Source organism: Ixodes scapularis, unplaced genomic scaffold (genome assembly GCF_016920785.2).
Source record: "Ixodes scapularis isolate PalLabHiFi unplaced genomic scaffold, ASM1692078v2 PGA_scaffold1__304_contigs__length_218370807, whole genome shotgun sequence".
Classification (NCBI taxonomy): Eukaryota; Metazoa; Arthropoda; class Arachnida; order Ixodida; family Ixodidae; genus Ixodes; species Ixodes scapularis.
In genome coordinates, this window is record NW_024609846.1 from 72,062,341 (window position 1) to 72,134,429 (window position 72,089).

General features: G+C 45.2%; 1 pseudogene; it reads right to left on the reverse strand.

The window, feature by feature from the left end:
- Positions 1–11,904: 11,904 nt before the first annotated feature.
- Positions 11,905–29,109, reverse strand: LOC121835753 (annotated as a pseudogene).
- Positions 29,110–72,089: the final 42,980 nt, after the last annotated feature.

The window sequence follows — 72,089 nt, forward strand, 5'->3', positions numbered from 1 at the left end:
GAAATGCCGCCAGAGCAAAGAGATCTCGCCTCGACGGCGTTTTGCTGCGCGCCGCTTCAACGCCTTCTTCTCTCTTTTTTTTTTTTTTACAGCGTGTGTGTCTTGCGGGTTGGGCTCCGTCACTCCTAAGCTGAAAGTGTAGAGGAAGCTGAGGGGTGCCCGGTGAACTAATCGCACGTCTGTCCATAATCACGTGATCACGCTCCCTCCTGTAACCACGCGCAGAGAGCGGGGCAGGTGGTAACTGGTCCTGTTGGCGCTTAGCTCGCCCGGCACTATCAGCTTAGGAATGAAGGGAGTTCCGCCTCAAGGACGCCGAGTCCGCTTACAAAGAGATTTGGAGATATTGGTGATGGTGTAGGGCAGTGCGGGGAAAACGGGTGGGGAACTGTCCTCTCATCACCCTCTCTCGCCCTTTCCCAGGGAAAGATAGAGGTCTTGCACCAGGCCGAGCGACCTTGTAAGCATTCCGGTTTCGAGGCCGTCGGTGCGTGCGCCTTCCTTCACCCCCCCCCCCCCCCCCCCCCCCCCCCCCTCCCGCCGTGCGGGGGAAGGGCGCTCGAATTCTTTCGTTTGTCTCTGCTGGTATCTGCTTGCCGGATATCCAAAAAACCAATGTGGTAGAGATTGCTTAGACATGACAGCTCTAGCAAGAAGACAAAAGGAGTCTGGCAGACACGACGCTCCGAACTCAGCCTGAAGCCTAATGTCAACATTAAAAAGAGAATGATAAATCAAATGTCTCCCAACGAATAAAAAGAGGCAATATGATTTTCAAGAAAATCGTCAGCCACTTTCGCGTTGCCTTGGAGCACCAGCGAAGCTCAAAAATAAACAAAACAGCAAAACATGCGCACACAAAAAAAAAGAAACATGCACGCAAACATGAGGATTGCGCCAGATTGGTAGTGTAAAATACCAACCACATGTGGGCGATCGTACGGGTGTAGCATTATAGCCTCACGTGCAGAATCCCTGTGCGAGCTTCAACCAGCATTGTTCCATGTCTTAAGCTAATACGTTGAGGGTCTACAAATGACGGCATGATTACGTTACACACGCTCGCGTGCACACTTGCTGTCTCTTAATTAAAAGCAGAATGCTCCGCCGTCACGGTGAGGACCCGGCCATGTGATCTCGGGATTCGCGTCATGGGCTTCTGATCAAGCTAGCCTTTTAAAGGCGGGGCTAAAGGGTGAGGTGTCAGTCGTGGGGCATTTGGCACGGGCTTTTGACATTGGGTGCTTTCGTGCACCACCAGATCGTACACAGGGCATGAACTTTCTGTAAAGCGGTCTCCCTTGTGGAACTTGGCAGTCCACTGTGATAAGCGTTCGTATGATTTTTTGCTGGATAAAATACCTATTCCGGGCAAGTAGGTACCGAAAACAGAGGGTAAAATTTTCGAGGCATTCAAAATCAGTGTAAAGAAGGATGACGGTTGCATCAGTGCGTCGTCACTCATTTCATCAAACAAGAAAATCAGGTTCATTTGGGGTGAGGTATAATAATGTGTGTATATATGTTCGTGTTTTCCAAATAAAATTGAGTAGCCAGTAGCGCTCCGAGTGTGCACTCATACTTCTTTGTGCTCGTTTTTTTTTTTTTTTTGCGTTTTGCGTTTTGCGTTTTGCGTTTTGCAGTTGTCGTTATTTCCGGCTAAACTCTGAATCAAAAACAACGTTATCGTCTGCTATCAGTGCCTTGGTGCCACGTTGGAGGCATTCGGCGTGTTATTGTGGCAGCAGTAGTGTCGTAAAGTCATAGAGCTGTCCTTGTATAACCACGTTTCAGAATATGTTCTTGTCCTGTCAATCGCACCGGGGTTCTTCACTGGACACGAAATGGAGTCCATAAACCCGTAGTTAGAGTACGAAGCTTTTCTCTCGAGGTCATAGAGTCAACATAATAATCTGGAGCGAAAGGTCCCATGCATTTGGCCGCGACAGAACTGCGAGGCATTGACGCGGACATCGGCAGCCCCATTAGGCGGCCCCGATGAGCCCATATCGAGACATTTCTGATCGCAGTTTTCGGCCCCCAGAAACAAACATACGGTCCTCATATCAAGATCGGCAATGAAATAAAAAAAAATTCTTCATGCACCCTTTGCTCATGTGTAGTCGTGAAATGTACTTTTATCCGGGTCTCTGGAAAAAATGTGCTGAGGTTTAGTGCGGGTCATAAAAGCTTTTGTCCGGCAGAGCTCTTGTTCGGGATTCATGGATTCATCAGTGAGGATGTTTACATCGCCCGCATGGATTATAGTCACGTGACCTTGTGACTATTATATGGAGCGCTATTTCCACTGTGGTTACGTGGTGGCTCCAATCTGTTGTATGGTTACAAACTACCGACCGGCGGACCGTTACGGACGCGTAAAGTGCGCAGGGCTTGCCCATAAATGCTACCACAAAGCAAGCTATGTTATGAAACGATACAACGCTCGTTTTGATGAAACCGTCGATGGGACAGCACAGGGTGCCGACGAGACGATTTTGTCGATGAAGCATCCTCCAACAAACTGATACAAACTGATTGCCATAGCGGATCAAACACGTCGATAAAACCCATTTTCCGGATTGCTAGTTGGAGGGGTTATTAATCATATGATTTGCGTAATACCGAGGCAAGAGAGAGCGGGTGCACTACTGAAGGAATGCCCCCACTAAACAAGAGCTCACGCGTTGAAAGCATCCGCCACAGTAAATATATTCAAACCAACATGTCCGAAAAAAAAAAAAAAGTACATTGGATAGTGTTTGGCGTTTTACAGCGATAGCTCTTCGAATCTCTAAAACTCGCGAACGGTTTCCACGTTGCCTTCACTACAAAAACAGATCTCAGCTTAATATTTGAATGATTAACTGTCGTAAAGTGCCAACCTATGAAAGACTATATAATCGAAAATTATTCAATCAGTTATTAGCGCACCCTTCCCGCGGATATTTATTTGTTCTATTTATTTATAAAATACCTACGGTGTGCAGAGGGCATTATTTTAGGAACTAATTTCGTACATAAACCATCAAATTGTCACAGGTAGAGAAACACAGCGTCCAACTAAATAAAAGTCTAGTTCTCAAATTGCAAAAAGAAAAAAAGAAAAAAAAAACAGGAATAATAAGAAGGAACACGATCCATCAAGAGCACAGCACTCAAATATCACGCCAATATGGCACTATACAGGTATCACTGGTGACCCGTATTCTCGGAGATCACTCCTATCACAAATCACTTTTTTGGGAAAAAAAGAATCAAGAGTATTCACACAATTACAATCTGTTTCTAAAAGTGGTAGCTTACGTTAAAAGCACTTACGCTACTTTCGCGAGCACTCTGCTTGTGAAATAGATGCGGGTGGCTTCCAGCTTTTCTCCTGCACTTCAAAATACTACAACACCACCAACATATATTTCCGCGCGAATGCTGCACGTGCCCGAGGCTTGTCCTTAAACAGCGAAGGCTACCGGCACGAAAGTGCAGCCTTCAGAGGTGTTTTCGCGGAATGACCGCTTGCGCTAGAAATTTTTGTTTCAAAGGGAGGTTTACGCGCTAGCCCGCGCGTGTCGCCGACTGGTTGGAGCTAGGAGCACGAGGAGCGCAAGCTCATTCTGTAGAACGTGCTATGAACACCAGGAATACTTCGTCTCAACTCAGCATGGACCATTGTTGGTCACACGTACTAAAAGCGCGAGCTAATTGTTTTGGATGACGCCTCGGCGGGCACACGAGCGCTCGCGGGTGCACAAGCACTGAAACAGCATCTGCTGTTCATTCGGAGGTGAAACTAAGTATAGCGCGTGATGCACGTTAACGACCTCAGGTTAGCGGTCGTGCTGCACTATACTCTGTTTCATACTTAGCGTGCAACGCTGTCAGAGCTACTGGCGCGAGCGTGGGGCTTGATCTCGTTGATCATTTGCACGCGTTCTCGCTCAAACAAAACCATAGACGAAGCCACGCGCTCGCGCCAGTAGCTTTCACAGCGTTGCACGCTAAGTATGAAACAGAGTATAGCTACGCGTGTCTCATGTACAGCGTGAACCAGTGTCGCAAATCTTGAAAGGCAGACCGACCCCACGCCGAATAATCTCTCACGAACAGTTTGACCTTTGAATCGAGTGTACACCAACTCATTGCGTGTAAACAAGCACGCGTTTCCACACAAGAGCTCCGCGCACGACGCGCTGCATGCACCCATTTTCCGAAGTGTGAAGCGTTCGGCCATGCTCCGTTCAACAGGCTGCTCCACCGCCTATGCGCGACGTCATAGATTTGATGTAGGTGGGACTCTTGTTTAATTAACGATTCACTATGGCGCATCGACTGTAATTTCGCCCTCATTTGCTTTGAAATAATGTTTTCATCCGAAATACTATCTATAGATTACGAATGACGAGTCACTGATCATTTATACGCCAGGCGAGCACGGGATGGCGGCCCCTCTCATTGGAAATGCACCGGTGATTTTGGCACGGGTGTTTATTTCAAATTTATAATATAAGCACTCCTGACCTGTCCTATCAAAAAGATGTTTGCTTTTTTTGGCAGCAATGACAGCAGGGTTGCACAGAAGCATATATGCATTTAAGCACGTCCCTTATTATAGGGAAAATTTAATCGAGAAAAGTAATTAAGGTAAATTAACGTAAAGTTCTTTTGTATAAAAAAAATTCTGCCATATAAGTGCACACGTCGGTACTTAAATGATTGTGTTGTTACCCATGAAGCGCGCGAGAAAGACCTTCTTGAGAAAAAATGTGAAACAGATACTTTTATAAATATATTAATTAATTCATTTATGTATTTTCCGAGTTCACAAACATAACAAATAAATTATCGTTGTCCTATATATTTATGCATAATTGCGCATGGAATACCTACTATCAATGACACATTCATAGTGTCACTAAATCTTAGTTCTGTGGAGATGCCAAAACGGTATTCGGTCATATATTCCGAAACCGTTCGTAAAATCAAAAACAGAATTAAAAAAAAAAAATATGGCAGCACTACTCTTCATTAGGCCCCATCGTTCGCAAGGCATCCGTTCTAAAGTTCCGGGAAGCTTGCTCGTGGGCAAAACGATCTTGTTGCTTTCAAGGTTGGAGGTTTCGCGCGCAGAAAGTGATGTCAGGCGATAACAGGCCGGAAATTGATTGTAGAGGTGAGCTCTTATTTCGTTCATCTCTAAGTTGACAATGCGGTGAAGCTAAGCGTTAGCCAACCATTCAGTGGCCTGACTCCTATCGCTTGATTTCGCTCGCCACGCGTGTGTATGCGGAGAAGGGGTGATCACGTGGTGCGAGACTGACAGTCAAACGGTCTAACGAGCACGCAGTTTCCACCGCGCTGTCAGCTTACGGGGGATAAAGTCCCCGATCCATGACCAAAGGCTTTGTGTGGCAACTGAGGACAGCGTGTGCTTCCGAAGGCGGTAATCCAGGGAATCCGGACTCAACGGGCGGCTCGCTCGTTCCTTACGCACCTTGCACCCAGCTTGCACTAATGCTCCATACAAACAAAAAAAAACAAAAAAAATAAGAGAAAAATATTAACGAACTTTAGTGACCGCAGCATGCCCATTCCACACTATCTTTTTTGTGTTTATTTATTTGTTTTTTTTAAGTCTTTTTTAAAAGTTTTTTCGTGAAAATATTTGCGTTGTAAAAGAGCTGGTTGGTCGGTGCTGGTTTGTTGTCGATTCGGTAACTAACAAACACAGGAGACCAAATTAAAGTTCACAATCTTTCCACATCATAACTTTCAGCTGGCTGGATTGGTACCAAGACCAAGCTTATAAGTAAATTTGGCTGTCTCTAAAAGACAGATTTATTTATCTTCTAAATTCCTCTAAATTTATTTACTCTCTAATTTCCTCTGGGTCCTCTAAATTTCCGCTTGCGACACTTCCCTCACTTCCGAAGCACTTCGATGGTGAAAAATTTTTTGTGAATCGGATTTCTTTAGCTCACGGATGCGGCAGGCTATGCTTCTCGGGACGCGCTGACCCACGTCTTCTGTACAGCCCATTTAGGGCATTCGGCACTCCAATGCGTGCTTAGAGTGCCATCGGACGTGGGCACTTGAACGCTTGGCAAGAGTACCACGGCACTCTAGACACAGGCTTTTTCAAAGGCCATGCTAGATGGAGGAAGCTACCGCTAGTTACAGAACATATAGACATTTTCGCTCATTCATTTTAACTGAGCTTCTGTCGTCCGTGTTTCGTACCTCGGGGACATTGAACATAAGAAGCTTAGCATACTTTTTAACATATCGTAGGGCGACATAGAGCAGTCTACGTTCTCCCCCAAATAATTGAGCTATCGCTTGCTGTGTAGAATCAACTGAACGTAAGGTGAACCCGTCAATGGCAGTTTAAATGTGGCTCTGTTGGACAGCGAAATAAGACTTCTGTAATACACACTAATGTATCTATATTTAAAGCCAGTGAGATCCGTACCAGAAATATCGATATCCGGAATGCTACACGGTGCTTCCGCTGTACATTAGGAACTGTTTGATGAACAGCGGAAAAGAGCAGCGATCTTGAATGTTCGCTTATATCGAAAACCTTCCTGTCAAGGGAGCTTCGGAGAGTGAGGTTAAAACAGTTAAAGGATGTAGCAAACTGTGCAGAGTTAAAGGTTTAACCCCCCAGAGCTTTTCTTGAACAGAGCAGAAGACTAATCGACTCCCTCGCTTCGGAAAGTAAAATGTAAATATTCAGTGAAAAAAAAAGGTAGTAGTCAAGCCAAGTTTATTTAATGACTCAAAACAAAGACCGCATAACAAGTTTGGAAATCATCGCTAACAACTTTTCCAAACGCTCTGGCTCCGTCGTTTATTTTCTCCACGGTGAAAATAAGGGAGCCCCTAGTGTCACGTACCATAAACCTGGCTTGCCGCCATGTATAGGTTTTTTGAACCTACACATGGCTTCGAAACGAACGCCGTGTTTAGGGTGACGCTTTATGAAATGGTCGTCACGTGGCGTATGCAATAGACCGCGCGAAGCCGACCTCTTCTGTCAAGGAGGGAGGTTTTCCTCTTTGTTTGCTTTTAATGCGAATGTGGAAAAAATACCTTTTTTTATACATATACCTGTTCCTACGATCAGTGAGGTCGGGCTCAGCAGTAACTTGAAACGACCCCCCAAAAATATAACAATGCCCCAAAAACATCCCTGGGCTACATAACAACCCTAGGCACTTATGTAACGAAACATAATCGCACAAGCGCGTCAGCATTTGCTCATACACCCGTTTACACACTGATCTATATGTTTATTGTTTAACATATCTGTGTAGCAAAAACATTAATTGCCTATTGCTTGGATAAAGGAGTGTCCCCCGCTCAAATGATCTTCCTGCCGCAGGTAATAATTAAGTTAATAAATACTGAAATATAAACCCGTCAAGGCAGGCTGTACCAACTCATTTATTAAAACATCCTTGCCCATCTCCCCCCCCCCCCCCCCCCCAAAAAAAAAAAAGAAAAGAAGAAGAAAAAAAAAAGAAAAAAGAAAAGCGGATAGGAAAAAAAGGTTTCCCCGAGAAAACGAAAAAAAATACCTGCGCCGAACAGCGTCGAACTTGCGCCGAACCCATAGCGGCGCCATCTATCGACAGCCCGTGATATCGCGAGGAGAAACTAACTCTCGTTACAGTTACTCTCGAGGTCGAGGGAGGGTTAAGGGAGAGTATCATCGAAAGAAGCGGTCGGGAAAGAGTAACTTCCATGCAGATAGAGTTAAAGGAGAGTAAGTTATGGCACTTACTCTCCCTTGACACCTTTTTTTTTTAGAGTGTTGCAACGTGATCGTCATACCTCTGACAACGCTTCAGCGTATCGTGCACGTCGAGCGCGCACACGCAACCAAAGTACAGCGGAAGGCATGGGCGCATGCTGGAGTTCGAGAGTGGGAAAGATACGCACTGTCGTTCTCACTCAATCAGTGACTATAAAGGAGGAGGTGAAACGACCGCAAAAGTTAGAACAGTTTACCAAATTTATGTTAGTTGTAGTCGTTTTATATCGGATAAACGGAATGTTGTTTTAATGATAGGGCGAGTGAACACAAACTAGCCGTGTGTAACAATTTGGTGACGCATCTCACGAAGCATTGTAAGCGTTGCGGTTGCAAACCGATTTTAGGTTGGGCGAAGTTTGTTAAAAGAGCTAATGAAATGAGGGAGGAAGAAATCGTTGAAGCCTTCTTAACCAAAAATGTGGGCGAAAACGTCTTAGCATGCCGTCTGTTTTATTGCTGGAAAAGAAATTGATTCATTTATATGGCTTCATAAAAGACTACCGTGATGTTATTGGTGCATAGTCTGTTATCGGCACGGTAAACGACACTATGGCTAAGTGAATGTTCTTTAAGTGGATTCAGTTGCCAGTGGCGCCTGTCCTTATTGTACGTGGTTCTTGTTTCGTCCGCGTTTCGATTGACGCTTTTAACCTTTTAAAAAATAGAGCGCTTCCTCCATTCTGCCAAGTGACCAAATTATTCTTTGTAAGTCAAAACAACCTTGCAACCTTACAGAGCGGGAGAGAGTGCGCAGTCGAGCAGGCCTCGAGAATAAGGGTGACTATAATGTCCTGTTGTTGGATGTTTCAGCTAAACTTGAAATATACCTGTTTCGTTAAGAAATTGGCTGGATATGATCCACAATATTCGTAAGTGGCAATCGCACGTTTGTATATTAAGCCTGATGGCTATATTTTTCGGTAATAACATGCCCACTCTGGCAAGCGCTCGCAGAGCAACCAGCGGAGAGCACGTGACATCCGGCGCAGTGGTGACGTAGATTGCTTCGGGACGAGCAAAGTTGCGGCGACGCTCACGTCGACGGGATGTCCTATCCATCCCAGCCACCGAAGCGGCCGAAGCACGTCAGCGATCGGGCCACCGTAACTGACCCTAAAACTACTTTTGTACGAATTTCGAGTGATGGATCAATCTTCTAAAATCTTGTGGAGGGACAATAGAGACGTCTGGGATACACAAAATAGAGTCCCGTTGATTTCTCTCGTGGTGGCCGGAGAGCTGGCGGGATGGCGAGACAGGCATCGTCACTACATCTCAAGATTCCTAGACTGCCATTACAAACAGGGATTTAGCAACAACCACCATGGTGCTCCCTTGCTAATCATTTTATTCGTTTTAAAATTAATTTTTTTGCCTTGCTCAAAGAGGGATTTTTTATATCTGATTTGACACTCCTCCCTTGAACACGAATAGAAAAAGAAATAAGCGCGGAAAAGTTTGTTGCAGTATCCCTTTAAAGGGCTACTTTAATGAAATTTGAAATATACCCGCCGTGTTCAGATATATGCTGAATATGATCCACAATATTCGTAACTGACAATCGCACGTTTGTATTTTGAGCCTGATGGCTGTATTTTTTGTTACATACGGCCCACTCTGTCAAGCGCTTGGAGAGCAGCCTGCAAAGAGCACGTGACCTCCGCCCAAGTTGTGACGTAGATTGTCTCGAGACGAGCAAAGCTGCGGGGAGGTTGACGTCGATATGATGTCCTAGCTGTTCCAGCTTCTGAAGCGGACGAAGCACGCCAGCGATCTGGCCACCGCAGCTAACCCCAAAGCTGCTTTTGTACGAATTTTGAGTAAATGGTTAGTCTTCTATAACCTTGTAGAGGGACGATAGCGAAGTCTGGGACACACATAAAGAGAGTCTCAGGGAGAGGGCAGTTATCCTTCCCCTCTTCTCTCGTGGTGACCGGAGGCAAGACTGTATCGTCACTACCTGTCAGGGTTCCTAGACGGGCATTATAAACGAGGCGCTAGCGACATCCGCCTGGTGCTCTTTGCTAATCATTTAATTCTTTTTAAAATTCCTTTTCGTGTTTTTTCAACAAGAGATTGCTGTGTTTGTGTGTATGTGTGTGCGTGTGTGTAATGTGATGCCACTCACATAAACACGAATAGACCAAGAATTAAAAGCCTAAAATTGATTGTGGTGTCCTTTAACTCATTGCGATTTACGGATGATATACTCAGCACTGCAGACTAATACCCCTGTCAGACGAGCACCTAAAATGACCTTTACGCCAAAGGACCTTTAGTGTAAACGTCATTTAGGCATACCACACGGAAACTCAAATGGCATTTAGCGTGAAGGTCCTTTTCGTGAACCTGAGTTCCCGCAACTCCTTTACGGCTGCTAAAGGCCTACTCTCGTTAGCAGTGGTCTACATTAGAGAAGCGAATTAAAATAAAAGATCGTACCGATATCTAAAATGAATGCGTTTACATTTTTATTTGTAAAAAAAAAAAAAAAAAAAAAAACGTGTATTACGTACATTATGTTCAAACCTCGCTCTACTAATAGTTTTCTGTACTCACGGCCCCAGCTATCTCATAGGCCTCGTCGTCGCCTGCTCGCGTCGTCCCCATCGGTACTTCGGTTTTCCTCCTCTCGATTTTCCTTACAACCATAGTTATCTAGATTTTATTTCTCTGTGTATATTACTATCCGTACTGTATATATTTAATGTTTTTTTTAACATATATATTTCTGTATCTCACTCTCGCGCCGTGGGATACGTCGAAAGACAGAGGAGCATCCACGAGTATAGAGAGGGGTCGCCGTGCTTCCTTCGGAGCGTTGAGGCGACCTGGGCACTGATACGTCTTTCAGAGGATCGTCTGGAGGACCTCCGACGCGTGCGGTGAACCTCAAGCGCGAGCACGACACCGAATCAAACGAGGCAAAAGCGTAGCAGAAGCACGGAAAGGACCGGGAGCACGGTGCAACGTTAGGACTGAAGCGGGCTGCCGGAGACGCCCAGGGTTGCCGCTAATCGCCAAAAAAAAAAATACTTTGTTTGGGTTCGAAGTGGACTTCGTTGTAATCACTCGACTAAACTTGTAATTTTGTCTTTTTTAGTACTTTGTTTCCTTCAGAAAAACATTAAAAAATTCTTTATATCGCAAGAATGTTACTTTTCTGGTGTGAACATGACTTATGCGTTTAAACCGAGATACGAGACTTCAATCGCTGTAAGAATCGTCTAAATGACAATTAGTTGCGCTGTCTGGTACAGCAGAACGTAAAGGTCATTTAAAAATCCTAAAGGCCTTTGGCGTGAGGGTCCCTTAAAGGTGCCCGTCTGACAGAGGTATTATTTACATAATTATTCTTGCCTGCTGCGCAACCCCAGCGACCATTTTAGCCCTCCATAAACAAGTAAACCAATAAAGATGTCACCAATCATGCACATGAAATCGCCATGCTTCCTTTTAACCTCACTCTTATTAAATATTTGCTTTGCCCTCCGCTTCCCCCCCCCCCAAAAAAAAAAAAAAAAGAAAAAAAGAAGGAAAAATTGTCACATCCTAAAATTGTGCTTCTCTTGCCCGCACTCCTCAGTGCATACAGCCATCTCAGGTATGTTATGAGAAATTGTCGGGTAAATAACTACAGCCCGAAAGTAATATTTTTCAGAGCATAAAAGAAATACAATTCACTAAGAATTGGTCATAGATTGGACGTCAACAAATATTTAAAAAAATTGGTATGTCGCAGTGAAAATAATTTATTCGAAGCTCACACTACATCAAACAAACAGCATAGGAAACAAAATCTGGAGGGTGATGCCTTGTTCCTCGTTGCCCATTATGGATCCTTGTCTTTATCTCAGAATTTCTGAAAATGAAGAGTGATATACGTTAATTAAAACATCTGCTCCATCGCCCCGTATCACATTACACCCACATCAAGCTGAGAATACCAGAGGAGACTCTCTTACAAGAATTCGAAGGTCGCGATTGATAGCTGAAGTATAGCTCACTCCGTCATTCGTTCAGAATATAGAAGCCCCGCTGGCCTCTCAAATAAGAACCTTCTAAAGAAAAATTTCTCACTTCTCCTAGCCAGGAGGATCAGTGAGCCAGGAAATCCAACCCTGAGCAAGAACAAAGCAATAAAATAGCTTACACTTCTTCTTGCGGAGGAGGGTAGTGTAGTCTCCGTATGAACCAAGACCATAGCCGTAGTTCAGGCCGTAGCTGCCGAGGCCGTGTCCGTAGCCAAAGTGTCCAAGGCAGTATCCGAGGTGTCCAATACCGTAGCTGTATCCGAAGGCTGGGTGGGGCATGAGCAACGGTGGTTACCGCTGGAACAGCGTGGTAGGTCTGGTAGGTGGCGACGGCGGGAGCAGCGTGGTAGGTAGTGGCAACCTTGGCGACAGCTGGGGCAGCAGCGTAGGTGGTGACTGGGGCGACGGCGTAGGAGGCCACAGCTGGGGCATGGTGGACAGTAGAGACCCTGGTCACAGCTGGGGCAGCAGCGTAGGTGGCGACTGGGGCGACGGCGTAGGAGACAACGGCTGGGGCATGGTGGACAGTAGGGACCCTGGTCACAGCTGGGGCAGCAGCGTAGGTGGCAACTGGGGCGACGGCGTAGGAGGAGACAGCTGGGGCGTGGTGGACAGTAGAGATCTTGGTGACAGCTGGGGCAGCAACAGCGTAGCCAGTCAGGCCAGCGTGTCCATAGCCGAGACCATGGCCGTAGCCGAGGCCATAGCCATAGCCGAGACCATAACCAGAGCCAAGGCCGTAGCCGAAGCCGAGCCCGGAGTAGCCGAGGCTGCCGTAGCTGAAGCCGCCGTAGCCGAAGCCGGTGTAGCCAGCGAAGGCACTGGTGGCCAGAGCCAAAAGGAGGCAGGCAAGGAACTGCAAATAAAAGGCATACAGTGCGCCCGGTACTTGAAAATTGTTATTGGTTACAATTACAAATTACCGAGCCTGAAATGTGACAGAATACCGGTACAAACCACTTCCTCTGAAACGTAACGATTTACTTTACTCTTTACGTTACAAATTGCATTCACTTAACTTTCGCGTACACTTACCAAAAAAAAAATATATATATATATATATATATAAAAGAGCGCAAAAAGACAGGAAAACACGACAAGTGCTATTAATGTTTACTTGGTGTCTGAGTCTTCTTGGCGCAATTTTGTTTAACTAAGATGAGCCAACTAGCCCAGCAAAGTACTTTGAGCCACCAGAAAAAAAAATGGACGTCTTGGAAAACACCTGGATTATGGTAGCCCTGATTGCAGCGAAAGCTACAACCACACCAAACCTCTCGCTAGATAACGGCGACGAGAAATGATCCTACGTATTCTGCAAACAAAGCTAGTAGTGATCATGCTCAGTAGCAGCGTCGTCCTTCACTAGGAGATTCGGAGGTAAGGAACTGATCTACGAAAGCTCCCTTTTGAAACGGGCTTTTCAAGCGTGAGCTCAACACTTCGAAGCTTCAGTCTCGTGCGTGTATTTTGAACAACTAAAAACAACGCCACCATTACGAAGGAAAAGCAGAGAGGTAGAAAAAGAGATCTTTCTACATCTCATCTTGTCCCCTGGATCGTGTCCGGTACCAAACAAATATCGACACCCGTGGTCGACAGAACACTCCGGTTGCCGCCGTCGCTCATAGATGGCGGTAGCTGTCCACCAGAGTGTTGTTCTTGGTGGTTGTCAGCTTGCCACCGTCGCTCATAGATCGAGGCAACCTTTCCGACCTCGGCCACCAGTCAACTGGTTGCTGCTGTCGCTCATTGATGGCGGCAATATTTTTTTGGAGGAAGGAGAGCGGGAACGGAACGAACCGGCGATGTGCGGAGCAGCGCGAATAATTCCGCAACCGCCTCGAGGCCGCTATCGCCTAAAGTTCTACTGCGTCGAGCGCTTCAGATTCCCTTGTGGAAGAAGAGCTGGGTGGCGATGTCCGACAAACGTTTTGTTTTTCCTAACAATAAACGAAAGTGACAGAAGTGACAATATTTTTTTTTATTGGTGTAGAGAATGTGAATTTGTATGAGTTTGTGTACATACGTGCATATATTTTTTCTCTGCTGCGGAAGGGAGGGGATTTAGCTCACTTGTTTTCTTTTTACTGGTGTAGAGATTGTGAATTTGAATGAGTTTGTGTGCGTGTATATATTTTTTTCTCTGCTGCTGTAGGGAGGGGGGCAGAGGCTCGTCAAGCAACACTGAGTTGCTTTTTCCTCTGCCTGCCCTCTCCAAACGGAGAGAAAATAAAGACTTTTGACTTTTTGACTTTTTTGAATATCGCGTCTGTTTGGTTACAGGCTCAAATGACGAAAGGGGGAACTTTCGTTATTAAAGCATCTAACCAATGAGGCGCGATATCGCCACTTCCGTCACTTACGTTTCTTTTAGGAGAAACGAAGCGTTTGTCGAACATAGACTCCAGATCGCTCGCCTGGAAAGCCGCCACCGAGAACAGAAGCTACAGCTCCGCTGCTCTTCCTCTTCACCAGAGTTAAAAGGCTGAACATTTTTTTTTCTAATACTTCAATGTGCAAATACAACTCCCCCAGGTATTTACCCTCGTGACTGCAGCTTTGACGCACCGTCAGTTTATGCATGAACGATGTATAGTGGAATGCAGTATTAAAAAATGCACGGGCGCGACGGCTCATTTTTGAGCTTTGGTCGAACGGATGGTCGCACACTCATATTGTTCGACTTCCTGTATTATGTTGATATATTTAATATCAAATAAAGTCCTCCGTTACCTATATTTTTTAGTGAATTTACATTAAATTAATGGTGGAAAAAAGTAACTTGGTAATTTTGAAATTACTTAAAGACGTAACGGGTAACAAGTGATCCGTTACTTGCAACGGATTACTTCCCAAGTTTGTTCCTACACTCTCAGAAAAAAAGGTGTGTAATTACACCCCTTGTCGCACATAATACACCCCAAAACTTCAATTCGACGTACAGAGCCCTATAGTCGAACAGACGGCCCCAAATTTTACGAGGGGCTTGATAGCCTTGTGGTACAACTTATTAAAATAGCTAATGTACGGTTTACTGACTACAAAAACATTATTGGATTACTCTTGGCCCTACTGCAAAAACTCAGTGTTTTCTTTATGTGGTCTGTGATACGTATTTTAGCTATTTAAAACGTTACATCGCACCGTTATCAAGCCCCTTGTAAAATTCGGGGGCATCTGTTCAAATATAGGACTCTGTACGTCGAAATGAAGTTTTGGGGTGTATTACATGGGACAAAGGGTGTAACGATACACCTTTTTACACCCTTTTTTCTTGAGAGCGTAGGTTTCTTTAAAAATAAATAGACAGAAATTAAATATTTAAAGAGCCGGGAGTAGATGTTCATGAGGGTTCATATTTCTAAAGAATAGTATGGTTGTTTACTTTTAGAGCATCACTGTGGGTCGGATGAAAATGATCACTCTTAATTTCAGAAAAAAAAAGAAGAAAAAACTAAAAAGTATATCCTGTGCAAAAAACAAAAAAGAACTCACCCCAGTCTTGGTGCTTATGATAAGCTGAACTCTATCCAACTGACTTAAGTTCACTTCTATCACGTTTTATAGGAAAGCTTCTGATTGAAACCACATCGCCCTAAGTGAGAAAGCTTCAGATGACATCAATCGTTTAAGTAAAGAAAAAAAAAAACTGAGTGGCATGATCTGAGGTTGAATATGGACCCCGCCCTAACCTTGAGTATAAATATGGTACATTCTCGGTTCTGTCTGGCTGAGATGCTCTTGGTGGACACAGCCAGAGCGATGTAATGGTACATGGGTTCTCTTCATCTGAGTTCATGGCGCTCCGATTAGGCACTGTTTGTTGTCCAGGTCGCCATTGTAGAATACCTGATTGTATTCTAAGCAATTAACTTTTATTTTACGAATAGTTACATAGAATGGAAGTTCACACTGTCCGATTGATATGCGTCTGTGTTGTCCTCTCGTCTGCTCGTCATCTTCTGGCATCCTCCTCCTTCCTGTGATTCTTCAAAGGGGCCCCCGGAGTGGGGCCGGGAGTCATTAAGTCCGGCGCCCGTCTGGGACCCTTGCCTCTGGCCGGACGTCGAGTATCCCCCGCGGAGCGCGCCCGCGTTGCCCGCGTTTTCCCCACAGTAATCCTCCTTATTCGCCCACGTTTTCCCCACAGTAATCCTCCTGATCGTCGCGCCCATCGCATTGATGTCAGATCCCCTCACTTTGAAACATGACGCCTAACGGCATCGTCATCCCCTGACGGGGAATTCTCCTATTTTTGAAACGCGATAAAGATAGCGCGAGATAAACTGTAACTAGATGTTGAACTGGGCGAGTTGGTAAAAGTTTGACATGGGTGGGTGTGACAGCTTAAAAAAAACTAGGACGATAAAAGGAATAGACATGACAGGACAACAGCTGTTTTTGACGAGGGACATGATGGCAAAACTGCCGACGTGTCACTCGACGACATGTTGCGTCGAGTGACACGTCGGCAGTTTTGCCAACGTGTCACTCGCCAAAAAAGAAAATATACGATCGTCGATATTTTTTTTAAGCGTTAAAGCGATATTACTCTATTGTTAACTCGTTTCCTGTACAGGATAAGTCCCCGTCAGGTGATGCCGATGCTGTTAGCCAACGAGTTTCGGATCGACGAAAGCTGACATTGGTACAGTGGACGCAACAATACCGGCACGCAGTGGCGGCACGTACGTTCAAGGAGTTTTCGTAAGCCTTCTTCTCCACAACGAAGATGCCGCTACTGCACCTGCGCTCGGTTTCCCGTGACTGAAGAAACCAGGATCTAGTAGTCGGTTTCGGAGAGCGTTGCGGGACGGCATAAAGGATCTTCGAAAACTCCCTCTTATCACACCATATCCGCTATTGTTTGCGTTACAGTCGAAAGAAGTGACGAGTGAAAGCAGCCGCGGAAAACCGCTGCGCGTCTTTAGTTGTAAACAGTGAGTGCATACGTAAGTCAATTGCAAGTAAACAATGGGCATGCGTAGAACCGCCGGCGAAAACTCCACTCCCTACCAGCATTCGCTTTGCGTGCGCGTAGAGCCACTCAGCTCTCTTGTCATCTCTAGTATCAGGTGGCATGTTGGGCCGTGAAGAAACAGAGGCAGCATGCAAAGTGGAAGCTCAACTTGAAGATTGTTTTCTGGCGTTAGAGAAAAATCATCTTGATTACACTTTCAGAAATAAAAGCGAACACACTATTCTTCACAATTAGTTATTTTGTGCTTTTTTTAAACACCTCATGGTAGACTAAACGGTTCTTTAACAGCAAAACAATCTTTTTTCAGAACTTTAAAAATTTTATTTTCGCAAAAGTATTTTGTTTTATGGCTTAAAACATTTCTCATAGTAATACATTTACAGGTTTGGAAGTAGAAAATGAATAATTGTCAGGCGCGAAACAATGATAAAATGAAAAATTATAGAAGTGTTAGTTTACTGCATTTGTTTATTTTTTTTCAAAATATACTTAACAATAAAATTGCATCGTCATCAAAACATACCAAGCTCAATCCCCTTTGAAGTTACAATGAAAAACATTGCGAAGCGTCTTAATGAAATTTTGTTTTTTTTTCTAAATTATTGAATGATGCTTAATTTTATGCCAATTTTAAAAGTTCACACCATGCTCACGCCATAAAACAATCGAAACTTTTCCGGTGAAAATATTTTAGGAAAGGGCTAAAGTCCTTAAAAGGAAACTACCACGAAACTTCGGCGCTTATTTTTGGTCTATATGTGTTCAAAGGAGCAGTATATCACATCACACACGCCAATATCCTGTTAACAAAGCTACGAAAAGGAATTTTAAAACGAATTATGCGATTATCAAAGAGCACCTGGTGGATGTCGCTAACGTCTCGTTTGTAATGACTGTCTAGGAACCTTCGCAGATAGTGACGACGTTTGTCTTGCCTCCGGCCACCACGAGAGAAGAGGTGGAAGGAGGAACTCCCCTCTCCCCGAGGATCCCTTTTGTGCGTCACATAAGTCGCTATTGTGCCCCTACAAGATTATAGATTAACCCGTCACTCAAAATTCGTACAAAAGCAGCCGCTTCGGTGGCTGGAATGACTGGGCTATTCTCTCGACGTCAGCCTCGCCCGTCGCCTCGCCGCAGCTTTGCTCGTCCTGAGGACTACGTCACGATTGCGTTGTATGTCATTTGCTTTCCACTGGCTGCTCTCCGAGCGCTTTCCAGAGTGGGCCGTTTAAACGAAAAATACAGCCACCAGTCTCAAAAAAACGAATGTGCAATTGTCATTTACGAATATTGTGGATCACTTTCAACCAATTTTTGAGCAGGAAAGGATATATTTCAAATTTCGTTGAAGTATCCCTTTAAGGTAAATATCCACGAATTTTATTTTTAACATCGGAAATGATCGAGCGTAACGCCTGGGACGTTTGACATAGAGTGACCCATGTATCTTTATTTAGTCATGTCTCATTTACACGCTATTATTATTTTGGCCACCAAACTCGGCTTCACTCTACGACCGACTTCAGCCAACACTACGATCCGATAGTGTCAATCGTGCAGCACCAAAACTGCATTGTCACGACGCTCCTAGTCTCTGTGCGTTTAATACCTGCGGCTAGACCAATCATGCACAGTCCCCATATCATTCTGCGCTTTTTTCTGCACTTGCTTGGTTAAGCCACTGATCACAAACACGCAGATACGGCTAGTGCCATGACGATCACTTTTGCCACTTTTCGATTGACTCCATTGAATCGGAGCTTCTGCACGGCAGTGCTTAAAGGGAAGATGGGGCACTTCTGCATTTGAGAAAAAAAAACACTTGAATTATGTTCACTTGGCCTTTAAAATAACAGATTTCACAATTATGTTTTAATGCGACGCGCCAGAGATCCATAAGAGCAATTTCAAAATAGGGCGGAAGCCCCGCCTCCCTAGCCTTGGGCAGCCAAAAGATCCGTCGATGACGTCACGTACAGCAACTCTCTTTCGCGTTTTCTAGCGTTTAACAACACTTGCGCAGCAAATAGCTTGGGTATTCGGGTTCAGGGGTCAAAATGCACTAGAATTCACTTCTAACTCATTTTTTTCAAGAACCTCCGTAACTCCCCTTAAAAGGGAAATGGATATAAAGAAGAACAAAAGTGCTTAAAGGAAGCGGAGTAGAGCTGACGCCTCGTGTTTTCGCTATATCAAGGTGGCGGGCTCTAATCTCGACCGAGGTGCCCGGAAACTGACGGAGGCCTATTGCGAAGAAGGCTGCGCGTAACCGAGCTTTCGGTTGAATGCTGAAATACCACCGCGTGATTCCGATTAATCTACAGACCTCCATCGGGGCGTGCCAGATGTCCATCGTTAGTTGACTTCCCCACGGAAAGGAACGTCTTAAGGCCGACTTGGAGCAGAGGGAACACCTCTACTTTGGTTGAGTGAACGTTATTCCTCTCTTACAAAAAATTTATATCTGGCCAGATCTGAAGATTTCAGATATGGCCATATCAAATATTGGCACATATAACCTGATTTCTGCCTGATATCCTGATATCTGCCAGATATAGCCTCATAATGCCAGATATAGCCTGATACCCCTGGCCAGGTATGAAAATCCCAGATCTGGCCAGGCATATGAAAAGGACACAAGCCTGAAATCAGCACTTTATATCTTTTTATTGTCTACGATTCTCCAAAGTGCCCTGGCCCACACTCGAGGAATTATGGAAACGATGATCCTTCAGTGCCCTAGTAATCGGTAGTTTTGACCAATTCCATGATTACAAAGTTTCGAGTGTAATTCGTTAGTCACCTGAACAAGCGTCCCATAGGGCTCAAAGACCTGTCACATCCCTTTTAAAATTTCTCTTCAATGGCAGCGTTTATGGTACTGTGCATTATGTCCAACTTTCAACCAGACTGAGCCGCCGAAATCTCTTACAATATTATCATTCTCGTGATTGTTGTTTTAGCACGAATTACTTAAAAGCCGAGAAATCACAACCAAAACCGTGATTTAGCTCGGATTCAGCGGAGCTGTTTATAGCATTTTTAGCGTTTCTAACTGAATATCAGCGTCTTTGAAGCTGTACGAGAATTATAATAATGTAAGGAATATGTCCGCAGCTCATCCAGGTTGAAAGTTGGACAGAGTGCACAGTGCTGACATTGGCGGGACATTTTAAAAGTGGTATGACAGGTACTTGGGTTCTATACGACACTTGTTCAAGGTGACTCCGAATTACACTCAAAACTGTGTAACCATTGAATTGGTCAAAATTTTCGATCACTAGGCAGTTGAAGAAACACCTTCCCCATGATTACTCGAATACAGGCCGAGGCGCTTGGGGTATTTAGCAAATCGTCTATTCGGGCGTAATATTTACACTTTGAAAGAACTAAGCTACATTGAAAGCCTTGTGAAAATTAGCGTAAATAATCTCAAACTTAAGCGTGTGAAATCTGAAGTTTGGGATTATTTGTGCTAACATTTAGCTCGCGAACATTGAGTCATTCACAGTGTGCTAAAAAAATTAACTTTTTAGCTTTTTAACATATTGAAGAGCGGCCTCCAGATAAAGCTGTATATACGCCAGATAAAGCTGTATATACGCCAGATAAGGCTGTATGTATGCCAGATAAGTCTGTATATACGCCAAATAAGTCTGTATATACGCTATATCGGGCTGTATATATGCCAGAGAAGTCTGTATATACGCCAGATAACGCTGTATATAGGCCGTATATAATCATATAATGTTTGATATGGCGAGATATGGCCCAGATATAAGATTTTCATACGGGCTAGCAGAAGTCGTGTCCTTCGAGGTACAGCTTTTAAGCCGTTGGAAGCGAAGTTCGACCGTACTAAGTAGGGCAACTTGCAAAAAAAAAAAAATCGAAAAAAAACAGCAATAAATGGCGCTAACATTTAAAGGATGGCGGTTAGGCTCAAATGCGGGATATGACAGCTATATTCACTCACACGATGACAATTGCACAGAAAAGTTCATTTGTTTTCGCTTACAACGTGATCTTCACACCTCTGACAACGCTTCAGTGTATCGTGCACCTCGAGTGTCCGTACGCAACCAAAGAGCAGCGGAAGCCATGGGTGCATGCTGGAGTTCGGGCGTGTGAAACATGTGCCCTGTCGTTTTCACTCAGTCAGTGAGTATAGACCTTTATTTCCAAGAGAGCGTGTGTGGCCGGTCCCATTTTGAGTGTTGGTGCGTATGGCGCGTGATTTGCTCGCTTTCCAAAGCGATGAAGACGCACGTGCTGGGCTCTTCAGGTCGCACTCTGAGCTGTGATTTTGCAAACAATGAAAATGTCTTTAGAGGAGGAGGTGAAATAAGTGCAAAAATTAGAGCTTGCCACGAAATTCCTATAAGTTGTGGACGTGTTCATATCCGAAAGACAGAGCGTTGTCTTAAAAGGAGAGGGAGCACAAGCTCTCTGTGCGTAACAATTTAGGGGTCATCATTCTTGTGTACTGCGCAATGCGAATTTGTGCCATCATTCTTGCGTACTGGGCAATGCGAGCGACCCTTCTAGCCCTTCATGAACAGGCAGAGCAATAAAGGAGTTGATGTCACCAATCATGCACATGAAATCGCCATGCTTTTATTGAATCTCACTCTTACAAAAAATGGGCTTTTCCCTGCCCCTCCCTCCTACCTACCCCTCCAAAAAAAAAAAGAGCTTTCACATTTCAAATTTATTTTCCCCTTGCCCGGATTCCACACTGCATGCAACCGTTTCAGGTATGTCATATAAATGTTTTGGGTAAATAACTAGCATCCTGGAGCAATATATTTCATAACCAGAAGTAATTGGAAATACTATTGTCTAAGAATTGGCCATATTGGACGTCACCGAATAGTAAGAAAATTGGTACGTGACAGTGAATATAATTTATTCGAAACTCACACTCCATCAAACAAACAGCACAGGAAAAGAAACCTGGAGGATGAAGCGTTGTTCCTCGTTGCCCATTATGGATCCTTGTCTTCATCCTACAATTTCTGAAAATAAAATGTAATATACCTCAATTGCAACATTTCCTCCCTCACCCCGTATCGCATTAACACCCACATCAAGATGAGAATACCAGGGTTGACTCCCTCAGGAATTCATAAGTCGCGATTGATAGCTCAAGTAAAGCTCCCTCAGTCATTCGTGTAGGATATAAAAGCCCCGTTGGCCTCTCAAATAAGAACTTTCTAAAGAAAGGTTTCTCACTTCTAGCCAGGACAATTATTCAGCCAGTAACTCCAACCCTGAGCAAGAACGAAGCAACAAAATAGCTTACACTTCTTCTTGCGGAGGAGGGTAGCGTAGTCTCCGTAGGTGCCAAGACCATAACCGTAGTTCAGGCCGTAGCTGGATAGACCATGTCCGTAGCCGAAGTGTCCGAGACCGTATCCGAGGTGGCCAACGCCGTAGCCGTAGCCGAAGGATGGAGCGTGAGCAACGGTGGTGATGGCTGGAGCAGCGTGGTAGGCGGTGGCAACCTTGGTGACAGCTGGGGCTACAGCGTAGGAGGCGACTGGAGCGACGGCGTAGGAGGCAACAGCTGGGGCATGGTGGACAGTAGAGACCCTGGTTACAGCTGGAGCAGCAGCGTAGGTGGCGACCGGAGCAGCAGCGTAGGTGGCGACCGGAGCGACGGCGTAGGAGGCAACGGCTGGGGCATGGTGGACGGTAGACACCTTGGCAACAGCTGGGGCAGCAGCGTAGGTGGCTACTGGGGCGACGGCGTAGGAGGCAACGGCTGGGGCGTGGTGGACAGTAGAGACCTTGGTGACAGCTGGAGCAGCGACAGCGTAGCCAGTTAGGGCAGAGTGTCCATAGCCCAGACCATGGCCGTAGCCGAGGCCATAGCCATAGCCGAGACCGTAGCCAGAGCCAAGGCCGTAGCCGAAGCCGAGGCCAGAGTAGCCGAAGCCGAGGCCGGAGTAGCCGAGGCCGCCGTAGCCGAGACCGCCGTAGCCAAGACCACCGTAGCCGAAGCCGCCGTAACCGAGGCCGGTGTAGCCAGCGAGGGCACTGGTGGCCAGAGCCAAAAGAAGGCAGGCACGGAACTGCAGATGAGGGGCATACAGAAAATAGTCAAGGTCCCAGGCAGACTTGTGCCCGCTACTTGAAAAATAGCAGTGTATTGCAATTACAAATTACCGACCCTGAAATGTAAGTGGTTACAATAACACAATACCGAGTCTCAAATGTAATGGATTATGGTTACAAATGAAGACCTGAAAAGTAACGAATTAATTTACTCGTTAGGTTACACATTTCTGTCACGCTAGTTTTCACGCACACTTACCAAATAATAAACCATATAAAATAGCGCAAAAAAGACAGGGGAGCAGGATAAGTGCTATCCTTGTTCATGTCCCTCTCTTTATTGCGCAATTTTGCTTAACAAAGATAACCAGCTAGCCCAGCAACTTACTTTTAGACTGAAAAAAAGAACAACACTTACAATTCGCTGTAATGCCGAATCAGAGCGCAGCTTTTGAGGAGGAAGAGGGGAGGGTACGGAAAGGAGGATATGCCCGTTCTCCACCTCCGTACTTTCTTCTCTTCTCCTCTCCTCCTCCTCCATTCTCCTTCCTCCTCCTCTCCTTCTCCTCCCTCTTCCTTCCTTCCTCCTCCCTCTCCTCCTCTTCCCGCTTCCTCCCTTCCCCACGCTCCCTCCTCCCTCGTGACGTCACCTTTGACTCTAGTGACCCTCGTGGCGTGATTTCGTGACCTTCATCAAGGCCTTCACGAGTGACCTTCGCGATGTCGCTCGTGACGTCAGGAAGGTCACTTGTGAAGGCCTCGTGAAGGTTACTGTGAAGGTCGTGACAAGGGCTGGGCAGAGATACTCCAAACGTATTCGGGAATACAAATACTGAGATACACGTGTTTTAAGGGCAGAAATAAAGATACTGAGATACAGTTGCCTTTTATGCAACAGGATATCCCTAAGATACTTCTGCGAAAATGGCGAAAAAATATTCCGGAATGCAGATACAGATGCTTATAGAAATAGATTTGTTACCAAACGGTGCTAGGTGGGGACGTTGTAGATCGTGGAGAATGCAATGGTAATTTATGTTTGAGTTCCTTTTTTGTGTCATATTTTATGATTTCCCTTTACCTCGAACTCTCTATTTATTATTAATGCCGTTAAAAAAAACGTGTCACGCAGTTAACCCAGAGAGTTGCAGAACGGTAAAGACTCCATGCCATGCTTGACCAAAGACGTCCGCCCGAAATGAATCCTGTTTTGCCGTGAGGGCGCATCTCAAACTTTTGTAGTATAAGCTTCTAAGTCGCCCATAGTGTGGGGAGATTAAACAACAGGTCACTACTTTTTCTTCACTCAACTCCTTTACAGCGTTCTCTCTGCTAGATCGGAAATAGTGCACGATTTCCGATTAAGGGCTAGTACTATAGGGCTTAGAACGTCGAAATGAAGTTTTGGGGTGTATTATAGGGACAACGAATGTAACGATACACCCTGTTACACCCTTTCTTCTTGAGAGTGTGGAGGGCGTTGTAAGGAGAGTTGATTTTGCTATTCTTGCCCGAAACCTTTTTTAAACCACTTTTTTTTATATGTCGATGACTGAGATGATTCATGTTATAGGGTGTGTTCATACTAAAAATTACGAAGTAACTTGCACCAAAGATTTTTTTTTCCTTTTAAAGTTAGCTTAAAAAATACAACAAATGTAACGAAACCCCCACATCTCGCAAAGTATTGCGATACAAGCGATACATCTGCAATGTATTTCGCTTGTGAAATACAAATACATTTTTGAAATGTATCTCGATGCAGAAATACAGATACTCCAACTATCTTAAGATACAATCGCGATACATTGTATCGCGATACCGCCCAGCCCTGGTTATGATTTTCGTCGTGACCTTCACGAGTGACCTTCGTTACGTCACTCGTGGCCCTAGCGACCCTTGTGACGTCACTGTGACCCTCGTGACGCTTCACATGTCGTCATATGTGACGTCATTATGGGAAACGTTCCATAACACAAGCACGGTTACGCCGACGGCGACGCCGCTCATGCGGGAAACGGGCGCCGATGAGCAGCGCTCTAAAATTCTGATTTAAAAAAAAATGATAGCATTATTTCTAGTCATGCGCCCGCATTATGGTAGCCCTGGTAAATATTAAAATATTGTATTTATGAGTAAGGATGTAGGCAACTCTGTTCACATGTAGGTTGACAAGACAGCGACAGCAGCAACCTCACCATCCCTCCCGCTAGCTTGCGGCAACCAGAAATGATCCCTGGTATTTTGCTGGCAAAGCTAGTAGTGATCATGCTCAGTAGCTGCGTGTACATTCGCTAGGGGATTCGGAGGTAAGGAACCGATCTACGAGAGCTCCCTTTTGAAACCGGACTTTGAACCGTGAGCGCAACGCCTCAAAGCTTCTGTATCGTGCCTGTAGCTTTGACGTACTGTCAGCTTATGCATGAACGCGGTATACTGTCGTACATTATTGAAAAATGCATGGACGCGAGCGCTCGTTTTGGAGCTTTGGTTGAGGGGATGGTCACATGCTCATATAGTTCCACTGTTTTATTATGTATATATTTCTGAAAAATAACGTATAATTAATATATTCCGTACCAATGTTTTGTAATCAAATTACATTAAAATTACTGCCACAAAAAATAACGTTGCATGGTCAAAAATTACTTAAAAGAGTAATTTTCGACAAGCAACGCATTACAAAAGATCCGTTACTTGTAAAGGGTTTCTTCCCAAGTCTGGTCCCAGGTTTCTTCAAAAGTAAACAGAGGTTAAATGTTTTAAGAGGCAGGAGTAGATGCTCATGAGGGTACATATTTCTAAAGAGTTGTAAGGTTATATAAATACTTTCCAGAGCACCACTGTGTTGGAATGGATATGACCACTCTTAATTTCCTAAAAAAAGATACTGAAAAGTATATCCTGTGCAACAAACAACAAAAAAAGAGACTCACCCCAGTCATGGTGCTTATGGTAAGCTGAAGTGTATCTAACTGCTGACTTAGGTTCACTTCTGTCCCTTTTTATAGGAAAGCTTCTGAGAGAAACTGCATCGCACAGAATGAGAAAGATTCAAATGACGTCAATCGTTTAAATAAAAAAAGAAATTTAGTGGCATGATCTGTGGTTGAATAAGGACCCCGCCCTAACCTTGAGTGTAAATGTTGTATATTCTCGGTTCAGTCTTGCACCAAATGAATTGAACCTTGCTTTAAAAAGACGTGACACGCACTAAAATAAAGTATCTGTGCAAGTGACGTCTAGAGGCGAGTGCCATTTTTATTGTGCGGAGCACGGGATACGAGTGGCAGTACAATCTTGACTTTCCATCGCCACACTTCAGGAATCTAATCAAGTTGTTCTGAAGTATTTCTAATTTCCTTTGCATTGTTTTTATTTTTTTATTTTGGAGAAATCTTTTAAGCTAGGAAGCACCTAATTTTTCTACCCCTTTATTTAGCCATTGTTTAAATCACTTTTTAAAACTTGGCATAGAGTTTTATGCAGATGTAGAAGGCAATCTTTTGTTCCCAATTTATGCTTCCGAAGTAGCATATATTCCAAAAGTTGGTGAGCTAATTGGGTCGCTTCAATGCGGTTTCTTCATCAAGCTTTTCAAAATGTTCTACATAAATAACAAGTATGGTGAATACAACTTTTATTACAGAACGTTGTGTGCTAGCTATTTTTATTTAATCATGTCTCATTTACACGATGCAGCCAACACTACGATTCGATGGAGTCTATTATTAAGCACCAAAAGTGCATCGTCTCGGCGCTCCTGGTTTTTGTGTGTTTGATATCTCAAGCTAAACCAATTACGCGTAGTTAATGCACCATGATTTTGCGCTATTTACAGCTGCAGCTATTACGGGCCCGTCCATCCGGTTTTCGCGACGGCGTGAGCGCCAACGACTTCAGTTTCCCCGCTAAATTTAAGAGGAAAGTTTGACGTCACGTGACTTATGCATTGATTCAGTTTCCCCGCTAAAGTTGGCGTTGGCGGGAAAATTGATTTTACGCTACCTGACGTCACGGGCACTATACAGACAAATACGGGTTCCCCGCTAAATCGAGAGGAAAAAAATACGCCACGTATCCTATGCAGCAATTCAGATTCCCCGCTAAGTTTGGAGGGAAAAATGACGGCAAGTGACCTGACGTCGCGGGGCCTACAGACAAATTGAAGATCCCCGCTAAATTTAGCGCAAGTATTTACGTCACTTGACCTATGCAATAATTAGGTTTCCCCCTAAATTTAGCGAAAAACTTGACGTCACGTGACCTATGCACCAATTTTATTTCCCGCTAAAATTGGCTGGAAAATCATGGGCACGTGACCTGACGTCGTGGGGCCTACAGACAAATTCAGGATACCCGCTAAGTTTAGCGGAAATATTTGCGTCACTTGACCTAGGCGCCAATTCAGTTCTCCTGCTAAATTTAACGAAAAGAACGTCACGTGACCTACGCACCAATATAGTTTTCCCACTAAATTCGGCTGGAAAATCGATGTCACGTGACCTAACATCACGGGACCTAGAGACAAAAACAGCCTCTCCACATCGGAGATCTTTACCGGGTGTCCACCTCAGAGGCGGTAGCCGCGGGTGGAATTCAAAACACCGAAAATCAAAATGCCGAATTATCGAAATGCCGAAATTTAAAACACCGAAAATACAAAAACCCGAAATACAAAAAGCCGAAAATTAAAAAAAAGTCAAAGCATCTAAACGTCAAAATGCTGGCCTCAGCATTTGGAAGGGGGAGACAATGTTTCTTGGCAAGATATATTTTCTTGGCAATGTGATCAAAGTTAGACGAGAAGTTCCGCTAACATGAAAGGTTAGCCGCGAGTATAGCTTCCCTTCGCACGGTGCAAGCCTTCAAAAAAGGAAAAATATATTTCCGCATCTCGTCCCATGGCAGGGCGATTCCCTGTTTATTGTAGTTCAGAGACATAAGTTGTGCGCAATTTCTCGAATAAAGCTTAGAACGTCCTCATTGTTCGGTTGCCCATAGCAGCTGCCAAACGATTTTCGCGCAACTTTTGCTTCTTGCTTTGTGAGAGGCGGGATTTGCCTCTCATCGCTCCCTCGATGTCGCATTCGACTCTAGCTTGCTCCCTTTTCATGATGGTGATGAGCCGGAAGAAGCTTTACGTGGTGTCCGCCAACCAATATCTCCGATTCTCGGTGCCATGCCCCAACGGCGTTGTTGACCCTTGGAAACCCGTTCTGAGTAAGAGCAAGCACATTCCAGGTGGATGGCGGGAATACCGGTGGACTTCGTATGACCACGGCAGTGTTACCTCCGGCAACACGGCGGCTTGATTTCCCAAAGGTGGTTGTCCTCCTACCATCGCAGCAGTTCAAAGGCCTCTAGCGGGAAGAGTGGTTTCAAGGGCGCTTAGGCATGTCGGACTTGTTCGGCGGGCAGGAACGAAAGGGCTGCAAGCTGCCTCACCTTGATGGCGAAGCCACTTACATCAATTTTATAGAGCACTGCCAGTCTTAGGGGCTGCACTCTCCTTCATACTGATTGACACAAGTAGAACAGACAACCATGCACAACCGACGACGGGAGCAACGACCGAATGGCGTTGGTTGCTGCCAGTTTGGAGCCTATACTCACATTTTTGGGATTTAGTTCATGAGCCACATTGGAGCGTGGTTCAGTTCCCTCAAGTTTTCGTTCGTGAAGAAAATTAGGAGTCAAGCCTCATCTGAGCTTGTGCAGTCGCACCGCAGAAACTCCCGGCCGTCTAAAGTTGTTCTGAACTCGCCCTGGATGATGAGCTCCTGCAAGGCAGATGGCTCGTGCGGGCAGTCCGCTTTTCTCTCCCTTATCACAATCTGGCGCAAGGCTTCATTGCTTGGAAGGTGCTGCCTTGAAGACGCTCCTACATCTGCCGTGACCTGCTGCACAATCTTCACGGGTGCCTTGCCCTAGGCCTCCGCCAGAGCTTTGATCCGTTCTTGAGTACGGAGAACTGTAACTCTGCAGATATCCGGAGCATGGCTTGCGTGAGTCACTGTCATCGAGATCTCTTGAGTACCTTCTACAGAAAGGTCGGTAGTCACTCTAGCGTGGCATCCGCCTCGCTTCTCGCACCTCCAATAGTGTCTAGAACCTACTTTCTTGTCAAGCACGTAAAAATAACCGTCTTTGCAGCTACGTTTTCCTTTTCCCTTCTGAGAGCACTGCACAACCACGTCTTCGTCCATTTCCCTCTGAATCAATGAAATTATTACTGCCGCACATTGCTGCTGCTTTTGTACTCTGAACACTGGGCAGCGCTGTCTCTTTCTGCTGACCAATAAGAGCTCTTCTGCCCGTCTGATATGCCTAGCTTAACGACAGATAGAAAAATACGAAAAACCGATACTGGTGCTTTTGCAGAACGAGTTAAACAGGCTCGTGTCAGTGGAAAGTGATCTAACGGAAAACAAACAAGTGGTAGTCACAAAGCGCGTCATTTCTTTTTTACGTAGTTTTCGGCGTTATGTCTTTTCGGCCTTTTGATTATTCGGCATCTTGATTTTTGGGCATTTCAATTTTTCAGCATTTCAATTTTTCAGCATTTCAATTTCTGGGTGTGATAATAGGGAGTTACGAAACTGACGTTCGGGTGTGATAATAGGGAGTTACGAAACTGACGTTCGGGTGTGATAATAGGGAGTTACGAAACCTCCCTATTATCACACCACATCAGCTATAGTTTGAGTTATAGTCGAAAAGAGGGATGAGGTGAAAGTGGCCGCGGCAAACCGCGACGCGTCTTAAGTTGTAAACAATCACTGTTTACAACTTCTACCTCTACGTCCGACTGCATACGTAAGTCAATTGCAAGTAAAAAATGGGCATGCGTAGATCCGCGGTGACAGTCCCACTCCCGACCAGCATTGGCCTTGCGTGCACGTAAAGCCACTCAGCTTTCTTGTCATCTGTAGTATGAGGTGGCGTGTTCGGCGGTGAAGAGGAGGTAAGAAACAATTGCAGCTTGCGACGCGGACCCTAAACTTCAGTATTTGTTTTCTCGCGATAGAAACAAATTATCTTGATTAAACTTACAGAAATAAAAGGCAATACACTATTTTTCTCAACTCATTTTTATGTGGTTTTGATTTGAATACCTCATGGTAGAATAAACGGCTCGTTAAGCAGCCAAGCAGGCTTTTTTAAGAACTTTAGAAATTTTATTTTAACTAAAGGATTTTGTTATACGACTTTTCAAGTAGAAAAATTGTATAATTCTCAGCCGCGAAGAAATAATAAAATGACAAATTCAGGGAAATGTGAATATTAATGCCTTTGATATTTTTTCAAAATTATTTTAACAATAAATTTTGTATCGTCATCACAACATAGCAAGCTTAATGTCGCTCAAATTACATTAAAAACACTATGAAGTGTTTGGAGCAAATCTTGTTTTTTACTAAATTATTGAATGATGCCTAATCTTTTTGCCCATTTTAACAATTCGAACCACGTTCATGCCATGAAACAAGAACAAGTTTTTGGTTAAAATATTTTAGGAAAAGGCTAAAGACCTTGGGGTCCTAAAATTTCAAATTTGGAGATTTTTAAGTGCCAAACCAACGACGGGCATCTGCCACGCCCCAGAGGAGGACTGAGGATTAATTTCGACGGCCTGGGGATCTTTTGACGTGCGACCGAAAGCTTGGTTACACGGTGTCTTCTCCGCAATAAGCCTCCGTCAGATTGCGGTCACCTCGGCCGGGATTCGAACCCGCCACATGGGGATAAAGACCTTGGGGTAAAAAGCCACTATTTTTGTTTTCAGCATCGGAAATGATCGAGCTTAACGTATGGGACGTTTGACATGGAATAACCAACATATATTTATTTATTCATGTCTCATTTATATGCCATTATATTGGCCACCAAACTCCGTTTCCCTCTACGTCCGACTGCAGCTAAGGCTACGATCCGATGGTGTCAATCATGCAGCACCATATGTGCATCGTTACGACGCTCGTCGTCTTTGTACATTTGATACTTGCGGCTAGACCACAGTGGGCTAGACCAATCATGCACGGTCCCCATATGATTCTGCGCTTTTTTATACACTTGCTTGCTGAAGTCGCTGATTGCAAACACACAGATATGGCCAGCGACGTGACGATCACCTTTGGCACTTTCCGATTTATTCCAACGAATCGGAGCGTCTGCTGCGGTAGCGCTTAAAGGGAAAAGGAGAACAGTTACATCGTGTTCTCGCTATCTCAAGGAGGCGTGTTTGAATCCCGACCGAGGTGCCCGCAATCTGACGGAGGCCTATTGTAGTGAAGGCTTCGCGTAACCGAGCTTTGCCTGCACGTTACAATATCCCCGCGGGATTCAAAGTAATCTACAGTCTTTCGCCGGGGCGTGCCAGATGTCCCTCGGTAGTCGACTTTCCCCACGGCAAGAGACGTTCCAAAGCGGACCGAAAGCAGAGGGAACATTTCTACTTCGGTAGGGTGAACGCCGCTCCTAGCAGAACCGTGTCCTAAGGCAGGCACGTAGCCAGGGGGCGGGCGGGGGGGGGGGGGGGGGGGGGGGCATGGGCCTGGCCTTTCCCCCGAAATCTTCCATTTTGCTGGGACCTCCTCTCCCCCTCCCCCTCACGCAGCATTTTGTCATGGGTTCATTTCTAGAGTTCATTTCGGTTCGGATTTGTTGACGGCGTGCGATGTCGGTACTCAGAGGTGATGAACAGATTCTTTCGCTTGTGAGTTTGGGTAGGGTTTTCAGTTTTCGGGGTTTACTGTTTATTATATTTCATCAGAGTTCCTCTCTTTTTTTTTTTTTCGCGTACTTTGAATTTTTTTTGTGTGTGTCCATTATATGATTCTGGTAACACATTTGTGTTAATCGGGGATTACGCTGAAGAATGGAGGACACGGGGATAGAATTTACGAGCCTCATGGGAATGTGCGCGTCACGAATACTTCGAAAATGTCCCGGTACCAATAAGAATAGGAAGGAAACCAGATAAGGCTTCTGATTCCTTAGGAAAAAATCAGCCTCGTGAATATTACAGTGTGGTTGCTCCCGGTACAGATAAAATATTGCTGTATGTAAATATAATTTACGGTAAAGCTCGATATTTCTTTATTCAAGGACGGCTGCGATTCGGGGTTTTGGTTTTAACAGATTTTGTTGAAACCGGCTGGGGGGTTATTTTTAGGTGTTGATTGGCATATTTTCGACTCTAGCAAAACTAACGGCACCTAGCGGGAAAATCCTGAAGTTGCCGGAACAGGTCCTTTAGGTATTTCTGCTCGCCAATTTTACTTTACGTGATTGGATGTTGTCTGGGGTTGGCGCGATGACCACCGAACGAGGGAGCTTGCATTGATTGCACCCACAGAAATGAAAACAGCAGCAACAACAACGGTGACTCAAAATGAACTAACTAATTAGCTGCTTTGAATTGTTTCTTATGTTGTGTAGGACGAACAGTTCTCTTGAAGGCTTTGTGGTTACTGCCGTATCAGTATGTTGGCTAGGTCGCCCTGAATGCAGCCCACGCAACCACGTGAACCAGGCATTCTGCATTTATCAACCATCTATAGCGAGATGCAAGGACAGTAGATAATCCTTCCGTCGCGTTAGGCCTAACGTTAGGCCTAACGTCAGGCCAGCGCGTACCCGCGTCCCCCCCTCCCCCCCCCCCCACTCCTCCGCTTCCCGTCAAACAGCTGCGCGTACCCGCTGACGACGTTAGAACTCAAAGCGTAAAGATAAGCCTAACGTCAGGCCTAACGTCAGGCCGGCGCAGACCCGCGTCTCCTTTCGCTGCGCCGCCAGCAGTTCGGCTGGTTCCTCCGCAACGATGACGCCGTTGCTATGGGCCACATGACGCGTCGCAGCCCATGGGTATTTAGGTGCCGTTTTTCTGCTACAGGGGACTACAGACAACCTCGGCTTTGCCCCACCCTTATAAAAATAATTTTTGTCTTTTTATTGAAAACGTGTTGTCTTCTGTTGAATTTGATTACTTTCTTTTGAGTTTGACTTTCTGTTGACATGGTCAACAGAAGGTTTCTTGAGTTTGTGTTGAAACTTTTCGGATGATTTTCTTCAGCCCGAGTCAAAAGAAAAACTGTTGACTTTCTATTTACTTTATGTTGACTTTTTTCTGCTGACTTTCTGTTGACCGTGTCATCAGAATGACTGCAAACGTTCTGTTTACTTCGTGTTGAAAATTTTCAGTTTACTCTCTACAGCCAGTGTCAATAGAAAAGCAACAGACTTTCTGTTGATTTTTTATTGAACATTGTACACCACGACCAGATGTCAAAAGTGGCTAAGTTTTTCAAGTCTCTGACAAGGTGAGAACGGCTAGCAGCTTCAGTTGTCCCGCCACCAGCAGAGCCGCCTACTACCCTCAACAACGCTTCGGCGTTGGTGCACGTCGAGCGCGCGCGTGCAGTCAATGCACGACGGAAGGCATGGGACGTGTGCAGGCAGCACCCGCCCCATGCCTTCCGAAAGGCGTTCGAAAGACATGCCCTGCCGTTCTGACTTTGTAAGTGACTATAGTGACTTGAATGACCATATTAAATAGTCAACTACTAAAAAAAAAACAGCTATTTGAAAGTGGAGAAACTGCCTTGACTCGCTTCGTCCTGATTAGTGCTATGCAGAGAAGCGATAATATTTCTTCAAGGAGCCGTATTTGGGGTTGTTGTTTTAGCGACTGTCCCGAATTATTATTAGATATACCAAGGCTTTCTAGTAAGAGATATCGTCCACGACCTTCAAAACACTGTTCTCCCTTTGATGGACTCCGGAGGAGAAGATCACATGCTTAGAACCTTAATAACTGTTGAGGTGGTCACCCGCCAAAGGAATTCCTTCAATATGTAGGCTATATAAGGCTCTAGAGCATCAACGGGAGTGAGAGGAAGTGGCGGAGTGGCCCCTACCTCCGCGTTTTTTTTTCTTTTTACGGAATTTCGTTGCAGCCAATAGGGAGGAGAGTGGAAAGCCATAGTAAGCTTCCAACACTTTTGTTGAGCTGTAGGCTCTGGCAACACAGAGACTACAAATGGTCTGGTGAAAATGAATCGCCTGAGAGTCACGAGGTTGTCGTATGCTAAAGGTATAGCTTTTCAGTGGAGTGTCAACAAAAAGTTGACACCTAGGCGCCAAGAAGTCTACTGCCTTTCTAATGAACTTTGAGCCAAACGGCTCCTGGAAGTCAAGTCAAAAGCCAAATACAATCTGCAGAAAGTATGATGGAAAGCTGTTGACATTTAATACCTGTGTTGACTTTTTTCAGAAGACTTTCCACAAGGAAGAATTACACTTTTTTGTAAGGGATGGGACAGTTATTTCTTTCACATTGAAAATAACACAACACATGCGAATTCAGAAACACCAGTGGCAGCTGCTGGGCGTTTTAGTAAATGCACTGCATTTGGAAAGGGTATCTCTGGACAGCATTTGAAAGGTGCTTTTAAAAGACAAGCAATTTGCAGCTCTTTGTATTTTTTTTTTGTGCGCTCGTGAAGCTGTTCGACTGTCATGTGTGATTTTGGCGCAACAGTAGCGAAGAGGTTTTGTGACAACCCCTTTAAACAGGTATCAGATACGATCTCCCCCCACTATGTCAGCATCCACCCTACCGTATCGACAATGACCGTTTTCAATTTAGCAGGTGAAGACTCGGTGGTGACATAAAATCAGCGAACCAGTTTGTCTTTCACCTGGTGCTTGCGTCGTTCAGGTTTTCCGAGGACCTCTGAAATTGCAGCTGTAAAGACGTGTCAGGAAGTGATTTCGTTTTCACAGATGTTGAACAATTGCAATACAGTGTCCTTCAAAAAGAACATCAAATGGGCGAGTTTGAAGCCAATTCCCTGACCGGTTGTTGGGATTTGGGCGTTCGTAACATTTTTCTCAATTCTGAACGTCGGTATCACAAGAGCCTTTGAAAATGGGTGGGTTCCGTTGCCGCTTATTGACTACCGGGGGGAAGGGGGGGGGGGTGAATGGGACAAGGAGTAGTAGCTCGTCGAACGTACTTGCTCCTTGGATTTCCGGAGAGAGGTTAGATCACTCATCCCTACAGCATGCGAGGGTGTTAAGATAGTGATTTCATCAGGACCTCTGAAATTAGTTCGATCGACTTTGCCGTCTTCGACTTAAATTATGCAGGTTTTCTGAATTACTTCAAACATACCGTATGCTGGGTGACTAAAATCAGGTTTTATTTTGAAAAATGAAATGGGTGGAACCGTTTGATTTTACTTCTCAAAATCACAACATATTAAATTCCCATCTAAGTGTGTTTAGGCTGGCACTTGTCTAGAATTGTTGCAGTCGCGTCTTGATCGGTGATGCACTGTACAAGAGCTGGTATGAGAATAAGTTCAAACAGTCATCAAAATTAAGAAGACAACAAAGACAACAACAACAACAACAAAGACAACAGACTTTTGATTTACATATAGTGATTGACCGAATAATTCGAGTTGATGCTCGCATTCCTGGAATTCCGGTTTTCGAATAGTTCAACGCTTGGAATATCAGTACTGCTGGACCAAGTATGAGTTGATTCAAAAACGCTCTTTATATCGTAACAAAGTCCTAGCAGACCTCGGCTTGGTTGAAATTTTTTGTGTTTTTGTTGAACCTGACATTTTGGCTGGAGCTCCGTCGATTCGCCCTACAGAAATCCGCAAACGAAGCACACTGCCAATGTGAATTCAAGTCTCTTGCGTGCGCACTGCAAAGCGGAAATTGGAAAAACAGTAAGGTATAGGGAGTTTTCGCTTTTACGTCCAAAACATGTCAATTAGTTGCAAGAACACTGACAACGATAATTCTACCCGTATCGTCCACTATCTCTTCACGTCTCGTGAGTCCAAGAGAGATACGGCAGCTAGGGTGCGTGAAATGTCTTTTTATTTAAAGGGTTAAGCCGTGTTCGTCCCATTCGTGGAGATGGTAACATCGGAACGGGAGGGGTAAGAGAGAGAAGCAATCACTTTCAATACGCAATGCGGCTATCTCAAATCATATCCGTGTAAATGCCTATTAATGTCTCATTATGTCGTGTTTTTAAAGTATCTAACATGTTATTACCCCGTTATTGTTTGTTTGAAGACGGAAAAATTAATGCTTATCTTATTTTAAGGAGATGATACATTTTGCATTTCCGCTTTATTATTTTGGGTGTCAAGGAAATGACCAGGAAGACTGAAATTTAATCCAATATGGGACTTATTTGGTGCCTTTAGTTTACAGCCTATTCGTAACGTTAATGGGACGCATGGGCCGTTCACAGAGTATTCGTCACATAAATGTAATTAAATATTTCTTTCGCTAGAACCTTGAATACAAAATCTCCCATCCGCCCTAAACGTGAAAAGAAAACATAAATTTGTTCTGGTTACTGGTAGGGCGACAAGCATCTGTATCGCCGACAGCGTTACTCATAAGACTCTATGGACGAGCACCGAGTTCTCACTATGCTGTGGCCGTCTATGTTACTTAATGATATTAAAGGGGTGCATCAATACTTTAAAACTCACTCGGGTCACGAACAGCTTTGTGGCCTCAGAACAGTGACCTACTTCACTGTCGGACCTTGGAACGCGGAAGCCCATTGACGTGTGTTTGTAACGCTCTGGACAAATTAAGAATTTCCCGTCACGTACCTTGGCTGGCGATGCCGCAAGAAGGAATAACGCAGTGTCGCAAGAAGTAATGTGTGCGTATTGTGAGGAAGCCGAAGGCGACGACGGGACGATGTCGCGCAACAATCTTGCGCCAGGCCCCATGTGTTGGACCGGCGTCTGTAGCCTACCATTTTTTTTAATCCACCTCAGGCTGGGTAGAAAACGAAAAGAATTTAAAGTGGAAGAGAGAGGAACAGAATGACATTGACAGAAGAAAACGTTTTAAACTCAAACTCGGCTGACTTGTTTATTCATTGGCATTTGCATATATACAATATTCTTAACGTCGCAAACTATACCACCACAAGCATGTAAGAACACCCAGAATTTCAGAACTAAAACCCACAAGAAATGGCTGGCATAGCTCCTAAAAATAGCCGTAAAAAAAAAAAGGAATATTTTTTTTTTAATTTTATCTACTCCTAAAAAGCAAGTAAAAGCTTTTAAGTGCACAAAAGAAACCGGCCTATTTCGAACCGTACGTGCAAGTACCGTCCCTGTACATATATTCCTTGCTAGTCAGGACACCAAAAGACCAAATCGGTTTCAATATAACAAAAGGAAAATATTCGCCTTCTGTTTAACATCTGTACTAATCTCCAATAAAAGTATATAAAAAATTTTCTTCGTTTGTTTTTATGCAAAAATATGATTTCTAAAAGCTGACGGTGACCACAGTAAAAAAAAAAACAAATTAGCCCCTAATTTTTGCACTTTGAGTCTGAGAGTTTCGGTATTCTGAGAACGTTCAGTGACTCGCTAATGTGTGGCGCTGTTATGGTATTTAGCTCGGTATCGGTGGACGCCGGCGACCCAGGTCTCAAGGGTGAGATTCCAACTGAGTGTTTTAGTGACGTTGTATCCAGAGAAAGCGCTGGTTACCAGGGACAGAAGTATGCAGGCACGGAACTGGGCAAAGGTCAGGCCTCTATATTAGGTGAAGATCTTAGCCAAGTATGTTTATTGGTCAATATACAGGGCGTTTTTTTACCGAATACAGATTTTTCTAAAAAGCCGTGAAACTACGCAATTTCAGTCTGTGAAAGTGAGTTGTACACATAATGTCCGCCTGGCGGTATTTTCCAGGCGGGCAATACCTTCAATACAGAATGCAACTAATGGATGTCCAATTAATAGAAATCCACAAATTAAATTTTAACTAGACGTTTTGGGTATGTGTTTAACTTTATACATTTATACATGAGAAATGTAGGCACTCAGTATTGAAAGCCAGCCCCTTCTTTTATATGCTGCTTCGAGCACACAGTTTGAGTTATTCATTGCCAAATCATGTTCTAAAAATCTGTTGCTACCAAAACTAGACCCGCGGTGACTGGCGGAAGAACAATCCTTGTTTTGCCCTAGAGGGTCACGTGTTAATTATAAAATTACCGTCACTTTTGCCTCTCAGCGAGTCGAAGCATTAGCTTTCGTTATTTAGTTATATTGAGATATTTTTTTTCCTGACTCGCACCTGTGATTAAAACGTTTTTCAGTGATATCACGCAGCAAAGCAAACCAAATTGTCGCAAAAGATAAGGCGACTTCTCACTTTAGTGTAACCGCAACGGAACACCGTCCGCATTAACAATGACGCGCTGTCACACAAAAACGTTACGTAAATTTCGTCAGTAATACCTGAACCTCCGGCGTTAAACGAGGGCTGCCCTTCCGGTGCAGGCATCACGCGTTAGGTTTCAGTGTCAACATATTTTGAGGACAAAATTGGACAATAAAACACTATAACTGTGCGCCACATCCTGGATTTCTTGAAAAATGGGCTGGAATTCAACAGTGATTTCCTCCACTTCTTAAATATAAACATGGGCCCTAAAACGTCTAGTAGTTAAAACGATTTTAGGATAAAACCGCGTGCTTTGTGTCTTTTGTAAATTCACAGTCTTGCAAGCCACGTCTTGAAGTACGAATTCTCTATGTGAATATTTGGGCACTGACGTGATATGATAAGAAGAATTGAAATAACATCGCCCCGCCAAAGGGCTGGCATTTTTAATAAAACAAGAAAAGCAAGTGCATGGTCGTTCCCGCAGCTTAATTGACTCGCAAATTAACCAAGCTCATGTCTTTAAAAAAAAAGTATGTTAATTTGACATTTTGGTTTACTGACGAATTTTATTTTAACAATCTGAATAAATACTGGTCTTCGAATGTTGATGCAATATTTTAATAGCGAGAATCCCGAGCTCCTTGCCTTAGCTTTGGCAGTTGCTCCTCCTAATCGAGAGTTCCCGAAGCCGAGTTGCGTCCTTCAACAGAGAGCTCGTGCTTGCAGCATAGTTGCGGATTGTTGTACATTGCAAAGAGGTGAGAATCAAAAGCGAAAGAAAGAGAAAATTAACACCGATAATCACAAGCTATGGGAATACGTTAAAAGGGTAGACTAGCTTTTCGTGTGAAAATTAATCTGCGAGAGGAGGTCATCATCGCATGCCATTTCTAGCGCATGGAAACCGGGACTCGTAGCCGGTTGCCTACGGGCTGGATCTCAGCGAGTCACGGGCCGCGTGTGGCCCGCGTGTCGCGTGTTTGAGAGCCCTGCTCTTCCGAGTATAATCACATTGCTCTGCCATTTAGTTAGTCCAGGAATAGTTTATATAAATGTATATTTGCGAAACCCCACGTTCCGCTGATCCATTTCGTTTCATTGCGAACTTCTGTTTTTCAAGGTGGACTCCCCGGGAATGTTAATTCCACCCCTGCCTAATATACAGTCTGGCCACCAATCTGTGTACAGGGTGTCACAAAAGAAAATTTACACGGTCTTTTTTACCGCAAAAATAAACAAGGCATCGCCGAACGCTCATTCTCTGCCTAAAGGTAGACCTAGAGGTCCCAACCAGCTAGATGACAAAGTTTCAGCCCGATCCGATAACTTTATCAAAAGTTATAAGTGATTTTCTGAAAATTTCAATGGGAAAATGGAGCCCATTTTTGCCCGTTTTCGGTTTCTGGTGCCATAGAGCCCCATGTGTTCGAAAACTCCGTCGGCCGCCATTTTCCCATTGAAATTTCCGGAAAATCAGTTATAACTTTTGATTAAGTTAACGGATCGGGCTGAAACGTTGGCATCTGGTTGTGACCTTGAGCGCTACCTTTGGGCGGAGAATGAGCGTTCGGTGATGCCTAGTTTATTTTTGCGGTAAAAAAGACCGTGTAAATTTTCTTTTGTCACACCCTATACATTCCATAGCTCTTTCAGATACCTTTTTCTGGTCTTGAAATATGTTGTATGTATTCATTCCAAAGTGTGTTTCGTTTTTTATACGGTTTTTAAACGAAAAACATATTTGTACTACGTCCTGAATGGGAAAGAAATCTTAGTTTCCATAATATTCTCGGGAAGAAAAGGTAAAAAGTGGGGTTACAATATTTCACAACCGTAGTACAAATCTAAGTTCAGGGTCGTCACCTGTATGGAGTAGCCAGTGTCCCTGTAATGCACTCAACATATCCATATTGTGGACATAAATTCGACTAGTTCATTACTACTCTTGATACAAAATACCAGCCTTTTCAGGTGAGTGGAACTGAACTAAAGAATAATGACATCATGACTACAAACATTTCTGAAAGCAAAACAAATATTTGCATGACCCGTATCTAGCTTCGATCGCTGCAGGAAGAGAAATATTTATTTTTGGCTTTAATCTGACGTCAAAGTTTGGCGGCTGTTTGTATTTATGAGGGGGGCTGTTCAGTATTCACTTATCGTTACGATCCGTCATTTTGTGTGAATTAATTTCATTCAAATGAAAGTCGTGCTTATTTGCATCCTTGATATTATCATCTCACAAAGGAATGGACACAGATACTTGAAAAATATGTGAAAATACAAAATACAAAAAATCCCAAAATTTTGAAAGTTTCCGAATAAAAACAAAATACAAGCCTCACGAAGAAAAAAAAAAATCTGTATTTAGACCTTTGTTTTGAGTTGACCGAGAATGAAGCCCGCACTGCTGGAAAATCCTCCAGACTGTTAAAGCACAGCCTCCGGGCTCTTTTTTTTTTTTTTTTAATTGCTATTGTTTTTATTGTTTACCTTCGTCATCTCGTCCGGGACGTTTCCTAAGTGTACGGGTGACCCCGTATTTCTTAGGGGTTGGTCAGGCGGCACCCTTGATATGACACGGCGGCCTTGTCCTCTACGATTCTTGGACCCGGAACTTGAAATTGTACATATCGAAGGACCCGACTGAACTGGGGACCCTAGTCTCCGCGAAACTTGTAGGATACGATGAAAGGTAGTGCCCGATATTAAAATGGGCCAGCCTTTTTACCTATTTGATTTTGCCTTGTTTTCCCTCAACGTTGGCGACTTGCGATCTACCAGGCCACCAGGCGTCAACCTGTAGAGCAGGTTATGCAGCTGGTTGATATTACAAATTCTGGAACCTCTCGTACTAAAATGATCGTTTTCATTGTATAGTAAAAACGTGGCAATTAGACTTTCACGGCAAATGTAAAGAGATGCGTAGTCCTGGAAGAGTATTCTCATACGATAGACACGTCGTAGATGTATTTTGCTGCTGTGGTACAACTTCATTTTATAAATGTATATATACGCCGAGATAGACATGTATCTCGATCGCATTTCGAAGATACCATTAAGGTACATTTTGATCGGTATAATTCAGAGGCCTTATTATTTATAAAATACACTTTCGTCTTTTTGTCTTTTCGTGAACTACACTTTTCGTCAAAAGTGTAATTCACAGGTCGGTTTTTCTTGTTTTTTTTTCTTGTAAAATTACAAATCGTAGCTCTCTTTGTGTAAAACCCCGCAGGGGGCACCTGTGAAAGCAGGTGTTTGGAGAGTTGCGTCTCTACGGACCCCGAGCCCCGCAGGGGGCGCCTGCACCTTAGGTGCTAGGTGCTTCGTGAGTAGCGTCACCACGGACCCCAATCACGTGGGCCACCATACAAGCACGCAGGGGGCACCTACTTTAGTAGGTGCTTGGTGAGTGGCGTCACTACGAACCCCCGAGCCATGTGGGTTCGCCCACTCACGTCTGGCTGTGCGTGGCGTACCCGTGTCCGGGGAAAAGGGGACCCTGGTGGTTGAGCTGAGCCCGGGGTATGTTTGGACCCTTCGGGGCCCCCCGGGCGAGGCAATACACCGCTTCGACCCCTGCTTCTCGTAGACGGGTGTCCTGGCTTGGCCCGACCAGGATGATTCAGTCAGTCGCCTCTTCTACCCTCTTCTTCCTTCTTTCACTTTTCCTTCCACCTCTCTCTCTTTTCTTCTGCACTCTCTTCCTTCCTTTTTCACCTTCTTAGGCGGCAAGGGCTAACCTTGAGTGGAAACAGGTCCTGTCCCTGCATCCACACTCGGTTATAGTGCCCGGGCAGCGCTGGTAGAGTAATTGTGTCAGCCAAGCCTTTCTTGTTATGGCACATTACCTACCCCCTCGTTGGGCTCCGTGGTGGGTGGTGCACCCAGGCACTGAAATTCCTTCCCATCTTTATGGGTTCTCGTACTAGACCAACTGATCGGGCCCTGAAAAGGACCCGCACCGAAGTCCTTGACGTTCCGACTAAGACTCCTGATCTTTTTAAATTCTCAAAGTTTCTTGTTTTGCACGCTGAGGGTGAAAAGCCACTGGCTAAACTTTCTCCATTTTTAGTATCTAAAGTGCTTGAAAGTATTATTGGTGCGAACTTTAGCGCCAAAAAGATGGCATCAGGCGACCTCCTTGTTGATGTGAATACAAAGAAACAAAGTGAATCACTCCTAGCCCTGAACTCTGTCTCAGACTATAAGGTCAGTGTGACCCCTCACCGAAAGTTGAACACCGTCCAAGGGGTCATCTCTGACGATGACTTGCTCGACTTGACAGGTAAAGAACTAGTTGAAGGTCTCTCCGGACAGGGAGTGGTTGCAGCACGACGCATCACCATCCGTCGCGACGGCATAGAACGTAAAACCAGGCATGTCATTCTGACCTTCGACTCCACGACTCTACCCACTAATGTTAAGGCAGGCTACCTTCAGTGCCGTGTCCGGCCTTATGTGCCGAACCCTTAGCGCTGCTTTAAGTGCCAAAGGTACGGCCATGGGTCGCGCAACTGTCGGGGCAGCCAGACCTGTGCCAAATGCTCTAGTGAGGAGCACGTCGCTGATGTGTGTGAGAACGAAGCTCAGTGCACGAACTGTAAAGGAAAACACCCAGCATACTCCCGATCTTGCCCGTTATGGAAGCAAGAAAAAGAAATTCTCACCTTGAAGGTTAATGAAAACATTTCCTACATTGATGCCAAAAAGCGTTTTGCCTTTGTTTCCAAAGGCACGTATGCCCAGGTCGTACATAGGGGACCGGTACGGCCAATGGTTTCGACTGGAACACAGACGTCTACGGACGATCTGCGCCTCCCGTCGAGGTCTCCTGCGCCCTCGGGAGCGGTGCCAGTGACACCGCTTTCGAACCGTAAGGTGGATGCTGCCTCCTCAGCATCCACCTCTGGGCAGGGGCTGACCCCCCCTGCTCCACCTGGCCCTTCGGCCCCTAAGGGCCGAGGCCTACGCCCTCGCACCTCTGCTCCCCAGAGGAAGCCCGGGGAGTCGCCGAAGCAGACGACCTCCAAGGGTCAGCTGCCGGCGGCAACAGACGAGCCCATGGACGTAAGTGGGCCCAGGGCCGAGGAGGACGCTCCCCTTTCAGGATCGGAGTCGTCTCTTTCTGTTGCCAGTGACCCCACTTGGAAACAGAAAGATCCTCCTAAAAAGCAGAGTAGCCCACGTGTAAAAATAGATTTTAAACCTTAACGGATCTCCCTTTTAGGTCACTTATATATATATATATATTTATTTTTGTCGTTTAAATGGCAAAAAACTATAGTATTATGCAGTGGAATTGCCGTGGTCTTTTCCCTAATATTGATGACATAAATTTTTTTCTTGATGAGCTTCGACCTGTCGCTATATGCCTACAGGAGACTCATCTCAAGGACACACAAACAAATGTTCTACGTCGTCATCAGGTTTTTAGAAAGGACCGTGCATCCCATAGCAACTCCTCTGGTGGAGTAGCTGTGGTTGTGCAGAGTGGTGTTGCCTGTACTCCTGTTCCTCTCACAACCTCTCTAGAAGCAGTGGCAGTTCGTATTCTTCTTGACCGTCTTATTACGCTTGTTTCACTTTACTTGCCACCAAATATTCCACTGCATTTACATGACCTGCATGGACTTGTAGCGCAACTTCCGCAACCTTTTTTAATCTTGGGGGATTTTAACGCCCACCACCCCATGTGGGGTAGTGCTCGCCAAGACTCCCGTGGTAGTGTCATTGAAAGATTTTTATAGTCATCCGGCCTTTGCCTTTTAAATGGACATGATCCTACATTTTTTAGTGCAGCTCATGATACTTTCACTTCCATCGATTTGTCTCTTTCATCCCCAACTTTACTTCCCTGTTTTTCTTGGAAGGTTTTAGATAACCCTTTTGGGAGTGACCATTTTCCCGTCTTTTTAGAAAGTACTGTAGCACCTCCATCACTTTCAACACGTATCCCCAGGTGGAAATTAGACAAAGCTGACTTGGCTCTTTTTGCATTGGAAGCAGTGCTTGACCCAGCCGAACTTTTAGCTATGACTCCGGAAAATGCCACCTTGTACGTTACTGACCGTATCATAAATGCTGCTTCTGCCTCTATTCCACAAACATCTGAAAATCTTCCTAAGCGCTGCAAGCCTTGATGAACCAAAGACTGTTCTGTTACGCTTAAACGCCAGAACAAGGCCTGGGGCACTTTCTGCCGCTACCCTACGGTCTGGAACAAGATAGAGTTTAAAAAATGTAAAGCAAAGGCTCGTTGGACAAGGAAACGAGCTAAGAAAAGCTCATGGATGAAATATGTTTCCAAGGTGAACAGTTTTGTCACTACTAAAGAGGTGTGGGACCGAATGAGGAAAATTCGGGGTAACTACCTCTCTTTTAGAACGCCTCGTTTTCCCTCGGCTTCGCCAACCTTGAAAGGCCAGGCAAATGTTCTTGCGGAACATTTTTGTGAAGTGTCTAGCTCATCTAATTATTCGGCAAAATTTAAGAAGTTCAAAGCTGTAGCAGAAAAGCACCCAATTCCTATGTCAGGATCAGACACTCTTGTATACAACCAGCCTTTCACAATGTGCGAACTCGAGGTGGCCCTTGGGTCAAAAAAGCAGTCGGCACCTGGTCCTGACAAAATCCACTATGAAATGTTGCGGCACTTGTCTCCTGAATCTCTAGGCCATTTGTTAACCTTTTTTAATCATTTGTGGATGGCTTCTGCCTTTCCTCAGTGCTGAAAGCGGGCACATATAATTGCTCTCCTAAAACCCGGTAAAGACTTTACTCTACCAGCAAGTTATCGTCCCATTGCAATGACTAGTTGCCTTGGGAAAACTTATGAAAAACTAATAAGTAGACGATTAGTACACTTTTTAGAAACTGAGGGAATTTTAGATCCCAATCAGTGTGGGTTTAGAATGGGGCTATCAACATTGGATCATCTTGTTCCCCTGGAAACTTTCATACGTGAAGCTTTTGTTCATCGACAGCACTGCGTTTCGGTATTTTTTGACCTAGAGAAAGCTTATGATACTACCTGGCGTTACGGGATTCTAAAGGACTTATACACACATGGTGTCCGTGGCCGCATGTTGCGCTGCATAAGGGAGTTTTAGACTAACAGAACTTTTCAGGTTAGGTTTGGTTCCACACCTTCGGATGTTTTTCCTCAGGAAAATGGCGTCCCTCAAGGGGCTGTATTGAGCGTCACTCTGTTTGTGGTGAAGATAAACAGCCTTGCTGCAGTGATACCTCCATCAGTTTCATATTCATTATATGTATATGATGTGCAGATTTCCTTTTCGTCCTGCAATCTCTCAAGTTGCGAGCGCCAGCTTCAGCTCTCAATAAACAAAATGAGCAATTGGGCCGATGAAAATGGTTTTAAGTTTTCATCTGAAAAAACTGTGTGTGTGCCCTTTTCACTACGTCGTGGTGTGGTGCTTGATCCTTGTTTGCAGCTCTATAGCGCTGCAATACCTGTAAAATACGAGCACAAATTTTTAGGGGTTATCTTCGACAAGAAACTTACCTTTCTGGCTCACGTCAAGGAGCTGAAGCAGAAATGCTTGCGGTCGTCTAAGATTCTCAAAGTACTTTCACACACATCATGGGGGTCTGACAGGCGATGTCTCATCCGATTGTACAACTCACTGATCCGTTCCCGTCTGGACTATGGTGCAATTGTGTGCGGATCAGCACGGCAATCTGTCTTGAAAATGCTGGATCCGGTCCATCACCCTGGCCTTCGACTTGCCACAGGAGCATTTCGGACATCCCCTGCTTCGAGCCTGTATGTAGATACACATCAAATGTCACTAGAGATGCGCAGACAATATCTTAGCTTGTGTTATGGGTACAAAGTGAAATCTGATCCTATGCATCCATCGAACAATTCGGTTCACACCTCCATTTTTTTGCGGCTTTTTGAAAACAAACCTAGCATAATACGCCCATTAAGCTTCCGGCTTCAGAGCATTTCTTCCTCCCTGCAGCTGGCTCTTCCTGAAAGTAACTTGATTAAGGAAACACAAACTGTTGCCCCTTGGAAGGCAGTAAGATTATCATGTGACTGGTCGCTTACAAAATATAACAAAAGGTCAGTTAACCATCAGGTTCCCCTCAAAAAATTTCTTGCATTACAAGAGAAAAATCATGACTATGTGCAATTTTTTACTGACAGGGCCAAAAGCTCGTCTTTCGTAGGTTCCGCAGTATATTCGGAACACTTTAGTAGAGCGAGACGTATTGACTGTGTTGCAAGTATTTTCACTGCTGAGCTTTATGCTGTGCTCATGGTGCTTGAACACATCTTAGAAGACCTTGTGAGGAAGGCTATTTTGCTCGTAGATTCCCAGAGTGCTCTACTGGCTTTATGTTCTCTTACCGTTACGAAGAATCGCCTCGTTCAACAAGCGCGTGTTCAAATGAATCGCGCTCTCCTACTTGGCCTTGATATAAAACTATGCTGGGTGCCAAGCCATGTAGGTATTCCAGGTAATGAGGCAGCAGATAGTTTGGCTGCCTCTGTTAATGGTGGCCTAAAAGCATCGGTCGGCCTACCTTATGAGGATTTTAAACCAGTTATTAAAAAATCAATTTATGAACTTTGGGAGTTGGAATGGAATCAAGAAACAGACAATAAACTACACAATATCAAACCTTGTTTAGGATTATGGGAGAGTTCCCACCAGAGGAACCGGTTCCACGAGGTCTTGATGTGCCGCTTGCGTATTGGTCACACTCGTTTACCGCATCTATATTTACTTTGTAATGATGATACCCCGCGCTGTGAGCATTGTGGCAAAACGTTGACTGTCCTACATATTCTGTGGCACTGTAGGTACTTGGATCAAAAACGACAAGTATGTTTTTCCACTATTTTTAAATCCCATCTTCCATTTCACCCCAAATTTTTGCTAGGAAATGAACCTCTTGTACCTTTCAGTAAAGATTTGGAATTTCTTAAAATAACAGGCTATCTACACCTGTTATAACCCCTCAGTTAAAGTTGTTCCTCACGGTGATGTGGGAGGCAGGTTCCGCTTCGATGGTCTGGAGCGTGGTGGCACGAACGTCGCTGAGTGACGGGTCGACTCACTGCTTGTCGAGAACTATGTGCATTTATTTACACTCTAGTTACAAGTCCCAACTTGGGAAACCATCCTGCCTCGTCTAAAGTCTCGACCCCCGTCCCCAATTTCTCTCCATCAAATCCAAAGTCCGAATCCCTCAAAATCCTCTCCGCGCTCTTTTTGTAGGTCCGTAGGGGCCTCCTTTCCCCTCAGGAACCGACCAATCTCTTCAAATTCCGCCACTCACACGTGGTACACTGTTCTCCAATGGTCGGCGAGCTGTCATCCTGGCGTCCTAACGGTCAAACCCAAACTACTTGTAGAGTTGTTCTCTGCAATTTTCCCAGCCTGACTGGCGCCAACCGCTAAGTTATTGCATCGGGCAAAAAGCGACAATTTTATACAAAGCGGCAAAACCCTCTGCATACACGAACATTCGGCTATAAGCCACAAGCATCTTCCAGCGCGGGCTCTTTCGGTCCCGGTCCGAGCAGACCCCCGACACCCGAGACGCTTCTTAACGACCGGCGGGGGGACCGCTCCCGCGTCGCGGCCGCTCTGGCCCCGCCGACCCAAACGTAGAAAGCTAAAAAAACACAATGCCGACGCAATTCTGGAAAGATAAACTTTCCTAACCAAAAGAAAACACCTTAATTATTAAGCATGACTCCTAAATACTTAAGGGGGGATGGTAGGTAAATACAACCCAAAAATAGTTTTTTTAATATTAGAACCAAAAAATACTGCGGTTCATACAGAACATATTCTCCAAACGGCACGCTCGTAGCAGCACCAGAAGTATTTTAAAAATAGTGTCATCAATATACTATCCGCATTTTAAAGTGGGCGTGGCTTTAGAAAGCTTTCTTTACATTGCAACTCTCATTGAAAAAAAAACAGTGCAACTGGAAAGAAAAGTTGTTTCTAATTGATGCTACTGACAAGACATCGTGAAAAATTAGTTTTCACTATGCAGCACCGGAGCTTCTATGAAGGTGCTTCATGGGCGAACCCAGAAGTCTAACGAGTCCCTGAATAACCTGATCTGGTGCAGGTGCCCAAAGACAAAATTTGTGGGCGCTTGCACAGTAAAAGCAGCCGTGTATGACGCGGTTAGCTTCTACAACAATGGCAACCAAGCAAGGAAGCAAGTGTTTGAGACTTTAGGCGTCACACCTGGAGTGTTCTGTAATGTGGCCCTGAACAGGATGGACAAGGCCCGAATAGTCAAAAGTGACTTTCGGATCTCTGCTCAGAGCAAGCGAAGAAGGAAGGCCAAAGCAAGTGCAAGGAAAGATTTCGCGAAGAAATCTGAAGCAAATGATGCTAAAGACTACGCACCAGGTGCATTTTAGGCTGAGCGTTGAACAACTAAACTTTCAAAAGTGATTTGTGAAAAACGCTGTTTTTGCTCGTATAAGGAACATTTTCTCTCAAACAAATGAACCTTTTCTTGTAATATTTCTCTCGTGTTTTGCTGCATAACCTGCGCATCTACTGAACTAAAAATATAATATTTGCATGAAAACTTTTTTTTTATTTACAAGTTCCTCAAGGCAGAAAGCACCTAAGTTGAAGTATCAAAGTTCAAAAATTGATTTTGAACGACCTAAGCATTTCAAACTTATTATTTTAGTTCAGTCAAATGCCAATATTGTATAGAAAGTATGAGAGAAGTTTCATCGTTTTATTAGCATTAGTTATATTTTAAATGTTCCTTGACTAAGTCAAGAAAACTTCTATTTCAAATTTTTATAAATAAAAAATACCTCAATAGTTTTAAATAATATTTTGCTTGGAATAGGTAGAAGGACAGCGAAATATGCCCAGAAAGTTTAAACCGTTTTTACCCAGAAGGAGCTGAGATAATGGCAGAACATCTCGAAGTCGCATGTCGGGGTACTATCCCCCCTTAACTCCCTCCTTTTTCACCATGTTTTTTTATTTTCAGATAATTCCTTATACTTTTATATTTACCTGAAATTCATATCCATATCTTTTACACGATACATGTTCATACTTTTATTGTATCACCAGCTACTATAGCTCTGTCTTCTCCTTAACCCTTTTCCTGCAATAGTGTATGCACCTGGCGCATTTTGGCCTAGTTGCTCTCGCGCCATAAGACTCCAATCAATCAATCAATTTTTCTGTAAAAAATAATGCCAAGAAACTTGCCAGGAGCTACGGCGGGCAGCAACGCAGACGACAGGGATCCAGTAGCGGGGTGCGTTTGGCATTCGTATTGATAGATGGCGCTACCTCCTTATTGCGACGGCTCGCGACCATCGTGGTTTATTTAAATGAATATAATTTTTTTTGAAATGTACCTTCGGTTAAAAATAAATGCGAACAATAAAAACAAAGCTTAAAGTAAACGAACGAGTCTGCATATCGGCGGCGCTTTTGCTGCCAACGGATTTCGTCTGTGTGTCGTCGTCTGCTATCTTTCGCTGGTCGACTGCACCTTCAGAATCTGCTCCCGACGTCATCTATCAATACGAACGCCAAACAAACCCGGCTACTGGACTTGGTCGTCTTGGTCACCGCCCGCCGTAGACCCCGGCAAGTTTTTGGGCCCTAGTTCTTACTAAAAGAGAACTACGATTTGTAATTTTATAAGAAAATACCGACCTGTGAAATACACCTTTGACGAAAAGTTTAGATGGCTACGTGCAGGCGTCGATTTTTACGGTCTATTTTAGATCGAGCCTGGTGACTTGAACCACCCTATACTCCTAGTGTACTGCCGGTTTTCAAGGTGCTCTCCTCGCGAATTTGATCTCCACCGCTGCCGCATATACAATCTGGCCATCAATATGTGTGCATCCAAAGAATATGTATATGCCTTTAGTGGCATCAAAATATACTTTATGTATTCATTCCGTGCTTCGCTTTTCGTACAATTTTTAACTAAGAAATCATTTTGTACTATTTCTTGCCAAGAAAAGACTTTTATTTTTCAAAGCATCCTCAAAAAAAAAAAAAAAGAAAGAACGGTAAAAAGTGTGAGTTACCATTTTTCACAACTGCAGTAAAGAAATCTAATTTCTGGCTTGTCATCTGTATAAAGTAGCTAGTATCCCTGTAATGCACTGTAACATATAGAATTGGTGGACAAACAATAAACTAATTGTTTGCGACTCTTTTGACACAAAATGCCAATATTTTTAGATTACTGCAAGTTTAACTAAACCATAACAACGTCATGCCTACAAACATTTCTGAAAAGAGGCAAGCATTTGCCTGACCGAGATTTCACTTCAATAGCTGCAGTTCAAAAATTATTTATTTGTGGTGTTAATACGACGCCCGAATTGGTGGGTGTTCGTATTTTAGGACGGGTGATGTTCAGTGTATATTAATTTATGTCTAAGATTATTCATTTTCTGTGAAATAATTTCACTCAATTAAAAGTCGTGCTTTTTTCTATCTGATATAATTAACTCACTCAGGACTCTACACAGATACTTGAAAACATATTTGAGAATACAAGTACTAAAAGAGATGTATTGTAAGTAAGGTGTGCATTTTCCGGTTTTAACCGAAAAACACCGATAAACATCCGTCGGTGACTAAAATATAAAATCGGTTAAAACCGAAAAACACCGGTGGTTTGATATTTTCGCCCTGGTTAAAACCGAAAAACACCGGTCGTTGCTAGTTTCCGACCTAGCGAAACCCTTTCCCCGTAGAGGTTCGTCAAACGTGTTATCTCGTGGATCCTGCATTCTTCCAGTGTTTATACATGGCTTGCAGGTGGCGCCAGTCCGCCCTCCTTTCTGGGGGTAAAAAGCGTCTAGTGAACGCAGTGAAAGCTAAGCTCTCAATGCCTTTCCCCTATTGTGTCTCCCATGGCCCCCTTTTGTGGAAAAATTAACGCAATGGAGGATAGGCTCTCACGTGCCTTTTCCTCATTGTGTCTGGCCAAGTGATGTTGGTGCAAGCCATGTATTCAGAGGTTGCTGTGGTTCCTGGAAGACACTGCCAACGTCCGTGTCGTACAGGACCGTGCGTTTTGATAATTGCGGGTTGCAAACCGCAAGGAACGTGCTGCCATGAGGGCAGCACGTTCCTTGCGTGTAGATGCAAGCATGAAGGTATGCTTGCATCGACTATAATAACCAAGTGTGAGAAATAGTTGCTTCCTAGAGAAGAAGTGTATGAACTATGTGAATAAAATTGGAACTCTCTGTCTCTGATCAATCGCCTTTCTTTCACCGATAATCACCGATTTTAGCCTCGTCGTGAGACGTTCCACCTAAATACACCGGTGTTTTGAAAATAAATAAACACCGAAAAACATCCGCCGATTTTTCTTACAAATGAACACCCGAAAGTACACACCCTAATTATAAGTCACATTACAGATACCGAGATACACTTGACTTTTGTGTGAGGGGATATGCCTGAGATTATTTTGCTCAAACGGCGAAAGGTATCCAGCAATACAAAAAGAAAATCCGAAATGCGATCTTTCCTGAACCGTGGTTGATGCGGAGGATGCAGTTCATGGCAAACGCAAATTAAGATAGTGCTCGCATTTTTTTTGGTCAATTATGCCTCGCCCCTTACCACGAATCTTTTATCTATCCATGGCTACAATCTCAATCGAATGCCTATAGAAATGCATTATAACTTCCAGCTAGCAATATAGTACTAGAGGCCGACGACTGCTTGCCGTGCCTCACCAAACAGATCTGTCCGAAATGGGCCATGATGTACCACATGTCCCGCTTGAAACATTATGCTTTTCAATTCTGAATTTCACTTTGTGAGAAGTCTGCCTTTTCATGTCTTCCCCGTGTTATAAGCATAATGTGTTGTGCTCAGCTAAATACAAATAAAATATTAAAATTCACGTGCGGATTTTATCAAACTCGGGGAAGACCAAAAACCTCGGAACTTAAAAAGTTCCCGAAAAACAAAAAAAAAAAAACTCCTAGCCTAACGAAAAAAAAAAAATCGGTATTCAAAATTTTGTTTTGTGTCGACGGGGAAGAAGGTTTTCCGCACGGCTGGAAAAACTTCGACACTGTTGAAGCACAATCAGCAAGGTTATTTTTTATATATTTTTAACTACATAAATTTTTATTGTTTCCCTCTGTCGACTATTCCGAAACATTTTCTTTGTATACGGGTCACGCCCACGTTACTTAGAGGTTAGCCAATGCCATCCCCGTGTCCTATTTTCATTAAAATAAGCACTGATAAATTATGATATTTAGACCGACACCGACAATTAATACAAGAAACAGCAAGTTTTGATGAAAAAAAATCAAAATTTGAAGAAAATCGAATTTCCAATACACGTCACCCTTGTTATGACACGGTGGTATTGTTTTCTACGATTCTTGGGCACGGAACTGGAAATGGGACAACACCGAAGGACGAGTCTGCACTGGGGACCCTAGTCTGCGCGGAACTTTCTGCAAACGAGGGAGTGCTAGTGCCAGATATTGAAAGGGGCCTGCCTTTACATCTTTTATTTTGCTTTGTTTTCTCTCAGCGATGACGACTTGAAATATACTAGGCTACGAGGCTTCCACCTGTAGAGAAGGTTATGCAGCGGGCTCATATTACACAATTTGGTACCCCTCGGTCTGTTGCTCGCTGATCGCGCAGCCCCAAGGATACAGAGCTGGAGTGAGATTACTAAGTAGAACTCTCATGTACAGTGAATATTCAAGTGGCATGGTCCACTGGTTAATCTTCGTCCTTGTACTCCCCGAGCCAATTTTATATAGCCCTCCGAGGGCGAGAAGGCCCTCTAAGAGAAAGAAGCCTTCCCCGGAGTTCGAGGGGTCAGGTGGTGTTCGAAATGCGGGAAGGACTGGTGCAATTGCCCTGTGTTCTTTCAGGGAGGGGGAAATGAAGCAACCCGCAGCCGCTCTTGCGATGCTCCAGTGTCTGATGAAAGGTTTCGACGCTCTTGCCGCTGGTACTGAAGCACAACACCAACAGCCCCCCCCCCCCCCCCCCCCCACACACATACACACACGCAGACCAACGTTTCTCCTTGCGAGGGCTGGCGGTCCCAGATCGTCTCGTGGCTCCCGGAAGACGTTTCTTTTGTGCTGGGAGCGCCTTGCGGAGGCCACCACCTGCCCGATGTTTCAAGGGCCGGTCTCGGGAATGTGAGCGTGACTCTGTCTGGGAGGCACTCTATCGAATGACGTTTTAGCGAATAAAGCCGCGCCCCTTACGTTTGATCGAATGACACTTTAGCGAATAGCGGCGCTCATTTGAGCGAATGACGGGTTAGCGAATGGCCCTTGGTGGCGTCTGCCGCGCCTCGTGATTTCTGTAATTTTGTAATCTTCAGTTAATTCGTCGTCCCTCACGCAAACTGTGCCAATACCGAGTATTACTGCAACCTGACCACTTACGAGTTTTCAAGGGTGGCGTCTACGATCGCCGCAATGGCTGGACTATGTTAGACTGCGCGACGAACTTACTTTTTCAAAGTGCACGGTGAGGTATCTAGACACAATCATAGCACGAAATACTGTAAAAAGAGCCAGGGTGAGAGACTGTAGCTGCTTTTATACTCATATCGGCCCATCGCAGATGCCCGCGCAGTAACCACTTTTGAAACGCGGTCATCCATCAACCACGTCCATGCAACGTTGGCCGTGTTTCAAAATTTACTCGATCTTACTCCAGGGTAAGGGTTTTGTTCTTGGCGTTCCAAAACCTACCCGCGTCCAGCGTTCTTCAATCGGCGTTGTCACGTGACACGACCCGCCGGAGTAACTCGGATCCATTTGGGTAAGATTTGGAACACAGCCGTTGTGTCCATGTGATGCCGATGGCGGTGCGGTTTTTGCAATGACTCCCTTGTTCCCTCCATAGAAGCATTTAGATTCTTTTTAATCAAGGTTTTTTCTATTTTTTGTCAGACGGTTATTAGCAATAAAATACGTCTTTATATCCCTTTTACTTTTATTCAGAAGATTGATGCAAGACCATCGAGATATTATGGTAACTCCATATGCGAGATTAGATTCAGTTTCGTTGTGGGTGCCCTGGCGCTACCCTGGAACAGCGCATTTGGGGCCAGATTCACAAAACTATCTTACGCCAAAGATGTGCGTACGATAAAACGTAAGAACGAATTCGTATTCACGAAACAAAATGATCGTAAGTTTTGCGCAGGTTACGGCAAAATCCTACGACAGCTCCGGAGCTGTCATATGCACTTTTTACGATCAAATCAAAGTGGCCTTCACCGTCGTTCAGTTAACTGGTAGCGACGACCAACGAATATTTGTTTTTCTACGTGCTCTTCTCGCGCGTCCTGACTTCAAGCAGCAAGAAAAAAGAAAGAAGTATTTGAAACCGACCACGACGAACATGAACGCTGGATCCCCAAACACCCGGTAAAAGCTACAACGGCAACGATACGACCGACCAAGCCAGCTCGGCTGAATATACGCCTCGCAAGTGGGCTCATTTTCGTGTTCTGCGCTTGGGAAAGGAGGCGCGAAGGCGGAAAAGGAGGTGGATGACGATTCTTACTAAGCGCCGCCCTCGCATATGTCGGGGGAGGCCGGGGGGTAAACAAACATCGGCGTCGGTAATGGCGGCCGTGCCGTACCGTCGTCCCTGAGTTCTTCGAGTTGGTTCTTTGTTTACTGCAGGTTAGTGATAATTGCTGGACTGCCAGGATCGAGTAGTTTTGTACCCCTTGTCCTCCCTCACAGGAGGCAATGAAGACGTGTTGCGTCTTTGGATGCACTGGGTGCATGTACGACGGCTTGTCGTTTTTCAAATTTCCTAGAGACGCCAAGCTCCGGAAAAAGTGGATTCGTCTTATAAATAGGGCTAACTGGAAACCTTCAGATTCCGCCGTCGTCTGCTCGAGACATTTTGAAGATCACGAGGTAGAAAGGACAAACAGGCCTCAGTTAAAAAAGGGTGCTTGTCCAACCTTGCTGCTCAAAGGAACGCCGACTTCCAGGAGCCACAGAAAAGCGCCGACCAATCGTGCCGGTAAGTTGCCCTTGTCAGTCTCTCTCTACCTTCAAATATTTAACTATCTCTGCCTCCTATGAGGTCTTCCTAATCCTTTGCTGTGATCAGGGTAGTCTTCGCGAATTCCCGAGCCATTTTGACCTTCTTCAATTAAGGTCAGGGCGTAGACATTCCGCATTTTCGGCGCAGAATTGCGACAGAGCTGGTATCGTGGCACGAACATGCGGTCGCCGGTTTTTTCTAATTTCGACTTGAACATGACATTGGTGGTAAATATGCGGTTCAGAATTGAACTGTTCCGAACGAAAAAGAACCGATGGCTTGTTTGTGCGGTGTCGTGCAGTTCGTGGGACGTTTGAGGTCGTTCTCTGTCAAAGCTTCGTTAGCGAGCGCAATTTCTGCGGGCTCCGTTTTTTTTCGTAGTATGTATTTTGGCATTTTGTGGGTACAGATTTTGTCAGGGGCAGTTATGTATTTTGTACTATTGGGCGTTAACTATTCGCGTTTACGGTGCCTATATTGAAGTTTTAAGAACTCCTCTCTTTTCCTGTGTCTGTGCACGGCAGACTGTGGCAAACAGAAAAGCAGTGTAAAAGTGATGGACCACATCGGCTAACCACTCACTTTCTAACTTCATTGCTCACTTCTAGGTCCCAGTCAGCCATCTGGAGCTTCTACGGACATCCGGGAGTGCACCGTAACAGATGGTGTCCACTCAGGTACTGTAAAGGGTGTGAGGCCACACTAATCAGTGATCCACCTTTTCAGTTCAATTTTCTGATCACCCGTGTTTACCTTGTCAATGTTTATATAGATCTGCCGGCAGCCCAGGTGCTTGCATGTCCTCCTGCACTGGAGTGTCCCAGTGACACTGGCACGAGCCTCTTCGGTGCAAACGCGACTTCTCACAGTGACCACCCAGGTAGATTGAAGTTCCATGCAAAGGCTGTCAGTGACACCTTTTCAACCTATTCACTCATAAGCCATGTTCGCTTCAACATTGACCTATGTCTGACTGCAGCCCAGGGTCTTCTCCTGCTTTCCCTTGCAATAGATTATGATAGTGCCAGTGGTACGAGCCGCTATGGTGACAGCATCCCTACGTATGATGCCCATCCAGGTACTTCAATGCTCCATGCAAATGTTATCAGTGTTAAACCGTTCCAATCCACTCGCCGACAGTCCCTGTTCGCTTCAACGTTGCCCTAGATCTGCCCGCAGCCCAAGGACTCGCGCCCTGTCAGTCACGGGATTGTGCCGGCAGTATTACTGCAACCGTCGCCTTGCACGGTGCCGACCCAGGTACTTCAGTTTTCCTTGCAAATGCTTTCAGTGCTACACCGTTCCAATCCACTCGCTGACGGTCCCTGTTCACTTCAACGTTGCCCTAGATCTGCCCGCAACCTCATCGGCTAACCACTCACTTTCTAACTTCATTGCTCGCTTCTAGGTCCCAGTCAGCCAGCTGGAGCTTCTACCGACATCCGGAAGCACACCGTAACAGATGGTGTCCACTCAGGTACTGTAAAGGGTGTGAGGCCACACTAATCAGTGATTCACCTTTTCAGTTCAATTTTCTGATCACCCGTGTTTACCTTGTCAATGTTTATATAGATCTGCCTGCAGCCCAGGGGCCTGCATGTCCTCCTGCACTGGATTGTCCCAGTGACACTGGCACGAGCCTCTTCGGTGCTAACGCGACTCCTCACAGTGACCACCCAGGTAGTTTGAAGTTCCATGCAAAGGCTGTCAGTAACACCTTTTCAATCAATTCACTCATAAGCCACGTTCGCTTCAACATTGACCTAGGTCTTACTGCAGCCCAGGGTCTTCTCCTGCTTTCCCTTGCACTATATTATGATAGTGCCAGTGGTACAAGCTGCTGTGGTGACAGCACCCCTACGTATGATGCCCATCCAGGTACGTCAATGCTCCATGCAAATGTCATCAGTGTTAAACCGTTCCAATCCACTCGCTGACAGTCCCTGTTCGCTTCAACGTTGCCCTAGATCTTCCCGCAGCCCAAGGACTCGTGCCCTCTCAGTCACGGGATTGTGCCAGCAGTATTACTGCAACCGTCGCTTTGCACGGTGCCGATCCAGGTACTTCAGTGTTCCAAGCAAATGCTATCAGTGTTACACCGTTCCAGTCCACTCGCTGACAGTCCCTGTTCGCTTCAACGATGCCCTAGATCTGCCCGCAGCCCAAGGGCTTGCGCCCTCTCAGTCACAGGATTGTGCCAGCAGTATTACTGCAACCGTCGCTTTGCACGGTGCCGATTCAGGTACTTCAGTGTTCCATGCAAATGCTATCAGTGTTACACCGTTCCAGTCCACTTGCTGACAGTCCCTGTTCGCTTCAACGTTGCCCTAGATCTGCCCGCAGCCCTAGGGCTTGCGCCCTCTCAGTCACAGGATTGTGCCAGCAGTATTACTGCAACTGTTGCTTTGCACGGTGCCGACCCAGGTACTTTATTGTTCCATGCAGATGCTATTAGTGTTACACATTTCCAGTCCACTCGCTGACGGCCCACATTTTGCTTCAACATTAATCTAGATCTCACCGCAGCCCAGGATCTTCTACTAGCTCCTTCAGCAGCACTAAACATTGACAGTGCCAGCAATTTTGGTTGCACAGTACCTTCACTCGGCACCCACCCAGGTACTTCGGTCTTCCATGTAAAAGACTATCACTGTTGCACCTTTCTAATCCACTCGCTGACAGTCCCTGTTTGCTTCAACGTTGCCCTACATGTGCCCTCAGCCCAGAGACACGCGCCCTCTCCGTCACCGAATTGTGCCAGCGGTTTCGGTGACACATTCCTTTCATTCGGTGCCCACCAAGGTACTTCAGTGTTGGATGCAAAGTTGTTTGTGGTCTGTCCTTGTAAGTCAAATTTGATGGGTATTGTTTGGTGTATTCATCCGTTTTAGATGAACCAACGTGCAATTCACATGCAGTGTGCACTGCGTGTGAGCTCGACTCATTGGGCACGTGCCTTGAATGTTTTCTCAGTGAAGGTGATGCAGAGGGTGCCCCTGCAGGTATGAAGTAACATTCATAACTTTCAAGGTTAAGTGGTGTACGCCCGTGAGCGATATGAAGGTGAACAACCCTCTTCTTGTTTTTGACGCTCCTGCAAGTTTTGGAACAAGCTCTTTTCCAGAAGAGGGCGGGAACGCAAAGTTTAGACCCCAAGCCACGTACCATTTGAGACGTTGAGAGTTAATATAGCTTTAGAGAGCCGTAAAACAGGCAAGAAACCAGGTAAGGTGTTCACCTTCATATTGCCGGCGGGTGTACATGTCTACTAATAGTGTCTTCTTTCAGAATCCATAAAATAGCTGCTCCTGAAGAAATCGAGGTCAGCTGCTGCGCATGTCACTGTGATCCTCTTGGGCAGTGCCTCGACTGCTTCTGTAGCGCACAGGGCCTCGACGAGGAAAGCTCACCGACAGGTGCAAATATTTTATTTTCAGGTATCTATAACCATTAGTTAGAAATTTGAGTTCCTGTCAATTCCACAGAGAATAAGTGTTGAAACACCATCATGTGCCCCTCATAAACAATATGTTTACTGATTGGGATAAACATTGTAACATTTTACCCCTAAAATGCTGTGTGCTACACTTTTCTGAGCATGTACCCTCTGGGTTATGATTAGGTTTCGGAGTTTTCGGATTAAACCTATAAAAAGTGATAGAAGTACGCCGAATCCATTTTCAGAAATTCGGTTTTAACCGAAAAAGGGCAGTTTGTAGGTTTGGCGTTCTTGGTTTGAACCAATAAAAATATATTGAATTCAGTTTCTAAAATTCGGTGTTAATCGAAAAAGGCCACTTTGACCTTCCAGTCGCACCGCCGAGCCATGGCAAACAAGGGGAACGACAGTGTCTATCGAAACGTGTCCGAATGTATGGGATACACGGATGCCAGCACAACGTTTTGGTTTAGTGTGCTCATCATTGATCAAAATGCGAGGTCAGAAATGCCCAATGACTTCGCCATGTATGAGCGTGTTTTCAAGCTCGTTGTAAGGGAGACACTGGATGTCTACTTTGAGTGATTGTGAGTGAGCATTTGAGTGATCACAAATATCAGAGCTACAAGGATCATCTGATCTGGTGTCTGTTGGTGTTTATTTCATATTCACTTAAAAAGATGGTAAGCTTTTGTGGGCATAAATATACACAGACACACACAAAAAAAATTGAATTCTGAAACAAACACCGAAAAAAGTATGCCGAATTTTGAAAAAATAAAAACCGAAAACGCTGAACCCTAGTTATGATGTTAATGCAATTGATGCAAAGGTTCTTGTTATTTTTAACATGTAGGGTGTGTTGTATTTCTAAATGACAACTGTTTACTTTCATTCCCATCATAATTCTGGGTTCTTTCAAGTTTACAACTTAGGATGTGTTGGAACTAAAATAACATAACTAGATTATTGCCTATGACCCTCAGCCACCGAGGAAGCAAGAGCTGACTGTGGGCCAGTGTGTTCCGCTACCGACAACATTGTCAAAGAAGTTGAGGAAATCCGCGCAAGTATGCCAGCTCGCCATAAGATTAGATGTCGTCATGGCACTTTATTCCCAACCAAAACCCATACACTCGGCGACAGGTTAATTATGCAGTAGATGCTTAGCATCCAGTGCGAGCTTCTCCGTTTTATACCTCTTTGTAGCACACGTAGCCGAAGCCTGGCTGGAGGCACAGCTTGTACTACATTCTTAACGTGTCGCTGGTAATAGTTCATATGTTGTACAAAGTATTTGTAGGAAAATTTGCTTTTTGCCATTAAAAAAAGCCGCTTTTTCAATTTGAATTTGGTTTGTCGCTATAAAATAAGAAATATGTAATATTCAACATGCTTGGAGTATATTAACTTCATAAGGAGTTAAATTAGGAATGCTTCATGAAGAACCAAGCCTTTTTACTATGATTATTCAGGTGAAAACTTGTACCTTGCAAGTGAGTAAAGCTCTCAGTTCTAAACTCACACCCACAGCCAGTTTGCGTGTGCCTCACAAATGTAATAAAGCAGTGTTTCATGACCCTGCATTATGTTTCAGGTGACATGGCATCTCAAATTCTGGAGCTCACAACAAGGGTGAGAACACTGGAAGTCAGAGTGTTTTCTGTAGAAAATCTTAATGGTAGGATGCTACAGATGTACACTGGAATTCCACCATCGAGTTTCACAGCGCTTGTTAGCCTAATTGACCGTTTTGAGCTAAACTATTACAGCGGCACAAACGTGTTTAGGCTGACACGTGCCAACCATCTGCTGCTATGTTTGACGAAGCTGAAGCTCGGGGTTCCAGACGACGACCTTGCCGTCCGGTTTGGTGTCAGCCGCACGACTGTGCAGAATGTCTTTATGACATTTCTGCATGTCCTCTACGAGGTCTTGTTTGAGGGCATTATGGACAAAAATTTTCCCACAGGCTCATACTCAGTATCAGAGATGCCTAAGTCCTTCAAGGACTTTCGCAACTGTCGGGCAAGCATCCATTGCTCAGAAATCGAAGTCGAAATCCCAAGGGGCAGCGTTGTCTCTCAAGGTGTAACTTTTTCGAACTATAAGTCAAGGAACACAGTTAAGTTCCTTGTAGCAGTCGCCCCGAACGGGGCAATAATCTACACGAGTGGCTGCTACCTTGGCTCCACTAGTGACAGGGAGGTGGTGAAAGACTGCGGCATTCTTGACCGGTTGACCACAGGAGACCTGATCCTGGCAGACAAAGGCTTTACCATCTTCGACATAATGCCAGGCGGGACCTCCTTAAATATTCCACCGTTTTTTGCGAGGGAACCGGCAGTTCAGACAAGACGAAGTGTCTTACTGTAAGAAGATCGCTGCCTGCAGGGTGCACGTCGAGCGGGCCATCCAACGTGTCATAATTTACAGAGTGCTGCGAAAGCTGCCAGCTCACAAAAGGCCCCTCGCAACGAAGCTCGTCCGGGTATGTAGCTGCCTGGCTAACCTGCAGAGCTTTATTATTGCTCAGTAGTGGCAGCATGGCTTGCCTGCAAGTGAAGTGGCTTGATTGCCAGTTTTTTTGCAATGCTTTTTATATATTTAGATGCTTCACAGCAGCTTTTCATGGGTGCCACCGTATCTGCTGTGTTAATTCACCTCCATTTTTTTTTGTCGCTGCAAAGTATTGTCAGCTGCACCCACCACCCCTGGAGCTTTGTGTTTGTGTCTTTTCTTTCTAAGGTTTAAATTGTGCAAGTTTTGCATGTTTGTATATTTCGTGCCTCTGGTTAATTATTTTATGTAATGTTTAAGGTAGCTAGTGCATTTTATTGGTGAAGTTGGACGACGACAGAATATGTTCTCAGCGATAATCAATAGCTCTGAAAATTTGCTTCAGCTTACTGTAAGATTCCAATTGTTTAGAGTTCCCTGAAGTGTCAGTTGCTGTATTGATAGCGGGATGAACTTTAAAGGCAATGTTGGTGAATATTCATAACATTCCGTTGACATGTAACAGGGTAAGCTATCTGCTGAAAGCGGTACAGGAATTCATTACTCTAAACCGTGCAAATTAGGATCAAGTGGTTATTGAGTGTTCATGCTATACCAGGGGTGGCCAGGCTGGCCTGGCCTAAGAGCCGCAACCAAAACCACGGAACTTCTAAGAGCCGCGGGAAGTGTTGGGGGGGGGGGGGTGCAAATTTAACTTTTGTTCGGAGTCTGACTGTACGTATGGGGGCACAAGGTTGTACGATTGTACGTATGGGAGTACAAGGCTGCCAAACTGCAAGCTGTAGTGTGGTTTATTCTGAAATCCTTTCTTTTTTTCTTTTTTTTTTCCCCTGGGGAAACGCGGAAAGGTCCTCTTACGAGGGATCCACGAGCCACACTTGGACAAGCAAAGAGCCGCATGCGGCTCGCGAGCCGCGGTTCGGCCACCCCTGTGCTATACAGTTCAACAACCAATGCCTCCTGTAGGCTGTAATGTGGTTAGGATGGTGCACCAACTAGTATCAGCTCGAATAACTAACATTTGGGCCAAGCATGTTCAAGTGGTAAATTGCTAACTTGTCACCCTTCACTGTTTGATGATGCATGCACTGCACTAGGCTTTACTAATGTAAACAGAAAAGCACTTTCTATGGAATGGTTTTATTTTGCTTCAAGAGTGCATGAAAAGTAATTACGAAGACGCTCACAGGAAATTTTGTAAGTTTACGAAAATAAACGCAATATTACTGAACATTCACATTTGTTTGAAATGACTAGAGGAAGTATGATATGTACAATGGTGGAAACAGCCAACGAAGCCACAGGACTGTGCGGTCTGGAGCTATGCGCGCGCATCATGCTGGCGACAAGAAAAACCATGCGCGCCGGGTGCTGATTGGTGGCAAATCATTTAAAATAGGTGTGTGCTATCGAACACGCCAAGGCCGGATAACCGGTTGTTTGCAGCTGCTAATCTCGCAACTAGCCAGTGCCCAGCTCACGTGGTTCTTTTCGCTCCAAAAAAACAAACTAAATGTTCAGGGAAACTTGTAATCCAAGGTTTTTAAATATTTAACCTATGACTAGTGCAAAGTATGACTAGTATGACTGGTACAAAGTATGGTTAGCAAAGTCACCTTATGTCTCTACTTGCTACTCAAACATTTTCCGTAGAAAAAAAAAGGCTGTAGTCTTTGGCAGGAATCAAGTTTGAAGGAAAAAATAAACATTTGAAGGGCCACTCCATCCCAAAAAATGTGCTTCATTTTGACATGGTCAGTAAAATCCAAATTGGCCACTCAACATTTAGAAGCATCACAATTGCTAACCTGGGGTTCTTAGTGTGCATGCATAATGCAGTTGTGTTTACATGACCATGACAGAATCAAGCTCATCCGAAGCAAAAAATGAAACCCACAAGTATGAACCTTCGGAGTAAGCAGTGTATGGAGTTCACTAGGGCATTAAGCTACACGGCAGGACGAGGGGACCGGGCCATTGCCGCCTCATGCGATTGGTTAATGGCGTGGCACTGATCAATCGCAGCAGGCAGTGATGTCCCAGTTCCTTCCCGCCGTGAGGCGCGGGTTGTCAGTGGCTTTCAAGTGCCTTATGAAGCTCACTCGGCACAGGAAGTGATGCGGCTGTCCTTAGGCCTAACCACTTTCACGATTTCACTGCCCGTGGAAGTATATACGATATGTTGAGCATCATTCCTTAAACGAAACAAAAACCTTTGAAATCTGGAGTGGCCCTTCCGACAATGCGTACACTACTGGTGCAAATAATGGTGATGAGTTGAGCTTTGGTCCATACCTGGAAAATACAGCTTGAACTTGGGGAAGAAATGTAGAGAGAAAACGGGAAGGATGGAGACAGTAAGGCTGTCTCGTCTCATCTCTTCCGTTGTCTTTCCTTGTCTTCAGCTCTCCTGTTTTCTCTCTACGTTTCTTCTCCAAGTTCAGGCTGTTTTTACCAACCTCAGAGGCCAAGCCCCCCCTTAACAAGGGGTAGCATTCTATTGTAATAAAATTTCAAGAGCTGTGGCAGCTTCTCCTGGCCCCACATGGCGTCTGCTTCGACACGCAGGGCGTGTAGATCCTTATTTGTCCACAGTGCAAGATCACAAAATCTCCGCCTTGTAATAGTGAGGCACCCCTGAATCTGGTGGTAGTAGGGGTGCGACGTGATTAGGGAGCCTGTGGTGTCAACGCAGAAGTCTTTGGCCCCAACGGCCTCCTTAATCATGTGGTCCCTCCAGGTCCAAGGGCACTTCACTTCCATAAGGCCATCTGTACCAATCAACCCATCGGGGCTCCCACCCAGGACTCCGCTTTCGTGGAGCCACAAACCTGACTTAGTGGTCGTCAAACCCTTGTGCTGTTCGTACTTGAGGAGAGCTTCCTCTTCATGAACTTGGCCCCAGATTACTGCACAGTTGGTTGAGAAGTTGTACTCTCCTGTAAAGAGAGCAGTTTCAGTAGTTAAACGGGCCACTTTTATGCCTGAGCACTGTGCTCGCTTTCACACATAATGAATTTAGATAAAACCTTTCTGGTCAACTTGTGGCTGGGGCTCTAAACTCGTCAAATACAAAGTTGGAACCGAAAGTTCGTGGAGCGCGCCGATTGGACGTTGGCAAAGAAAGCGCGAAGTCATCGTCGTGATAGTCCAATCGGCACGCTCTGTGAACTTCGGCCCCAACTTTGTATTTGACGAGTTTAGATTCCCTGGTGTCTGATTCCATGAGGATCAGCACCAGCGAATTCAAAATTTTACTAATTAAATTAGAGCTAGGTATATTGATGCCCCATCAGTACCTAAGCTTTTGGCAGTCATAGACCCGCTGACCCACTCAGAGTTTGTATGGGTACCCACCCCTGAGTATTGGCGACTTCAGCAAAATTGACGCCGCGTAGCGGCAACGCCGAGAAGCCCAGGTAAGGAGGTAATTTCGACTCCATCGTCTGCTATCGCTGCTTGGTTCTCATAGGCAGCATAGAAACAAACATTGTTTCCAGTAACTATTTTTATGCTTCCGCCGTGTCATTCTTATGTACTGACTAGAAGAAGGTTTCTACCGTCGAAAAATCGCTTTGCTTTTATATGTAACACTGCTTTTTTCGCAGCAGTGCAAGAAATTTATGGTGGTCTGCGTGCTGAATGACGAAAACAACCTCCTTTCGTCCGCCATTTTGCCTGACCAGAGCGCCCCCCAAATTTCGCTGGAGTCGCGAAATTTGACAATGGCTACGTCTGCATTTACATGAACGCAACCATAACGGGGACTTGCGAAACCGCTCCCTCGCCTTGTTAATATTCTATGTTTCATCAGGGCATATCTTGTATCGGTGCAGAATCCCCTGACCACTCTCGAGGGCTGCTGGGGAACCATGAACACCAGTGTGAGAACCACTATAATATATGTTCGAAAGTTATGGGACGCTTAAAATTTGATTACAGAAAAAAAAGCCTTCATGAATGGTGGACACTTGGCAGCGGAGAATTGCATTTTCGAGCAAAAGGTACGAGACTGAAAGTTTGGAGTGGGATAGAACAGCTGGCACGTGCAGGGCTCTGGAAGACTGTGTAAAGGGTGGGGTGGAGGGGGCTAATGTAACCAACCTTGCCCAAATTATGAGGAGATGCAGCAGTTATTCTACTGACCAAACTCTGAAATGTAAATACTTGCAAACTGATGCAATCTTACCGAACAGCGTCTTAAAGAGAGAGGGCGGGAATGAACTACGCCTGCAGCTGTCCAGGACCCGACCGAAGTTGCTAGCTGTCAGGCGGTACTTCCGAAGGTGGCTCCAGCTTGGATTGGTCCTTTGCCCGACCGTAATCTCGCGGATGGTCCCCTGGTTGTCTGTGGTCACCGAGAAGTCGGCTCCTGGAAAGGAGAACTTGTTGCTTCAAAGCAAAAATGGATAAACGATAGCCAGAACAACTTGTGCCTCCAGGCTGGTTCACACACTTGCATCTAGTGCAGTCTCATGATCTCTTACGACGAGGGAACACACTGGCACCATCTATTGGGTAGCCGCGGAACATTTTCGATTTCCGTAATCGCAAATGTTCCTCAATCTGTCCACATGCCTTTCGTTCCCCCGACCACAACCAATGACGGCGTGCGCTTGGTTGCCTTGTCATTGCACGTTGCCTACGCGTTATCTATGTTGTCCTTTTATTGACACACCCCCCTTATGTTCTGATGTGCCAAAGACGGATTTTGGAACACTTGCTGGTGATATACTCACCTGACGCGAGTACAGAGGCCACAGAAAACTTCTCTGTTGGGGATGGGGGCTGCAAAGCAGAACTCCTCTGCACGACCCATTTGGTTGGACATGTGGCCAGGGCGCTGCAGAGAACCTCCACGCCTTCTTCGCAGACGGCCCTTCCTGTAGCCCGGTAGTCTGTGGCACTGCCAGGGAAGTGTGCTTCTGTTGGAATAAGGGAGCACAGCGAACTGAAGTATTTGCAGACATACACTGCATAATATAGTAAATGTGAACATTATGATATAAGCACTTTGTCCTATTTTTCAGCTACAGATAAAAATCATACCAACATAGCACTTTACTGTCATGTTGATGCCTCGTGTATAAACCACATGTAAGCAATTTGGCGAGCGACGAGACAAGCGGCGGCGACAAGAATCCGCTGTAGCTCGGTCAGTCGCACAACGAAGCAAACCGCATGAATGCGACGGAAGCAAGCGACCAATGCGATGAGCAATATTTTCTAGAAATCCAGAACCGAGCGACGCGACGAGAAACTGAGGAATCTCCGTCGCTCGTCACTGACTCTTATCGCCGCATGTAAGCGATTTAGCGAGCGACGACACCAGCGCCGGCGAAAACTGAACACTCACTCGATCGCCCTTCACAGATCGCTTCTTTCCCGAAGCATATCAGCTGCCATCCCCTTTATCGTTTTATGTGGGACGCTGTATGCAACGGGGTGCGATTGATCAATAACCAAAGTGCTCTCTAAGAGCTTATGAGCCCCTAGCGATGAAACGCGAAGAGAACAAAATAACAAGCGGCACAGCTGACTGACCCGAGAGGGCGACCTGCCGTGGCGCGCTACTCTTCGGGCGCCGTAGCCACTGCTGGGGGAGGTCCGTTTTAGAGCGCAGCTCTTAGGCGCCCGTTTCCGGCTTGAGCGGCGTCGCCGTCGGCGTCGCCGTCGCCGTCGCCGTCGGCGTAATCGCGCGGTGCATTACGGGTAAATTTCCCCGCTAAATCTAGCGGAAACAATTTCCCCGCTAAATCTAGCGGAAAACATTTCCCCGCTAAATCTAGCGGAAAAATTTCCCCGCTAAATTTAGCGGGGAAATTTTGATCACGTGACGGGGGGTCACGTGACCTGGGGAGTCACGTGACACCCCGAGGTCACGTGACCCCTCCCGAGGTCACGTGACCTCAGAGGGGGCACGTGACTCCCCCCACGTGACCCCACCAAGATCACGTGCCCTCGGGGAGGGGTCACGTGACCCCCCCCCCCCCCCGAGAACACGTGTCCCTCAGTACCCTTCCCTCCTTCTCCTCTAGAGCTGCGCTCCAATTCGGCGTTACAGGGGGTTGTAAACGGCTTCCACTTTTTGAAATGCCGTTTAGCGCGGCGTACAAGGCAGTGGCCACCATGTGGCTGCACTTGGCTGCCCCACGGCGACACTCGCACTAGCAAGCTAAGATGTCGCCTCCGTGAGAAAGACTGAGCCTTACCAGGTAGGAGCAGTCTTTGAATGAGGCTTGTACATGTGCTCTCAGGGTAAATTCTTCCGCGTCAAACGAAAGAACGTACCCTTCGAGGTATTTTCGCTCTCTTTTTTCGAAGGCCACGTCCTCATCCTTGAAATAGCGGTGTATTTCAGAAAGCCGCAGAAATGGCAAAGGGGCAGCCATTCCTACGACTTGCAGAGAGCAGAAAGACCGCTTTGTTTACCCCCGAGATTCTCCGAGCTCCCGCTCGTAGCCATCCTCCAATCACAGCGCGGCGATGTGACGTCACGGCACCGACCTGCGCCAAAGAGCAGACGGCTTTCCCTCCGTATAGGTCTAGCAGGCGCTCCGACCTGCACCGGCGCAGCGTTGCTCCGACGGTCTTTGGCCAAAAACGGCTACCCATGACCGGCTGGCTTGCTGAATGGAATATGTCCGCGCGACCCATGTAAACCTTTTCCGTATTAATAGTATGATCGCTGAACTCAATTTTAGATTAAGAGGTCAATCTCTTCCCTTTGTCATCTCCTTGTGTTGCGAGGCAGCGGTGATGAACGCTGTCGTCGAAAGGTGTGTATCATTGACTCTCTCTCCTTAGTTTATGTAATATAGAGCTCAAATAAACACCGTATGGATTACCTTCGCAACACGGTATGTACACTTTTTTTGTTATTAGTATGCCATTTTTATTGTGACACGACGGTACGTGGCTGTCGAGCTGTAACAGTTCCTGGGAGCTACGCGATGCCTGTCCAACATTCCTCTGCCGGGTGTCACGTCAGCATGGAGTTGCAATCGCAAAAAATCGGTCCCGAAGCGCTTACCAAGACGCGGACTAAGAGCGCGAATCCAGAACTTCGATCAAACGCGCGCGTCCGCTCCGAGTGTGAACAGGTATCTGCGTGGCTCTTGCTGGCGCTCTCGTAGTTCAAACGCATCATTTTTAACGTCGGCTCGGTCCTGCATCTCCGAGGCTGCGAAAAACGCCCCGGCGGTGTTTTTCTATCTACGTCGCTTTGCAAACGATTGGCACGGACCGTCTTTTACCAACGAAGACAGTTGTGTTAACCTCGTAGCGATCGCGGTTATCCCGGCCTCGTCATTCCGTTGCGCTTAAATCGTGTTAGCGTCGATATATCACTGCACGGATGCGAACCCCAGACAAGCGGTGGTGGAAAGGCCGCTTGTGTTTGTTATTACAAATCCACGTGCTCCGAACTCCTCCGGACCATGCCGAGCTCTCCGATTGGTTGTTCGTGTTGCCTAAGACGCCGTCGCCATAGCAGCAGTACCGGATGTTCTATTTTTTCCGTGGGAGAACGTCGCTTTCCTCCTCTCCTTTAATAACGCGTTCTAGAATACCGATTTCTCATCTTACAATGTTCTTAATTTACGAACTTCTTAGCTAAGTTGTCGTAAACTCAGCTCTTCGTGAATCTGGCCTCTGATGTTACAGCAACCAGTCGTAGCGTCTCGCACCTGCCCGTACCGATCGTTTCGTCGTAAGGGCTCTTGTATAGGGACTTTTAGCAAACCGTTACCGTGTTCCGGGTATCGCACTTCCGGAGCCTTTGAAGCAAGCGCTCGCCCGGGTGATATACCGTGACCGCAGGGCGCGCGCTTAAAATCATGCTTCAAAGGCTGCGGTACTGCGGTACGCGGAACACAGTAACAGCTTGCTAAAAGTCCTGAATGTCAAGCGCACCGTTGCGCATCACGCGCGCCTTTCAGTGGTCTTAGAATACCAGATTTAGAATCTGTGACCAATGACCATCTCTATGCGCTGCGATAGAGCTCGCGCTGCGACAAACTATATTTTAACATTTTACGTCGCACTCGACGCTAACGCGTAAAACGCCCTTGAAATTGAATAGCCGCTACAGTCACTGACGCTTTGCAAAGTGAAGAAATAGTGAACTGATGGAAGTAGGGATGAACGAAATGTGTACGAGGAGGCTCACCACCAGGCCTGTTGGCAGTACCGCGTGGGCAACTCCCTTCAAATCGAGCAATCGATTCACAAAAAAAAAAAAATCTGTTTTCAGAGTGGGGAACCTAGGTCAAGATGCCTGGATACAGCTATGTTAAATAAACCTAGCTCAGAAGACCCTCCCCTGCTACGCATAGGATCACCACTCATGCATCAATTCACAGCACCCATGACTGAGGCTAGTGAACAAGCCCACGATTTTTTGTGATATACAACAGTTTTCTTTATTAGTTTTTCTTTGTACCCTCGAATGAGGGGGGGGGGGGGGGGGGCACAACGGTGTCTTGCAGTGCACCCTTGTCAGCATGAATTGTAATACAGAGCTACTGCACTAACAGACGGCAGTCCAAGCTCACGTTGCAAAAACGGTTCACCCAGACTGTGTCAGATTTTGAGCTGCCAACTTGTCGCTCTTAAAATTACATGCATTCCCGAATTCACTTATCTCTTCAGATTGGCCGTTATGTAGAAATATTGGTTATTAGAGGAGACTCCGTTGCTATACATGACAAAGGGCGTCCGCCCTAAATTTAACCCATACGTTATATTTGTATCGTTTAGGCGTACTAATGTCAAACTCTTAATGTGAATCGTTGCAATACGGAGAGTTGAAATCTAGTGAATAGTCTTTCTAAAAAAATGTCTTTATATCCGCACGTACCAATTCACATTATATGTATATTGTGCATACCGGTGGGCTCAATGGATTGAAGGCACTTTAAAAAGGCGTGACGTGTTTTTTGAGAATAATAAAGAAAACGCTGGCCTCAGTCAAAAGTTAGAAATAAAGAAGCTTATTTTCCTATTGACAGAGAGGTAGTTAAGCCTTTTTGTGCCTTTGAGGGAAAAATGTCTTATCGGCTATTTGGCTGTTTGAGCTAAACAAAGGTCGCAGAAGGAGGGAAATCCTTCTGACCTCGCTTTCATACCTTGTTTTGTTCAAATACCCCAAAAAACCCACAATTGTTTTTTCTTTCAGGAGCATGAAAAAGGCTTAGTTCCTTGTCTGACCATGGGAAAATCAGTCTTTATTTTTAAGTTTTGGTGAAGGCAAGTGTTTTTTTATATTAAAAAAAAAAACACGTTTACCAATGAATTACAGCACCATAGTGTCACGTAGAAAATAGGCTCTCTTTTCTCCGTTGATGACGATTATGATATTAACAAATAACGGTTTATTTAAGAAATAGGAGATAACTTCTTTTAAAACAAATATGGCCAATTCGTCAATTAATATTGGGGGAGAAATACGTAGAGATACTCCTATCTCTGGCGACTTCCCCTGCCGTCCTCCTCGACCCCACGCTCAGCGGGGCCCCCACCACCGCCAAACTCCACCACACGCTCCATACAAAGTTGGGCGAGCCAAACTCCTCCACAGTCGTAAGGGGGGCCAAGTTCTAGAGTCGGTGGGCGGAAGACTCCACGGCTGAAGGGGTGTCGGACGTGCAGGTTCGCCTCCAGAGGCAGGGTGATGTTCGGTGATGTTTACGGTATGGTGTCCGGACGCCGATGATTTGGTTGGTTAATACGTTTATTGAATATCTGCCCTCTGGCTGGAGGGCCTCAAGGTAGGCAGGGGGATAAGGGAGGGGGCGGGGGCCTCTGGCAGCTGCTTATATTGGGTTTAGCAGCAGTCTGGAGCCACTTTGGCAACCAATCACAGAAGGTTTTTTTAAAGCCAGTTAAAAGGCTCGGAGCCCAAAGCAAATAGGAACATTCCTGAAACAAGGGCATACATAAAGCAGAACACATTTTGAACGAAACTCTCAAGATCAGCTATAAACAATACAAAGCACATTCGTAGACAGGGAAGTTATACACGGAGCAAAATTACCTCCGAAGTAGGGATCCCAAAAGCAGACATGCACAAGAAAAAACACAACGCGGAGCTCCATAACCAGGTGTAAGGTTACAACGTTCACGTGCGCCCGCATCTGGGGCCCTCCCGACTCCGGCAGAGGTCATGAGCCGTGCCGTGAAGACGAGCGAACCCTCGAAGAATATATGGAACCAAGTAAAGCTAGACTAAACACTCGCGGGAGCAAAACGTCGTGACAGCACGCGGAACATATTTTTACGTTTTATTTTTTTTAAGGTGATTTCGATCTATTGAAACCACTCGGTAAAAAAAAAAAAAATTAAAAAAAGACACGAAAAGAAGGCGTCTCGATAGTATTGATTACCAAGCCTGTGCCCCGTATTTTTCGGTAGAATTTTTTTATAATTTTGTTTTAGATATTTTTTTTATCGATCTAGTTGTTGTCGATGTAAGATGCACCGGAAAACCGGCATCTGCCCATGGAAAGCTCACATGTTCATCCTACTATTTTATAAAGTATCTTTCCGCAAATTTTTAGTTACAGTTGGTCAGACAAAAAACAAAGTCGTCGTGAGTTCGTTATACAGCAGGAGTTTAGTCTACCAGAACATGGCGACATTGTTACTCAGTCTAGATGAGCAACTTATACCGCTGTTATACCCTTGTTACACGGGCACACTTAACTGCAGTTACGCTAAGCCACAGTTACTGCACAATACTTGCCGACCACATTCTACGGCTGTGCAGTCAAAGCTATGGTCTAACGTGCGCTTGAGCATCTTGAGCACCCATCAAAGCAGTGCGCGCGCGCTCTTCACTTCTTCCGAAATAGCTGTCCGAGAGTATAGTATGGTATATCTGTGG